The sequence below is a fragment of the Schistocerca americana genome, unplaced genomic scaffold, assembly GCF_021461395.2.
Source record: "Schistocerca americana isolate TAMUIC-IGC-003095 unplaced genomic scaffold, iqSchAmer2.1 HiC_scaffold_13, whole genome shotgun sequence".
Classification (NCBI taxonomy): Eukaryota; Metazoa; Arthropoda; class Insecta; order Orthoptera; family Acrididae; genus Schistocerca; species Schistocerca americana.
The window spans coordinates 14,862,054-14,934,142 of NW_025725371.1; positions in this window are offsets into that span (position 1 = coordinate 14,862,054).

Sequence of the window (72,089 nt, forward strand, 5' to 3'; positions counted from 1 at the left end):
CAAGAAGAGTGAGACTTCTTAGAGTCTTTGCTTTGATCCTTTCCTATGAGACCAGTTATAGTTTCCGATACACTACTACAGGTTCAATGTATTCCTTGGACTTCCACATTAACGATGAAACACAGAAATCAAGTCGGAATTAAATACAAAAGGCACAATGCCGCCTTAAGTACAAGAATAGAGACTCTTGTTACAGTAGGTCTTTTCATCCTTTCCTGTGAGACCAGTATTACTTTGCGATACACCACTGCAGGTTTAATGTATTCCTTTTACATACACATTGACGATGAAACACTGAAATTACAACGGAATTAAATACAAAAGGCACAATGCCACCTTAAGTGCAAAAGGAGTGAGACTTCTTAGAGTATGTGCTTTGATCCTTTCCTATGAGACCAGTATTAGTTTCCGATACACCACTGCAGGTTCAATGTATTCCTTTTACATACACATTGACGTTGAAATACTGAAATTACATCGGAATTAAATACAAAAGGCACAATGCCACCTTAACTGCAAAATGAGTGAGATTTCTTAGAGTATGTGCTTTGATGCTTTCCTATGAGACCAGTATTAGTTTCCGATACACCACTGCAGGTTCAATGTATTCCTTTTACATACACATTGACGATGAAACACTAAAATTACATCGGATTTAAATATAAAAGGCACAATGCCACCTTAACTGCAAAAGGAGTGAGACTTCTTAGAGTATGTGCTTTGATCCTTTCCTATGAGACCAGTATTAGTTTCCGATACACCACTATAGGTCCAATGTATTCCTTTTACATACACATTGACGATGAAACACTGAAATTACATCGGAATTAAATACAAAAGGCACAATGCCACCTTAGCTGCAAAAGGAGTGAGACTTCTTAGAGTATGTGCTTTGATCCTTTCCTATGAGACCAGTATTAGTTTCCGATACACCACTGCAGGTTCAATGTATTCCTTTTACATACACATTGACGATGAAACACTGATATTACATCGGAATTAAATACAAAAGGCGCAATGCCACCTTAACTGCAAAAGGAGTGAGACTTCTTAGAATATGTGCTTTGATCCTTTCCTATGAGACCAGTATTAGTTCCCGATACACCACTGCAGGTTCAATGTATTCCTTTTACAAACACATTGACGATGAAACACTGAAATTACATCGGAATTAAACACAAAAGGCACAATGCCGCCTTATGTGCAAGAAGGGTGAGACTTCTTAGAGTCTTTGCTGAGATCCTTACCTATGAGACCAGTTATAGTTTCCGATACACCACTACAGGTTCAAAGTGTTCCTTGGACCTTCACATTAACGATGAAACAAAGAAATCAAGTCGGAAATAAACACAAAAGGCACAATGCCGCCTTAAGTACAAGAATAGAGACTCTTCTTACAGTCGGTGCTTTGATCCTTTCCTGGGAGACCAGTATTAGTTTGCGATACACCACTGCAGGTTTAATGTATTCCTTTTACATACACATTGACGATGAAACACTGAAATTACAACGGAATTAAATACAAAAGGCACAATGCCACCTTAAGTGCAAAAGGAGTGAGACTTCTTAGAGTATGTGCTTTGATCCTTTCCCATGAGACCAGTATTAGTTTCCGATACACCACTGCAGGTTCAATGTATTCCTTTTACATACACATTGACGATGAAACACTGATATTACATCGGAATTAAATACAAAAGGCACAATGCCACCTTAACTGCAAAGGAGTGAGACTTGTTAGAGTATGTGCTTTGATCCTTTCCCATGAGACCAGTATTAGTTTCCGATACACCACTGCAGGTTCAATGTATTCCTTTTACATACACATTGACGATGAAACACTGAAATTACATCGGAATTAAATACAAAAGTCACAATGCCACCTTAACTGCAAAAGGAGTGAGACTTCTTAGAGTATGTGCTTTGATCCTTTCCTATGAGACCAGTATTAGTTTCCGATACACCACTGCAGGTTCAGTGTTTTCCTTTTACATACACATTGACGATGAATCACTGAAATTACATCGGAATTAAATACAAAAGGCACAATGCCACCTTAACTGCCAAAGGAGTGAGACTTCTTAGAGTATGTGCTTTGATCCTTTCCTATGAGACCAGTATTAGTTTCTGATACACCACTTTAGGTTCAATGTATTCCTTTTACATACACATTGACGATGAAACACTGAAATTACATCGGAATTAAATACAAAAGGCACAATGCCACCTTAACTGCAAAAGGAGTGAGACTTCTTAGAGTATGTGCTTCGATCCTTTCCTATGAGACCAGTATTAGTTTCCGATACACCACTGCAGGTTCAATGTATTCCTTTTACATACACATTGACGATGAAACACTGCAATTACATCGGAATTAAATACAAAAGTCACAATGCCACCTTAAGTGCAAAAGGTGTGCGACTTCTTAGAGTATGTCCTTTGATCCTTTCCTATGAGACCAGTATTGGTTTCCGATACACCACTGCAGGTTCAATGTATTCCTTTTACATACACATTGACGATGAAACCCTGAAATTAGAACGGAATTAAATACAAAAGGCACAATGCCACCTTAACTGCAAAAGGAGTGAGGCTTCTTAGAGTATGTATTTTTGATCCTTTCCTATGAGACCAGTATTAGTTTCCGATACACCACTGCAGGTTCAATGTATTCCTTTTACATACACATTGACGATGAAACACTGAAATTAAATCGGAATTAAATACAAAAGGCACTATGCCGCCTTAAGTGCAAGAAGAGTGAGACTTTTTAGAGTCTTTGCTTTGATCCTTTCCTATGAGACCAGTTATAGTTTCCGATACACCACTGCAGGTTCAATGTATTCCTTGGACCTTCTCATTAACGATGAAACACAGAAATCAAGCCGGAATTAAATACAAAAGGCACAATGCCGACTTAAGTACAAGAATAGAGACTCTTCTTACAGTCGGTGTTTTGATCCTTTCCTGTGAGACCAGTATTAGTTTCCGATACAACACTTCAGGTTCAATGTATTCCTTTTACATAGACATTGACGATAAAACACTGAAATTACATCGGAATTAAATACAAAAGGCACAATGCCACCTTAACTGCCAAAGGAGTGAGACTTCTTAGAGTATGTGCTTTGATCCTTTCCTATGAGACCAGTATTAGTTTCTGATACACCACTTTAGGTTCAATGTATTCCTTTTACATACACATTGACGATGAAACACTGAAATTACATCGGAATTAAATACAAAAGGCACAATGCCACCTTAACTGCAAAAGGAGTGAGACTTCTTAGAGTATGTGCTTCGATCCTTTCCTATGAGACCAGTATTAGTTTCCGATACACCACTGCAGGTTCAATGTATTCCTTTTACATACACATTGACGATGAAACACTGCAATTACATCGGAATTAAATACAAAAGTCACAATGCCACCTTAAGTGCAAAAGGTGTGCGACTTCTTAGAGTATGTGCTTTGATCCTTTCCTATGAGACCAGTATTAGTTTCCGATACACCACTGCAGGTTCAGTGTATTCCTTTTACATACACATTGACGATGAGACACTGAAATTACATCGGAATTAAATACAAAAGGCACAATGCCGCCTTAATTGCAAGAAGAGTGAGACTTCTTAGAGTCTTTGCTTTGATCCTTTCCTATGAGACCAGTTATAGTTTCCGATACACCACTGCAGGTTCAATGTATTCCTTGGACCTTCACATTAACGATAAAACACAGATATCAAGTCGGAATTAAATACAAAAGGCCCAATGATGCCTTAAGTACAAGAATAGAGACTCTACTTACAGTCGGTGTTTTGATCCTTTCCTGTGAGACCAGTATTAGTTTGCGATACACCACTGCAGGTTCAATGTATTCCTTTTACATACACATTGACGATGAAACACTGAAATTACATCGGAATTAAATACAAAAGGCACAAGCCACCTTAAGTGCAAAAGGAGTGAGACTTCTTAGAGTATGTGCTTTGATCCTTTGCTATGAGACCAGTATTAGTTTCCGATAACCCACTGCAGGTTCAATGTATTCCTTTTACATACACATTGACGATGAAACACTGAAATTACATCGGAATTAAATACAAAAGGCACAATGCCGCCTTAAGTGCAAGAAGAATGAGACTTCTTAGAGTCTTTGCTTTGATCCTTTCCTATGAGACCAGTTATAGTTTCCGATACACCACTGCAGGTTCAATGTATTCCATGGACCTTCACATTAACGATGAAACACAGAAATCAAGCCGGAATTAAATACAAAAGGCACAATGCCGCCTTCAGTACAAGAATAGAGACTCTTCTTACAGTCTGTGTATTGATCCTATCCTGTGAGACCAGTATTACTTTGCGATACACCACTGCAGGTCTAATCGATTCCTTTTATATACACATTGACGATGAAACACTGAAATTACATCGGAATTAAATACAAAAGGCACAATGCCAACTTAAGTGCAAAAGGAGTGAGACTTCTTAGAGTATGTGCTTTGATCCTTTCCTATGGGACCAGTATTAGTTTCTGATACAGCGCTGCAGGTTCAATGTATTCCTTTTACATACACATTGACGATGAAACACTGAAATTACATCGGAATTAAATACAAAAGGCACAATGCCACCTTAACTGCAAAAGGAGTGAGACTACTTAGAGTATGTGCTTTGATCCTTTCCTATGAGACCAGTATTAGTTTCCGATACACCACTGCAGGTTCAATGTATTCCTTTTACATACACATTGACGATGAAACACTGATATTACATCGGAATTAAATACAAAAGGCACAATGCCACCTTAACTGCAAAAGGAGTGAGACTTCTTAGAGTATGTGCTTTGATCCTTTCCTAAGAGACCAGTATTAGTTTCCGATACACCAATGCAGGTTCAATGTATTCCTTTTACATACACATTGACAATGAAACACTGAAATTACATCGGAATTAAATACAAAAGTCACAATGCCACCTTAAGTGCAAAAGGAGTGAGACTTCTTAGAGTATGTGCTTTGATCCTTTCCTATGAGACCAGTATTAGTTTCCAATACACCACTGCAGGTTCAGTGTATTCCTTTTACATACACATTGACGATGAAACACTGAAATTACATCGGAATTAAATACAAAAGGCACAATGCCGCCTTAAGTGCAAGAAGAGTGAGACTTCTTAGAGTCTTTGCTTTGATCCTTTCCTATGAGACCAGTTATAGTTTCCGATACACCACTGCAGGTCCAATGTATTCCTTGGACCTTCACATTAACGATGAAACACAGATATCAAGTCGGAATTAAATAAAAAATGCCCAATGCCGCCTTAAGTCCAAGAATAGAGACTCTTGTTACATTCGGTGCTTTGATCCTGTCCTGTGAGACCAGTATTAGTTTGCGATACACCACTGTAGGTTCAATGTATTCCTTTTCCATACACATTGACGATGAAACACTGAAATTACATCGGAATTAAATACAAAGGGCACAATGCCACCTTAAGTGCAAAAGGAGTGAGACTTCTTTGAGTATGTGCTTTGATCCTTTGCTATGAGACCAGTATTAGTTTCCGATACACCACTGCAGGTTCAATGTATTCCTTTTACATACACATTGACGATGAAACACTGAAATTACATCGGAATTAAATACAAAAGGCACAATGCCACCTTAACTGCAAAAGGAGTGAGACTTCTTAGAGTATGTGCTTTGATCCTTTCCTATGAGACCAGTATTAGTTTCCGATACACCACTGCAGTTTCAATGTATTCCTTGGACCTTCACATTAACGATGAAACACAGAAATCAAGACGGAATTAAATACAAAAGGCACAATGCCGCCTTAAGTACAAGATTAGAGACTCTTCTTACAGTCTGTGTTCTGATCCTTTCCTGTGAGACCAGTATTAGTCTGCGATACACCACTGCAGGTTCAATCTATTCCTTTTACATACACATTGACGATGAAACACTGAAATTAAATCGGAATTAAATAGAAAAGGCACAATGCCATCTTAACTGCAAAAGGAGTGAGACTTCTTAGAGTATGTGCTTTGATCCTTTCCTATGCGACCAGTATTAGTTCCGATACACCACTGCAGGTTCAATGTATTCCTTTTACATACACATTGACGATGAAACACTGAAATTACATCGGAATTAAATACAAAAGGCACAATGCCACCTTAAGTGCAAAAGGAGTGAGACTTCTTACAGTATGTGCTTTGATACTTTCCAATGAGACCAGTATTAGTTTCCGATACACCACTGCAGGTTCAATGTATTATTTTTACATACACATTGACGATGAAACACTGAAATTACATCGGAATTAAATACAAAAGGCACAATGCCGCCTTAAGTGCAAGAAGAGTGAGACTTCTTAGACTCATTGCTTTGATCCTTTCCTATGAGACCAGTTATAGTTTCCGATACACCACTGCAGGTTCAATGTATTCCTTGGACCTTCACATTAACGATGAAACACAGAAATCAAGTCGGAATTAAATACAAAAGGCACAATGCCGCCTTCAGTACAAGAATAGACCCCCTTCTTACAGTCTGTGTTTTGATACTTTCCTGTGAGACCAGTATTACTTTGCGATACACCACTGCAGGTCCAATCTATTCCTTTTATATACACATTGACGATGAAACACTGAAATTACATCGGAATTAATTACAAAATGCACAATGCCAACTTAAGTGCAAAAGGAGTGAGACTTCTTAGAGTATGTGCTTTGATCCTTTCCTATGAGACCACTATTAGTTTCCGATACACCACTGCAGGTACAGTGTATTCCTTTTACATACACATTGACGATGAAACACTGAAATTACATCGTAATTAAATACAAAATTCACAATGCCACCTTAACTTCAGAAGGAGTGAGACAACTTAGAGTATGTGCTTTGATCCTTTCCTATGGGAACAGTATTAGTTTCCGATACAGCACTGCAGGTTCAATGTATTCCTTTTACATACACATTGACGATGAAACACTGAAATTACATCGGAATTAAATACAAAAGGCACAATGCCACCTTAACTGTAAAAGGAGTGAGACTTCTTAGAGTTTGTGTTTTGATCCTTTCCTATGAGACAAGTATTAGTTTCCGATACACCACTGCAGGTTCAATGTATTCCTTTTACATACACATTGACGATGAAACACTGATATTACATCGGAATTAAATACAAAAGGCACAATGCCACCTTAACTGCAAATGGAGTGAGACTTCTTAGAGTATGTGCTTTGATCCTTTCCTAAGAGACCAGTATTAGTTTCCGATACACCAATGCAGGTTCAATGTATTCCTTTTACATACACATTGACGATGAATTACTGAAATTACTTCGGAATTAAATACAAAAGTCACAATGCCACCTTAAGTGCAAAAGGAGTGAGGCTTCTTAGAGTATGTGCTTTGATCCTTTCCAATGAGACCAGTATTAGTTTCCGATACACCACTGCAGGTTCAGTGTATTCCTTTTACATACACATTGACGATGAAACACTGAAATTACATCGGAATTAAATACAAAAGGCACAATGCCACCTTAACTGCAAAAGGAGTGAGGCTTCTTAGAGTATGTGCTTTGATCCTTTCCTATGAGACCAGTATTAGTTTCCAATACACCACTGCAGGTTCAATGTATTCATTTTACATACTCATTGACGATGAAACACTGTAATTACATCGGAATTAAATACAAAAGGCACAATGCCACCTTAACTGCAATAGGAGTGAGACTTCTTAGAGTATGTGCTTTGATCCTTTCCTATGAGACCAGTATTAGTTTCCGATACACCACTGCAGTTTCAATGTATTCCTTCTACATACACATTGACGATGAAACACTGAACATACATGGGAATTAAATACAAAAGTCACAATGCCACCTTAAGTGCAAAAGGAGTGAGGCTTCTTAGAGTATGTGCTTTGATCCTTTCCAATGAGACCAGTATTAGTTTCCGATACACCACTGCAGGTTCAGTGTATTCCTTTTACATACACATTGACGATGAAACACTGAAATTACATCGGAATTAAATACAAATGGCACTATGCCGCCTTAAGTGCAAGAAGAGTGAGACTTCTTAGAGTGTTTGCTTTGTTCCTTTCCTATGAGACCAGTTATAGTTTCCGATACACCACTGCAGGTTCAATCTATTCCTTGGACCTTCACATTAACGATGAAACACAGATATCAAGTCGGAATAAAATACAAAATGCCCAATGCCGCCTTAAGTACAAGAATAGAGACTCTCGTTACAGTCGGTGTTTTGATCCTTTCCTGTGAGACCAGTATTAGTTTGCGATACACCACTGCAGGTTCAATGTATTCCTTTTACATACACATTGACGATGAAACACTGAAATTACATCGGAATTAAATACAAAAGGCACGATGCCACCTTAACTGCAAAAGGAGTGAGACTTCTTAGAGTATGTGCTTTGATCCATTCCTATGAGACCAGTATTAGTTTCCGATACACCACTGCAGGTTCAATGTATTCCTTGGACCTTCACATTAACGATGGAACACAGAAATCAAATCGGAATTGAATAAAAAAGGCACAATGCCGCCTTAAGTACAAGATTAGAGACTCTTCTTACAGCCTGTGTTTTGACCTTTCCTGTTAGACCAGTATTAGTTTGCGATACACCACTGCAGGTTCAATCTATTCCTTTTACATACACATTGACGATGATACACTGAAATTACATCGGAATTAAATACAAAAGGCACAATGCCATCTTAACTGCAAAAGGAGTGAGACTTCTTAGGGTATGTGCTTTGATCCTTTCCTTGAGACCAGTATTAGTTCCGATACACCACTGCAGGTTCAATGTATTCCTTTTACATACACATTGACGATGAAACACTGAAATTACATCGGAATTAAATACAAAAGGCACAATGCCGCCTTAAGTGCAAGAAGAGTGAGACTTCTTAGAGTCTTTGCTTTGATCCTTTCCTATGAGACCAGTTATAGATTCCGATACACCACTGCAGGTTCAATGTATTCCTTGGACCTTCACATTAACGATGAAACACAGAAATCAAGTCGGAATTAAATACAAAAGGCACAATGCCACCTTAAGTGCAAAAGGAGTGAGACTTCTTAGAGTATGTGCTTTGATCCTTTCCTATGAGACCAGTATTAGTTTCCGATACACCACTGCAGGTTCAGTGTATTCCTTTTACATACACAATGACGATGAAATACTGAAATAACATCGGAATTAAATACAAAAGGCACAATGCCACCTTAACTGCAAAAGGAGTGAGACTTCTTAGAGTATGTGCCTTGATCCTTTCTTATGAGACCAGTATTAGTTTCCGATACACCACTGCAGTTTCAATGTATTCCTTTTACATACACATTGACGATGAAACACTGAAATTACATCGGAATTAAATACAAAAGGCACAATGCCACCTTAACTGCAAAAGGAGTGAGACTTCTTAGGATATGTGCTTTGATCCTTTCCTATGAGACCAGTATTAGTTTCCGATACACCACTGCAGGTTCAATGTATTCCTTTTACATACACATTGACGATGAAACACTGAAATTACATCGGAATTAAATACAAAAGGCACAATGCCACCTTAACTGCAAACGGGGTGAAACTTCTTAGAGTATGTGCTTTGATCCTTTCCTATGAGACCAGTATTAGTTTCCGATACACCACTGCAGGTTCAATGTATTCCTTTGACATACACATTGACGATGAAACTCTGAAATTACATCGGAATTAAATACAAAAGGCACAATGCCACCTTAAGTGCAAAAGGAGTGAGTCTTCTTAGAGTATGTGCTTTGATCCTTTCCTATGAGACCAGTATTAGGGTCCGAATACACCACTGCAGGTTCAATGTATTCCTTTTACATACACATTGACGATAAAACACTGAAATTACATCGGAATTAAATACAAAAGGCACAATGCCACCTTAACTGCAAAAGGAGGTAGGCTTCTTAGAGTATGTGCTTTGATCCTTTCCTATGAGACCAGTATTTGTTTCCAATACACCACTGCAGGTTCAATGTATTCATTTTACATACACATTGACGATGAAACACTGAAATTACATCGGAATTAAATACAAAAGGCACAATGCCACCTTAACTGCAAAAGGAGTGAGACTTCTTAGAGTATGTGCTTTGATCCTTTCCTATGAGACCAGTATTAGTTTCCGATACACCACTGCAGGGTCAATGTATTCCTTTTACATACACATTGACGATGAAACACTGAAATTACATCGGAATTTAATACAAAAGGCACAATGCCATCTTAACTGCAAAAGGAGTGAGACTTCTTAGGGTATGTGCTTTGATCCTTTCCTATGAGACCAGTATTAGTTTCCGATACACCACTGCAGGTTCAATGTATTCCTTTTACATACACATAGACGATGAAACACTGAAATTACATCGGATATAAATACAAAAGGCACAATGCCACCTTAAGTGCAAAAGGAGTGAGACTTCTTAGAGTATGTGCTTTGATCCTTTCCTATGAGACCAGTATTAGTGTCCGAATACACCACTGCAGGTTCAATGTATTCCTTTTACATACACCTTGACGATGAAACACTGAAATTACATCGGAATTAAATACAAAAGGCACAATGCCACCTTAACTGCAAAAGGAGTGAGGCTTCTTAGAGTATGTGCTTTGATCCTTTCCTATGAGACCAGTATTAGTTTCCAATACACCACTGCAGGTTCAATGTATTCATTTTACATACTCATTGACGATGAAACACTGTAATTACATCGGAATTAAATACAAAAGGCACAATGCCACCTTAACTGCAATAGGAGTGAGACTTCTTAGAGTATGTGCTTTGATCCTTTCCTATGAGACCAGTATTAGTTTCCGATACACCACTGCAGTTTCAATGTATTCCTTCTACATACACATTGACGATGAAACACTGAACATACATGGGAATTAAATACAAAAGGCAAAATGCCACCTTAAGTGCAAAAGGAGTGAGACTTCTTAGAGTATGTGCTTTGATCCTTTCCTATGAGACCAGTATTAGTTTCCGATACACCACTGCAGGTGCAATGTATTCCTTTTACATACACATTGACGATGAAATACTGAAGTTACATCGGAATTAAATACAAAAGGCACAATGCCGCCTTAAGTGCAAGAAGAGTGAGACTTCTTAGAGTCTTTGCTTTGATCCTTTCCTATGAGAACAGTTATAGTTTCCGATACACCACTGCAGGTACAATGTATTCCTTGGACCTTCACATTAACGATGAAACACAGAAATCAAGTCGGAATTAAATACAAAAGGCACAATGCCGCCTTAAGTACAAGAATAGAGACTCTTCTTACAGTCGGTGTTTTGATCCTTTCCTGTGAGACCAGTATTAGTTTGCAATACACCATTGCAGGTTGAATGTATTCCTTTTACATACACATTCACGTTGAATCAATGAAATTACATCGGAATTAAATACAAAAGGCACAATGCCACCTTAAGTGCAAAAGGAGTGAAACTTCTTAGTGTATGTGCTTTGATCCTTTCCTATGAGACCAGTATTAGTTTCCGATACACCACTGCAGGTTCAATGTATTCCTTTTACATACACATTGACGATGAAACACTGAAATTACATGGGATATAAGTACAAAAGGCACAATGCCACCTTAAGTGCAAAAGGAGTGAGACTTCTTAGAGTATGTGCTTTGATCCTTTCCTATGAGACCAGTATTAGTGTCCGAATACACCACTGCAGGTTCAATGTATTCCTTTTACATACACCTTGACGATGAAACACTGAAATTACATCGGAATTAAATACAAAAGGCACAATGCCACCTTAACTGCAAAAGGAGTGAGGCTTCTTAGAGTATGTGCTTTGATCCTTTCCTATGAGACCAGTATTAGTTTCCAATACACCACTGCAGGTTCAATGTATTCATTTTACATACACATTGACGATGAAACACTGAAATTACATCGGAATTAAATACAAAAGGCACAATGCCACCTTAACTGCAATAGGAGTGAGACTTCTTAGAGTCTTTGCTTTGATCCTTTCCTATGAGACCAGTTATAGTTACATCGGAATTAAATACAAAAGGCACAATGCCGCCTTAAGTGCAAGAAGAGTGAGACTTCTTAGAGTCTTTGCTTTGATCCTTTCCTATGAGACCAGTTATAGTTTCCGATACACCACTGCATGTTCAATGTATTCCTTGGACCTTCCCGTTAACGATGAAACACAGAAATCAATTCAATTTATTCATTTTACATACACATTGACGATGAAACACTGAAATAACATCGGAATTAAATACAAAAGGCACAATGCCACCTTAACTGCAAAAGGAGTGAGGCTTCTTAGAGTATGTGCTTTGATCCTTTCCTATGAGACCAGTATTAGTTTCCGATACAGCACTGCAGGTTCAATGTATTCCTTTTACATACACATTGACGATGAAACACTGAAATTACATCGGAATTAAATACAAAAGGCACAATGCCACCTTAACTGCAAAAGGAGTGAGACTTCTTAGAGTATGTGCTTTGATCCTTTCCTATGAGACCAGTATTAGTTTCCGATACACCACTGCAGGTTCAATGTATTCCTTTTACATATACATTGACGATGAAACACTGAAATTACATCGGAATTAAATACGAAAGGACCAATGCCACCTTAACTGCAAAAGGAGTGAGACTTCTTAGAGTATGTGCTTTGATCCTTTCCTATGAGACCAGTATTAGTTTCCGATACACCACTGCAGGTTCAATGTATTCCTTTTACATACACATTGACGATGAAACACTGAAATTACATCGGAATTAAATACACAAGGCACAATGCCGCCTTATGTGCAAGAAGAGTGAGACTTCTTAGAGTCTTTGCTTTGATCCTTTCCTATGAGACCAGTTATAGTTTCCGATACACCACTGCAGGTACAATGTATTCCTTGGACCTTCACAATAACGATGAAACACAGAAATCAAGTCGGAATTAAATACAAAAGGCACAATGCCGCCTTAAGTACAAGAATAGAGACTCTTCTTACAGTCGGTGTTTTGATCCTTTCCTGTGAGACCAGTATTAGTTTGCAATACACCATTGCAGGTTGAATGTATTCCTTTTACATACACATTCACGTTGAATCAATGAAATTACATCGGAATTAAATACAAAAGGCACAATGCCACCTTTAGTGCAAAAGGAGTGAAACTTCTTAGTGTATGTGCTTTGATCCTTTCCTATGAGACCAGTATTAGTTTCCGATACACCACTGCAGGTTCAATGTATTCCTTTTACATACACATTGACGATGAAACACAGAAATTACATCGGATATAAATACAAAAGGCACAATGCCACCTTAAGTGCAAAAGGAGTGAGACTTCTTAGAGTATGTGCTTTGATCCTTTCCTATGAGACCAGTATTAGTGTCCGAATACACCACTGCAGGTTCAATGTATTCCTTTTACATACACCTTGACGATGAAACACTGAAATTACATCGGAATTAAATACAAAAGGCACAATGTCACCTTAACTGCAAAAGGAGTGAGGTTTCTTAGAGTATGTGCTTTGATCCTTTCCTATGAGACCAGTATTAGTTTCCAATACACCACTGCAGGTTCAATGTATTCATTTTACATACACATTGACGATGAAACACTGAAATTACATCGGAATTAAATACAAAAGGCACAATGCCACCTTAACTGCAATAGGAGTGAGACTTCTTAGAGTATGTGCTTTGATCGTTTCCTATGAGACCAGTATTAGTTTCCGATACACCACTGCAGTTTCAATGTATTCCTTCTACATACACATTGACGATGAAACACTGAAATTACATGGGAATTAAATACAAAAGGCAAAATGCCACCTTAAGTGCAAAAGGAGTGAGACTTCTTAGAGTATGTGCTTTGATCCTTTCCTATGAGACCAGTATTAGTTTCCGATACACCACTGCAGGTGCAATGTATTCCTTTTACATACACATTGACGATGAAATACTGAAGTTACATCGGAATTAAATACAAGAGGCACAATGCCGCCTTAAGTGCAAGAAGAGTGAGACTTCTTAGAGTCTTTGCTATGATCCTTTCCTATGAGAACAGTTATAGTTTCCGATACACCACTGCAGGTACAATGTATTCCTTGGACCTTCACATTAACGATGAAACACAGAAATCAAGTCGGAATTAAATACAAAAGGCACAATGCCGCCTTAAGTACAAGAATAGAGACTCTTCTTACAGTCGGTGTTTTGATCCTTTCCTGTGAGACCAGTATTAGTTTGCAATACACCATTGCAGGTTGAATGTATTCCTTTTACATACACATTCACGTTGAATCAATGAAATTACATCGGAATTAAATACAAAAGGCACAATGCCACCTTAAGTGCAAAAGGAGTGAAACTTCTTAGTGTATGTGCTTTGATCCTTTCCTATGAGACCAGTATTAGTTTCCGATACACCACTGCAGGTTCAATGTATTCCTTTTACATACACATTGACGATGAAACACTGAAATTACATGGGATATAAATACAAAAGGCACAATGCCACCTTAAGTGCAAAAGGAGTGAGACTTCTTAGAGTATGTGCTTTGATCCTTTCCTATGAGACCAGTATTAGTGTCCGAATACACCACTGCAGGTTCAATGTATTCCTTTTACATACACCTTGACGATGAAACACTGAAATTACATCGGAATTAAATACAAAAGGCACAATGCCACCTTAACTGCAAAAGGAGTGAGGCTTCTTAGAGTATGTGCTTTGATCCTTTCCTATGAGACCAGTATTAGTTTCCAATACACCACTGCAGGTTCAATGTATTCATTTTACATACACATTGACGATGAAACACTGAAATTACATCGGAATTAAATACAAAAGGCACAATGCCACCTTAACTGCAATAGGAGTGAGGCTTCTTAGAGTCTTTGCTTTGATCCTTTCCTATGAGACCAGTTATAGTTACATCGGAATTAAATACAAAAGGCACAATGCCGCCTTAAGTGCAAGAAGAGTGAGACTTCTTAGAGTCTTTGCTTTGATCCTTTCCTATGAGACCAGTTATAGTTTCCGATACACCACTGCATGTTCAATGTATTCCTTGGACCTTCCCGTTAACGATGAAACACAGAAATCAATTCAATGTATTCATTTTACATACACATTGACGATGAAACACTGAAATAACATCGGAATTAAATACAAAAGGCACAATGCCACCTTAACTGCAAAAGGAGTGAGGCTTCATAGAGTATGTGCTTTGATCCTTTCCTATGAGACCAGTATTAGTTTCCGATACAGCACTGCAGGTTCAATGTATTCCTTTTACATACACATTGACGATGAAACACTGAAATTACATCGGAATTAAATACAAAAGGCACGATGCCACCTTAACTGCAAAAGGAGTGAGACTTCTTAGAGTATGTGCTTTGATCCATTCCTATGAGACCAGTATTAGTTTCCGATACACCACTGCAGGTTCAATGTATTCCTTGGACCTTCACATTAACGATGGAACACAGAAATCAAATCGGAATTGAATAAAAAAGGCACAATGCCGCCTTAAGTACAAGATTAGAGACTCTTCTTACAGCCTGTGTTTTGACCTTTCCTGTTAGACCAGTATTAGTTTGCGATACACCACTGCAGGTTCAATCTATTCCTTTTACATACACATTGACGATGATACACTGAAATTACATCGGAATTAAATACAAAAGGCACAATGCCATCTTAACTGCAAAAGGAGTGAGACTTCTTAGGGTATGTGCTTTGATCCTTTCCTTGAGACCAGTATTAGTTCCGATACACCACTGCAGGTTCAATGTATTCCTTTTACATACACATTGACGATGAAACACTGAAATTACATCGGAATTAAATACAAAAGGCACAATGCCGCCTTAAGTGCAAGAAGAGTGAGACTTCTTAGAGTCTTTGCTTTGATCCTTTCCTATGAGACCAGTTATAGATTCCGATACACCACTGCAGGTTCAATGTATTCCTTGGACCTTCACATTAACGATGAAACACAGAAATCAAGTCGGAATTAAATACAAAAGGCACAATGCCACCTTAAGTGCAAAAGGAGTGAGACTTCTTAGAGTATGTGCTTTGATCCTTTCCTATGAGACCAGTATTAGTTTCCGATACACCACTGCAGGTTCAGTGTATTCCTTTTACATACACAATGACGATGAAATACTGAAATAACATCGGAATTAAATACAAAAGGCACAATGCCACCTTAACTGCAAAAGGAGTGAGACTTCTTAGAGTATGTGCCTTGATCCTTTCTTATGAGACCAGTATTAGTTTCCGATACACCACTGCAGTTTCAATGTATTCCTTTTACATACACATTGACGATGAAACACTGAAATTACATCGGAATTAAATACAAAAGGCACAATGCCACCTTAACTGCAAAAGGAGTGAGACTTCTTAGGATATGTGCTTTGATCCTTTCCTATGAGACCAGTATTAGTTTCCGATACACCACTGCAGGTTCAATGTATTCCTTTTACATACACATTGACGATGAAACACTGAAATTACATCGGAATTAAATACAAAAGGCACAATGCCACCTTAACTGCAAACGGGGTGAAACTTCTTAGAGTATGTGCTTTGATCCTTTCCTATGAGACCAGTATTAGTTTCCGATACACCACTGCAGGTTCAATGTATTCCTTTGACATACACATTGACGATGAAACTCTGAAATTACATCGGAATTAAATACAAAAGGCACAATGCCACCTTAAGTGCAAAAGGAGTGAGTCTTCTTAGAGTATGTGCTTTGATCCTTTCCTATGAGACCAGTATTAGGGTCCGAATACACCACTGCAGGTTCAATGTATTCCTTTTACATACACATTGACGATAAAACACTGAAATTACATCGGAATTAAATACAAAAGGCACAATGCCACCTTAACTGCAAAAGGAGGTAGGCTTCTTAGAGTATGTGCTTTGATCCTTTCCTATGAGACCAGTATTTGTTTCCAATACACCACTGCAGGTTCAATGTATTCATTTTACATACACATTGACGATGAAACACTGAAATTACATCGGAATTAAATACAAAAGGCACAATGCCACCTTAACTGCAAAAGGAGTGAGACTTCTTAGAGTATGTGCTTTGATCCTTTCCTATGAGACCAGTATTAGTTTCCGATACACCACTGCAGGGTCAATGTATTCCTTTTACATACACATTGACGATGAAACACTGAAATTACATCGGAATTTAATACAAAAGGCACAATGCCATCTTAACTGCAAAAGGAGTGAGACTTCTTAGGGTATGTGCTTTGATCCTTTCCTATGAGACCAGTATTAGTTTCCGATACACCACTGCAGGTTCAATGTATTCCTTTTACATACACATAGACGATGAAACACTGAAATTACATCGGATATAAATACAAAAGGCACAATGCCACCTTAAGTGCAAAAGGAGTGAGACTTCTTAGAGTATGTGCTTTGATCCTTTCCTATGAGACCAGTATTAGTGTCCGAATACACCACTGCAGGTTCAATGTATTCCTTTTACATACACCTTGACGATGAAACACTGAAATTACATCGGAATTAAATACAAAAGGCACAATGCCACCTTAACTGCAAAAGGAGTGAGGCTTCTTAGAGTATGTGCTTTGATCCTTTCCTATGAGACCAGTATTAGTTTCCAATACACCACTGCAGGTTCAATGTATTCATTTTACATACTCATTGACGATGAAACACTGTAATTACATCGGAATTAAATACAAAAGGCACAATGCCACCTTAACTGCAATAGGAGTGAGACTTCTTAGAGTATGTGCTTTGATCCTTTCCTATGAGACCAGTATTAGTTTCCGATACACCACTGCAGTTTCAATGTATTCCTTCTACATACACATTGACGATGAAACACTGAACATACATGGGAATTAAATACAAAAGGCAAAATGCCACCTTAAGTGCAAAAGGAGTGAGACTTCTTAGAGTATGTGCTTTGATCCTTTCCTATGAGACCAGTATTAGTTTCCGATACACCACTGCAGGTGCAATGTATTCCTTTTACATACACATTGACGATGAAATACTGAAGTTACATCGGAATTAAATACAAAAGGCACAATGCCGCCTTAAGTGCAAGAAGAGTGAGACTTCTTAGAGTCTTTGCTTTGATCCTTTCCTATGAGAACAGTTATAGTTTCCGATACACCACTGCAGGTACAATGTATTCCTTGGACCTTCACATTAACGATGAAACACAGAAATCAAGTCGGAATTAAATACAAAAGGCACAATGCCGCCTTAAGTACAAGAATAGAGACTCTTCTTACAGTCGGTGTTTTGATCCTTTCCTGTGAGACCAGTATTAGTTTGCAATACACCATTGCAGGTTGAATGTATTCCTTTTACATACACATTCACGTTGAATCAATGAAATTACATCGGAATTAAATACAAAAGGCACAATGCCACCTTAAGTGCAAAAGGAGTGAAACTTCTTAGTGTATGTGCTTTGATCCTTTCCTATGAGACCAGTATTAGTTTCCGATACACCACTGCAGGTTCAATGTATTCCTTTTACATACACATTGACGATGAAACACTGAAATTACATGGGATATAAGTACAAAAGGCACAATGCCACCTTAAGTGCAAAAGGAGTGAGACTTCTTAGAGTATGTGCTTTGATCCTTTCCTATGAGACCAGTATTAGTGTCCGAATACACCACTGCAGGTTCAATGTATTCCTTTTACATACACCTTGACGATGAAACACTGAAATTACATCGGAATTAAATACAAAAGGCACAATGCCACCTTAACTGCAAAAGGAGTGAGGCTTCTTAGAGTATGTGCTTTGATCCTTTCCTATGAGACCAGTATTAGTTTCCAATACACCACTGCAGGTTCAATGTATTCATTTTACATACACATTGACGATGAAACACTGAAATTACATCGGAATTAAATACAAAAGGCACAATGCCACCTTAACTGCAATAGGAGTGAGACTTCTTAGAGTCTTTGCTTTGATCCTTTCCTATGAGACCAGTTATAGTTACATCGGAATTAAATACAAAAGGCACAATGCCGCCTTAAGTGCAAGAAGAGTGAGACTTCTTAGAGTCTTTGCTTTGATCCTTTCCTATGAGACCAGTTATAGTTTCCGATACACCACTGCATGTTCAATGTATTCCTTGGACCTTCCCGTTAACGATGAAACACAGAAATCAATTCAATTTATTCATTTTACATACACATTGACGATGAAACACTGAAATAACATCGGAATTAAATACAAAAGGCACAATGCCACCTTAACTGCAAAAGGAGTGAGGCTTCTTAGAGTATGTGCTTTGATCCTTTCCTATGAGACCAGTATTAGTTTCCGATACAGCACTGCAGGTTCAATGTATTCCTTTTACATACACATTGACGATGAAACACTGAAATTACATCGGAATTAAATACAAAAGGCACAATGCCACCTTAACTGCAAAAGGAGTGAGACTTCTTAGAGTATGTGCTTTGATCCTTTCCTATGAGACCAGTATTAGTTTCCGATACACCACTGCAGGTTCAATGTATTCCTTTTACATATACATTGACGATGAAACACTGAAATTACATCGGAATTAAATACGAAAGGACCAATGCCACCTTAACTGCAAAAGGAGTGAGACTTCTTAGAGTATGTGCTTTGATCCTTTCCTATGAGACCAGTATTAGTTTCCGATACACCACTGCAGGTTCAATGTATTCCTTTTACATACACATTGACGATGAAACACTGAAATTACATCGGAATTAAATACACAAGGCACAATGCCGCCTTATGTGCAAGAAGAGTGAGACTTCTTAGAGTCTTTGCTTTGATCCTTTCCTATGAGACCAGTTATAGTTTCCGATACACCACTGCAGGTACAATGTATTCCTTGGACCTTCACAATAACGATGAAACACAGAAATCAAGTCGGAATTAAATACAAAAGGCACAATGCCGCCTTAAGTACAAGAATAGAGACTCTTCTTACAGTCGGTGTTTTGATCCTTTCCTGTGAGACCAGTATTAGTTTGCAATACACCATTGCAGGTTGAATGTATTCCTTTTACATACACATTCACGTTGAATCAATGAAATTACATCGGAATTAAATACAAAAGGCACAATGCCACCTTTAGTGCAAAAGGAGTGAAACTTCTTAGTGTATGTGCTTTGATCCTTTCCTATGAGACCAGTATTAGTTTCCGATACACCACTGCAGGTTCAATGTATTCCTTTTACATACACATTGACGATGAAACACAGAAATTACATCGGATATAAATACAAAAGGCACAATGCCACCTTAAGTGCAAAAGGAGTGAGACTTCTTAGAGTATGTGCTTTGATCCTTTCCTATGAGACCAGTATTAGTGTCCGAATACACCACTGCAGGTTCAATGTATTCCTTTTACATACACCTTGACGATGAAACACTGAAATTACATCGGAATTAAATACAAAAGGCACAATGTCACCTTAACTGCAAAAGGAGTGAGGTTTCTTAGAGTATGTGCTTTGATCCTTTCCTATGAGACCAGTATTAGTTTCCAATACACCACTGCAGGTTCAATGTATTCATTTTACATACACATTGACGATGAAACACTGAAATTACATCGGAATTAAATACAAAAGGCACAATGCCACCTTAACTGCAATAGGAGTGAGACTTCTTAGAGTATGTGCTTTGATCGTTTCCTATGAGACCAGTATTAGTTTCCGATACACCACTGCAGTTTCAATGTATTCCTTCTACATACACATTGACGATGAAACACTGAAATTACATGGGAATTAAATACAAAAGGCAAAATGCCACCTTAAGTGCAAAAGGAGTGAGACTTCTTAGAGTATGTGCTTTGATCCTTTCCTATGAGACCAGTATTAGTTTCCGATACACCACTGCAGGTGCAATGTATTCCTTTTACATACACATTGACGATGAAATACTGAAGTTACATCGGAATTAAATACAAGAGGCACAATGCCGCCTTAAGTGCAAGAAGAGTGAGACTTCTTAGAGTCTTTGCTATGATCCTTTCCTATGAGAACAGTTATAGTTTCCGATACACCACTGCAGGTACAATGTATTCCTTGGACCTTCACATTAACGATGAAACACAGAAATCAAGTCGGAATTAAATACAAAAGGCACAATGCCGCCTTAAGTACAAGAATAGAGACTCTTCTTACAGTCGGTGTTTTGATCCTTTCCTGTGAGACCAGTATTAGTTTGCAATACACCATTGCAGGTTGAATGTATTCCTTTTACATACACATTCACGTTGAATCAATGAAATTACATCGGAATTAAATACAAAAGGCACAATGCCACCTTAAGTGCAAAAGGAGTGAAACTTCTTAGTGTATGTGCTTTGATCCTTTCCTATGAGACCAGTATTAGTTTCCGATACACCACTGCAGGTTCAATGTATTCCTTTTACATACACATTGACGATGAAACACTGAAATTACATGGGATATAAATACAAAAGGCACAATGCCACCTTAAGTGCAAAAGGAGTGAGACTTCTTAGAGTATGTGCTTTGATCCTTTCCTATGAGACCAGTATTAGTGTCCGAATACACCACTGCAGGTTCAATGTATTCCTTTTACATACACCTTGACGATGAAACACTGAAATTACATCGGAATTAAATACAAAAGGCACAATGCCACCTTAACTGCAAAAGGAGTGAGGCTTCTTAGAGTATGTGCTTTGATCCTTTCCTATGAGACCAGTATTAGTTTCCAATACACCACTGCAGGTTCAATGTATTCATTTTACATACACATTGACGATGAAACACTGAAATTACATCGGAATTAAATACAAAAGGCACAATGCCACCTTAACTGCAATAGGAGTGAGGCTTCTTAGAGTCTTTGCTTTGATCCTTTCCTATGAGACCAGTTATAGTTACATCGGAATTAAATACAAAAGGCACAATGCCGCCTTAAGTGCAAGAAGAGTGAGACTTCTTAGAGTCTTTGCTTTGATCCTTTCCTATGAGACCAGTTATAGTTTCCGATACACCACTGCATGTTCAATGTATTCCTTGGACCTTCCCGTTAACGATGAAACACAGAAATCAATTCAATGTATTCATTTTACATACACATTGACGATGAAACACTGAAATAACATCGGAATTAAATACAAAAGGCACAATGCCACCTTAACTGCAAAAGGAGTGAGGCTTCATAGAGTATGTGCTTTGATCCTTTCCTATGAGACCAGTATTAGTTTCCGATACAGCACTGCAGGTTCAATGTATTCCTTTTACATACACATTGACGATGAAACACTGAAATTACATCGGAATTAAATACAAAAGTTACAATGCCACCTTAACTGCAAAAGGAGTGAGACTTCTTAGAGTATGTGCTTTGATCCTTTCCTATGAGACCAGTATTAGTTTCCGATACACCACTGCAGGTTCAATGTATTCCTTTTACATACACATTGACGATGAAACACTGAAATTACATCGGAATTATATACGAAAGGCACAATGCCACCTTAACTGCAAAAGGAGTGAGACTTCTTAGAGTATGTGCTTTGATCCTTTCCTATGAGACCAGTATTAGTTTCCGATACACCACTGCAGGTTCAATGTATTCCTTTTACATACACATTGACGATGAAACACTGAAATTACATCGGAATTAAATACAAAAGGCACAATGCCACCTTAACTGCAAAAGGAGTGAGACTTCTTAGAGTATGTGCTTTGATCCTTTCCTATGAGACCAGTATTAGTTTCCGATACACCACTGCAGGTTCAATGTATTCCTTTTACATACACATTGACGATGAAACACTGAAATTACATCGGAATTAAATACACAAGGCACAATGCCGCCTTATGTGCAAGAAGAGTGAGACTTCTTAGAGTCTTTGCTTTGATCCTTTCCTATGAGACCAGTTATAGTTTCCGATACACCACTGCAAGTTCAATGTATTCCATGGACCTTCACATTAACGATGAAACACAGAAATCAAGACGGAATTAAAAACAAAAGGCACAATGCCGCCTTAAGTACAAGAATAGAGACTCTTCTAACAGTCGGTGTTTTGATCCTTTTCTGTGAGACCAGTATTAGTTTGCAATACACCACTGCAAGTTGAATGTATTCCTTTTACATACAAATTGACGATGAAACACTGAAATTACATCGGAATTAAATACAAAAGGCACAATGCCACCTTAAGTGCAAAAGGAGTGAGACTTCTTATTGTATGTTATTTGATCCTTTCCTATGAGACCATTATTAGTTTCCGATACACCACTGCAGGTTCAATGTATTCCTTTTACATACACATTGACGATGAAACACTGAAATTACTTCGGAATTAAATACAAAAGGCACAATGCCACCTTAACTGCAAATGGAGTGAGACTTCTTAGAGTATGTGCTTTGATCCTTTCCTATGAGACCAGTATTAGTTTCCGATACACCACTGCAGCTTCAATGTATTCCTTTTACATACACATTGACGATGAAACACTTAAATTACATCGGAATTAAATACAAAAGGCACAATGCCACTTTATGGGCAAAAGGAGTGAGACTTCTTTGAGTATGTGCTTTGATCCTTTCCTATGAGACCAGTATTAGTTTCCAAATACACCACTGCAGGTTCAATGTATTCCTTTTACATACACATTGACGATGAAGTACTGAAATTACATCGGAATTAAATACAAAATGCACAATGCCACCTTAACTGCAAAAGGAGTGAGGCTTCTTAGAGTATGTGCTTTGATCCTTTCCTATGAGACCAGTATTAGTTTCCGATACACCACTGCAGATTCAATGTATTCAGTTTACATACACATTGACGATGAAACACTGAAATTACATCGGAATTAAATACAAAAGGCACAATGCCACCTTAACTGCAAAAGGAGTGAGACTTCTTAGAGTATGTGCTTTGATCCTTTCCTATGAGACCAGTATTAGTTTCTGATACACCACTGCAGGTTCAATGTATTCCTTTTACATACACATTGACGATGGAACACTGAAATTACATCGGAATTAGATACAAAAGGCACAATGCCACCTTATGTGCAAAAGGAGTGAGACTTCTTAGAGTAAGTGCTTTGATCCTTTCCTATGAGACCAGTATTAGTTTCCGATACACCACTGCAGGTTCAATGTATTCCTTTTACATACACATTGACGATGAAACACTGAAATTACATCGGAATTAAATACAAAAGGCACAATGCCGCCTTAAGTGCAAGAAGAGTGAGACTTCTTAGAGACTTTGCTTTGATCCTTTCCTATGAGACCAGTTATAGTTTCCGATACACCACTGCAGGTTCAATGTATTCCTTGGACCTTCCCGTTAACGATGAAACACAGAAATCAAGTCGGAATTAAATACAAAAGGCACAATGCCGACTTAAGTACAAGAATAGAGACTCTTCTTACAGTCGGTGTTTAGATCCTTTCCTGTGAGACCAGTATTAGTTTGCGATACACCACTGCAGGTTCAATGTATTCCTCTTACATACACATTGACGATGAAACACTGAAATTACATCGGAAATAAATACAAAAGGCACAATGCTACCTTTAGTGCAAAAGGAGTGAGACTTCTTAGAGTATGTGCTTTGGTACTTTCCTAAGAGACCAGTATTAGATTCCGATACACCACTGCAGGTTCAATGTATTCCTTTTACATACACATTGACGATGAAACACTGAAATTACATCGGAATTAAATACAAAAGGCACAATGCCACCTTAACTGCAAAAGGAGTGAGACTTCTTAGTGTATGTGCTTTGATCCTTTCCTATGAGACCAGTATTAGTTTCCCATACACCACTGCAGGTTCAATGTATTCCTTTTACATACACATTGACGATGAAACACTGAAATTACATCGGAATTAAATACAAAAGGTACAATGCCACCTTAACTGCGAAAGGAGTGAGACTTCATAGAGTATGTGCTTTGAGCCTTTCCTATGAGACCAGTATTACTTTCCGATACACCACTGCAGGTTCAATGTATTCCTTGGACCTTCACATTAACGATGATACACAGAAATCGCCTCGGAATTAAATACAAAAGGCACAATGCCGCCTTTAGTACAAGAATAGAGACCCTTCTTACAGTCTGTGCTTTGATCCTTTCCTGTGAGAACAGTATTAGTTTCCGATACACCACTGCAGGTTCTATGTATTCCTTGCACATTCACATTGACGATGAAACACAGAAATCGCATAGGAATTAAATACAAAAGGCACAATGCCGCCGTAAGTACAAGAATAGGGACTCCTCCTACATTCGGTGTTTTGATCCTTTCCTGTGAGACCAGTATTAGTTACCGATACACCACTGCAGGTTCAATGTATTCCTTTTACATACACATTGACGATGAAACACTGAAATTGCATCGGAATTAAATAAAAAAGCAAAATGCCATCTTAACTGCAAGAGGAGTGCGACTTCTTAGAGTCTGTGCTTTGATCCTTTCCTGAGAGACCAGTATTAGTTTCCGATACACCACTGCTGGTTCAATGTATTCCTTCTACCTTCACATTGTCGATGAAACACAGAAATCGCATCGGAATTAAATACAAAAAGCACAATGCCGCCTTACGTACAAGAATAGAGACTCTTCTTACAGTCGGAAATTTGATCCTTTCCTGTGACACCAGAATTAGTGTCCGATACGCCACTGCAGGTTCAACGTATTCCTTCGACATTCACATTGACGATGAAACACTGAAATTACATCGGCATTAAATACAAAAGGCACAATGCCGCTTTAAATGCAAGAAGAGTGAGACTTCTTAGCGTATGTGTTTTGATTCTTTCCTATGAGACCAGTATTAGTTTCCGATACACCACTGCAGGTTCAATGTGTTCCTTTTACATACACATTGACGATGAAACACTGAAATTACATCGGAATTAAATACAAAAGGCACAATGTCGCCTTATGTGCAAGAAGAGTGAGAATTCTTAGAGTCCGTGCTTTGATCCTTTCCTGTGAGACCAGTATTAGTTTCCGATACACCACTGCAGGTTCAATGTATTCATTTCACATACAAATTGACGATGAAACACTAAAATTACATCGGAATTAAATACAAAAAGCACAATGCCACCTTAAGTGCAAAAGTAGTGAGACTTCTTAGAGTATGTGCTTTGATCTTTTCCTATGAGACCAGTATTAGTTTCCGATACACCACTGCAGGTTCAATGTTATCCTTTTACATACACATTGACGATGAAACTCTGAAATTACATCGGAATTAAATACAAAAGGAACAATGCCACCATAAGTGCAAAAGGAGAGAGACTTCTTAGAGTATGTGCTTTGATCCTTTCCTATGAGACCAGTTATAGTTTCCGATACACCACTGCAGGTTCAATGTATTCCATGGACCTTCACATTAACGATGAAACACAGAAATCGAGTCGGAATTAAATACAAAAGGCGCAATGCCGCCTTAAGTACTAGAATAGAGACACTTCTTACAGTCGGCGTTTTGATCCTTTCTTGCGAGACCAGTATTAGTTGGCGATACACCACTGCAGGTTCAATGTATTCCTTTTACATACACATTGACGATGAAACACAGACATTACATCGGAATTAAATACAAAAGGCACAATGCCACCTTAACTGCAAAAGGAGTGAGACTTTTTAGAGTGTGTGCTTTGATCCTTTCCTATGAGACCAGTATTAGTTTCCGATACACCACTGCAGGTTCAATGTATTCCTTTTACATACACATTGACGATGAAACACTGAAATTACATCGGAATTAAATACAAAAGGCACAATGCCACCTTAACTGCAAAAGGAGTGAGACTTCTTAGAGTATGTGCTTTGATCCTTTCCTATGAGACCAGTATTAGTTTCCGATACACCACTTCACGTTCAATGTATTCCTTTTACATACACATTAACGATGAAACACTGAAATTAAATCGGAATTAAATACAAAAGGCACAATGCCAACTTAACTGCAAAAGGAGTGAGACTTCTTAGAGTATGTGCTTTGATCCTTTCGTATGAGACCAGTATTAGTTTCCGATACACCACTGCAAGTTCAATGTATTCCTTTTACATACACATTGAAGATGAAACACTGAAATTACATCGGAATTAAATACAAAAGGCACAATGCCGCCTTAAGTGCAAGAAGAGTGAGACCTCTCAGAGTCTTTGCTTTGATCCTTTCCTATGAGACCAGTTATAGTTTCCGATACACCACTGCTGGTTCAATGTATTCCTTGGACCTTCACATTGACGATGAAACACAGAAATCGCATCGGAATTAAATACAAAAAGCGCAATGCCGCCTTAAGTACAAGAATAGAGACTCTTCTTACAGTCGGTGCTTTGATCCTTTCCTGACTTCTCAGACTCTGTGCTTTGATCCTTTCCTATGAGACCAGTATTAGTTTCCGGTACACCACTCCACGTTCTCTGTATTCCTTGGACACTTACATTGACGACAAAACACAGAAATCGCATCGGAATTAAATACAAAAGGAACAATGCCGCCTTAAGTACAAGAATAAAGACTCTTCTGACAGTCGGTGCTTTGATCCTTTCCTATGAGACCAGTATTAGTTTCTGATACACCACTGCAGGTTCAATGTATTCCTTTTACATACAGATTGACGATGAAACACTGAAATTACATAGGAATTAATTACAAAAGGCACAATGCCGCCTTAAGTGCAAGAAGAGTGAGATTTCTTAGAGTCTGTGATTTGATCCATTCCTGTGAGACCAGTATTAGTTTCCGATACACCACTGCAGGTTCAATGTATTCCTTGGACCTTCACATTAACGATGAAACACAGAAATCGCGTCGGAATTAAATACAAAAGGCACAATGCCACCTTAAGTGCAAAAGGAGTGAGACTTCTTAGAGTCTGTGCTTTGATCCTTTCCAATGAGACCAGTTCTTGCTTCCGATACACCACTGCAGGTTCAATGTATTCCTTTTACATGCACATTCACGATGAAATACTGAAATTACATCGGAATTAAATACAAAAGGCACAATGCCACCTTAAGTGCAATAGGAGTGAGACTTCTTAGAGTCTGTGTTTTGATCCTTTCCTATGAGACCAGTATTAGTTTCCGATACACCACTGCAGGTTCAATGTATTCCTTTTACATACACATTGACGATGAAACACTGAGATTACATCGGAATTAAATACAAAGGGCACAATGCTACCTTAAGTGCGCAAGGAGTGAGTCTTCTTACAGTCTGTCCTTTGATCCTTTCCTATGAGACCAGTATTAGTTTCCGATACACCACTGCAGGTTCAATGTATTCCTTTTACATACACATTGACGATGAAACACTGAAATTACATCGGAATTAATTACAAAAGGCACAATGCCGCCTTAAGTGCAAGAAGAGTGTGAGTTCCTAGAGTCTGTGCATTGATCCTTTCCTGTGAGACCAGTATTAGTTTCCGATACACCACTGCAGGATCAATGTATTCCTTGGACCTTCACATTAACGATGATACACAGAAATCGCCTCGGAATTAAATACAAAAGGCACAATGCCGCCTTTAGTACAAGAATAGAGACCCTTCTTACAGTCTGTGCTTTGATCCTTTCCTGTAAGAACAGTATTAGTTTCCGATACACCACTGCAGGTTCTATGTATTCCTTCCACATTCACATTGACGATGAAACACAGAAATCGCATAGGAATTAAATACAAAAGGCACAATGCCGCCGTAAGTACAAGAATAGGGACTCCTCCTACATTCGGTGTTTTGATCCTTTCCTGTGAGACCAGTATTAGTTACCGATACACCACTGCAGGTTCAATGTATTCCTTTTACATACACATTGACGATGAAACACTGAAATTGCATCGGAATTAAATAAAAAAGCAAAATGCCATCTTAACTGCAAGAGGAGTGCGACTTCTTAGAGTCTGTGCTTTGATCCTTTCCTGAGAGACCAGTATTAGTTTCCGATACACCACTGCTGGTTCAATGTATTCCTTCTACCTTCACATTGTCGATGAAACACAGAAATCGCATCGGAATTAAATACAAAAAGCACAATGCCGCCTTACGTACAAGAATAGAGACTCTTCTTACAGTCGGAAATTTGATCCTTTCCTGTGACACCAGAATTAGTGTCCGATACGCCACTGCAGGTTCAATGTATTCCTTCGACATTCACATTGACGATGAAACACTGAAATTACATCGGCATTAAATACATAAGGCACAATGCCGCTTTAAATGCAAGAAGAGTGAGACTTCTTAGCGTATGTGTTTTGATTCTTTCCTATGAGACCAGTATTAGTTTCCGATACACCACTGCAGGTTCAATGTGTTCCTTTTACATACACATTGACGATGAAACACTGAAATTACATCGGAATTAAATACAAAAGGCACAATGTCGCCTTATGTGCAAGAAGAGTGAGAATTCTTAGAGTCCGTGCTTTGATCCTTTCCTGTGAGACCAGTATTAGTTTCCGATACACCACTGCAGGTTCAATGTATTCATTTCACATACAAATTGACGATGAAACACTAAAATTACATCGGAATTAAATACAAAAAGCACAATGCCACCTTAAGTGCAAAAGTAGTGAGACTTCTTAGAGTATGTGCTTTGATCTTTTCCTATGAGACCAGTATTAGTTTCCGATACACCACTGCAGGTTCAATGTTATCCTTTTACATACACATTGACGATGAAACTCTGAAATTACATCGGAATTAAATACAAAAGGAACAATGCCACCATAAGTGCAAAAGGAGAGAGACTTCTTAGAGTATGTGCTTTGATCCTTTCCTATGAGACCAGTTATAGTTTCCGATACACCACTGCAGGTTCAATGTATTCCATGGACCTTCACATTAACGATGAAACACAGAAATCGAGTCGGAATTAAATACAAAAGGCGCAATGCCGCCTTAAGTACTAGAATAGAGACACTTCTTACAGTCGGCGTTTTGATCCTTTCTTGCGAGACCAGTATTAGTTCTCGATACACCACTGCAGGTTCAATGTATTCCTTTTACATACACATTGACGATGAAACACAGACATTACATCGGAATTAAATACAAAAGGCACAATGCCACCTTAACTGCAAAAGGAGTGAGACTTTTTAGAGTGTGTGCTTTGATCCTTTCCTATGAGACCAGTATTAGTTTCCGATACACCACTGCAGGTTCAATGTATTCCTTTTACATACACATTGACGATGAAACACTGAAATTACATCGGAATTAAATACAAAAGGCACAATGCCACCTTAACTGCAAAAGGAGTGAGACTTCTTAGAGTATGTGCTTTGATCCTTTCCTATGAGACCAGTATTAGTTTCCGATACACCACTTCACGTTCAATGTATTCCTTTTACATACACATTAACGATGAAACACTGAAATTAAATCGGAATTAAATACAAAAGGCACAATGCCAACTTAACTGCAAAAGGAGTGAGACTTCTTAGAGTATGTGCTTTGATCCTTTCGTATGAGACCAGTATTAGTTTCCGATACACCACTGCAAGTTCAGTGTATTCCTTTTACATACACATTGAAGATGAAACACTGAAATTACATCGGAATTAAATACAAAAGGCACAATGCCGCCTTAAGTGCAAGAAGAGTGAGACCTCTCAGAGTCTTTGCTTTGATCCTTTCCTATGAGACCAGTTATAGTTTCCGATACACCACTGCTGGTTCAATGTATTCCTTGGACCTTCACATTGACGATGAAACACAGAAATCGCATCGGAATTAAATACAAAAAGCGCAATGCCGCCTTAAGTACAAGTATAGAGACTCTTCTTACAGTCGGTGCTTTGATCCATTCCTGACTTCTCAGACTCTGTGCTTTGATCCTTTCCTATGAGACCAGTATTAGTTTCCGGTACACCAGTCCACGTTCTCTGTATTCCTTGGACACTTACATTGACGACAAAACACAGAAATCGCATCGGAATTAAATACAAAAGGAACAATGCCGCCTTAAGTACAAGAATAAAGACTCTTCTGACAGTCGGTGCTTTGATCCTTTCCTATGAGACCAGTATTAGTTTCTGATACACCACTGCAGGTTCAATGTATTCCTTTTACATACACATTGACGATGAAACACTGAAATTACATAGGAATTAATTACAAAAGGCACAATGCCGCCTTAAGTGCAAGAAGAGTGAGACTTCTTAGAGTCTGTGATTTGATCCATTCCTGTGAGACCAGTATTAGTTTCCGATACACCACTGCAGGTTCAATGTATTCCTTGGACCTTCACATTAACGATGAAACACAGAAATCGCGTCGGAATTAAATACAAAAGGCACAATGCCACCTTAAGTGCAAAAGGAGTGAGACTTCTTAGAGTCTGTGCTTTGATCCTTTCCTATGAGACCAGTTCTTGCTTCCGATACACCACTGCAGGTTCAATGTATTCCTTTTACATGCACATTCACGATGAAATACTGAAATTACATCGGAATTAAATACAAAAGGCACAATGCCACCTTAAGTGCAATAGGAGTGAGACTTCTTAGAGTCTGTGTTTTGATCCTTTCCTATGAGACCAGTATTAGTTTCCGATACACCACTGCAGGTTCAATGTATTCCTTTTACATACACATTGACGATGAAACACTGAGATTACATCGGAATTAAATACAAAGGGCACAATGCTACCTTAAGTGCGCAAGGAGTGAGTCTTCTTACAGTCTGTCCTTTGATCCTTTCCTATGAGACCAGTATTAGTTTCCGATACACCACTGCATGTTCAATGTATTCCTTTTACATACACATTGACGATGAAACACTGAAATTACATCGGAATTAATTACAAAAGGCACAATGCCGCCTTAAGTGCAAGAAGAGTGTGAGTTCCTAGAGTCAGTGCATTGATCCTTTCCTGTGAGACCAGTATTAGTTTCCGATACACCACTGCAGGATCAATGTATTCCTTGGACCTTCACATTGACGATGAAACACAGAAATCGCATCGGAATTAAATACGAAAGGCACAACGCCACCTTAAGTACAAGAATTGAGATTCTTCTTACAGTCGGTGCTTTGATCCTTTCCTGTGACACCAGTATTAGTTTCCGATACACCACTGCAAGTTCAATGTATTCCTTTTACATACAAATTGAAGATGAAACACTGAAATTACATCGGAATTAAATACAAAAGGCACAATGCCGCCTTAAGTGCAAGAAGAGTGAGACCTCTCAGAGTCTTTGCTTTGATCCTTTCCTATGAGACCAGTTATAGTTTCCGATACACCACTGCTGGTTCAATGTATTCCTTGGACCTTCACATTGACGATGAAACACAGAAATCGCATCGGAATTAAATACAAAAAGCGCAATGCCGCCTTAAGTACAAGAATAGAGACTCTTCTTACAGTCGGTGCTTTGATCCTTTCCTGACTTCTCAGACTCTGTGCTTTGATCCTTTCCTATGAGACCAGTATTAGTTTCCGGTACACCAGTCCACGTTCTCTGTATTCCTTGGACACTTACATTGACGACAAAACACAGAATTCGCATCGGAATTAAATACAAAAGGAACAATGCCGCCTTAAGTACAAGAATAAAGACTCTTCTGACAGTCGGTGCTTTGATCCTTTCCTATGAGACCAGTATTAGTTTCCGATACACCACTGCAGGTTCAATGTATTCCTTTTACATATACATTGACGATGAAACACTGAAATTACATCGGAATTAAATACAAAGGGCGCAATTCCACCTTAAGTGCGAAAGGTGTGACACTTCTTAGAGTCTGTCCTTTGATCCTTTCCTATGAGACCAGTATTAGTTTCCGATACACCACTGCAGGTACAATGTATTCCTTTTACATACACATTGACGATGAAACACTGAAATTACATCGGAATTAAATACAAAAGGCGCAATGCCGCCTTAAGTGCAAGAAGAGTGAGACTTCTTAGAGTCTTAGCTTTGATCCTTTCCTATGAGACCAGTTATAGTTTCCGATACACCACTCCAGGTTCAATGTATTCCTTGGACCTTCACATTAACGATGAAACACAGAAATCAAGTCGGAATTATGTACAAAGGGCACAATGCCATCTTAAGCACAAGAATAGAGACTCTTCTTACAGTCGGTGTTTTGATCCTTTCCTGTGAGAACAGTATTAATTTCCGATACACCACTGCAGGTTCTATGTACTCCTTGCACATTCACATTGACGAGGAAACACAGAAATCGCATAGGAATTAAATACAAAAGGCACAATGCCGATTTAAGTATAAGAATAGGGACTCTTCTTACAGTGGGTGCTTTGATCCTTTCCTGTGAGACCAGTATTAGTTACCGATACACCACTGCAAGTTTAATGTATTCCTTTTACATACACATTGACGATGACACACTGAAATTGCATCGGAATTTAATACAAAAGGCAAAATGCCGTCTTAACTGCAAGAGGAGTGCGACATCTGAGAGTCTGTGCTTTGATCCTTTCCTGAGAGACCAGTATTAGTTTCCGATACACCACTGCAGGTTCAATGTATTCCATGGACCTTCACATTGACGATGAAACACAGAAATCGCATCGGAATTAAATACAAAAAGCACAATGCCGCCTTAAGTACAAGAATAGAGACCTTTCTACACAGTCGGTGCTTTGATCCTTTCCGGACTTCTCAGTCTCTGTGCTTTGATCCTTTCCTATGAGACCAGTATTAGTTTCCGGTACACCACTCCACGTTCTCTGTATTCCTTGGACATTTACATTGACGACAAAACACAGAAATCGCATCGGAATTAAATACAAAAGGAACAATGCCGCCTTAAGTACAAGAATAAAGACTCTTCTGACAGTCGGTGCTTTGATCCTTTCCTATGAGACCAGTGTTAATTTCTGATACACCACTGCAGGTTCAATGTATTCCTTTTACATACACATTGACGATGAAACACTGAAATTACATAGGAATTAAATACAAAAGTCACAATGCCACCTTAAGTGCAAAAGGAGTGAGACTTCTTAGAGTCTGTGCTTTGATCCTTTCCTATGAGACCAATTCTAGCTTCCGATACACCACTGCAGGTTCAATGTATTCCTTTTACATGCAAATTGACGATGAAATACTGAAATTACATCGGAATTAAATACAAAAGGCACAATGCCACCTTAAGTGCAAAAGGAGTGAGACTTCTTAGAGTCTGTGTTTCGATCCTTTCCTATGAGACCAGTATTAGTTTCCGATACACCACTGCAGGTTCAATGTATTCCTTTTACATACACATTGACGATGAAACACTGAGATTACACCGAAATTAAATACAAAGGGCACAATGCTACCTTAAGTGCGAAAGGCGTGAGACTTCTTACAGTCTGTCCTTTGATCCCTTCCTATGAGACCAGTATTAGTTTCCGATACACCACTGCAGGTTCAATGTATTCCTTTTACATACACATTGACGATGAAACACTGATATTACATCGGAATTAAATACAAAAGGCACAATGCCGCCTTAAGTGCAAGAAGAGTGAGACTTCTTAGGGTCTGTGCTTTGATCCTTTCCTGTAAGACCAGTGTTAGTTTCCGATACGCCACTGCAGGTTCAGTGCGTTCGTTGGACCTTCACATTGACGATGAAACACAGAAATCGCATCGGAATTAAATACAAAGGGCACAATGCCGCCTTAAGTACAAGAATAAAGACTATTCTCACAGTCGGTGCGTTGCGCATTCCCTGTGAGACCAGTATTAATTTCTGATACACCACTGCAGGTTCAATGTATTCTTTGGACCTTCACATTGACGATGAAACACAGAAATCGCATCGGAATTAAATACAAAAGGCACAATGCCACCTTAAGTACAAGAATAGAGACTCTTCTTACAGTCGGTGTTTGATCCTTTCCTTTGAGACCAGTATTAGTTTCCGATACACCACTGCAGGTTTAATGTATTCCTTTTACATACACATTTACGATGAAACACTGAAATTACATCGGAATTAAATACAAAAAGTACAATGCCGCCTTAAATGCAAAAAGAGTGAGACTTCTTAGAGTCTGTGCTTTGATCCTTTCCTATGAGACCAGTATTAGTTTCCGATACACCACTGCAGGTTCAATGTATTCCTTTTACATACACATTGACGATGAAACACTGAAATTACATCGGAATTAAATACAAAAGGCACAATGCCGCCTTAAATGCAAGAGGAGTGGGACTTCTTAGAGTCTGTGCTTTGATCCTCTCCTATGAGACCAGTATTGGTTTCCGATACACCACTGCAGGTTCAATGTATTCCTTTTACATACACATTGACGATGAAACACTGAAATTACATCAGAATTAAATACAATAAGCACAATGCCGATTTAAATGCAAGAAGAATGAGACTTCTTAGAGTCTGTGCTTTGATCCATTCCGGTGAGACCAGTATTAGATTCCGATACACCACTGCAGGTTCAATGTATCCCTTGGACCTTCACATTGACGATGAAACACAGAAATCGCATCGGAATTAAATACAAAAAGCACAAGGCCGCCTTAAGTAGAAAAATAGAGACTCTTCTTCCAGTCGGTGCTTTGATCCTTTGCTGTGACACCAGTATTAGTTTCCGATACAACACTGCATGTTCAATGTATTATTTGGACATTCACATTGACGATGAAACACTGAAATTACAACGGAATTAAATACAAAAGGCACAATGCCGCCTTAAATGCAAAAAGATTGAGACTTCTTAGAGTCTGTGCTTTGATCCTTTCCTATGAGACCAGTATTAGTTTCCGATACACCACCGCAGGTTCAATCTATTTCTTTTACATACACATTGACGATGAAACACTGAAATTACATCGGAATTAAAAACAAAGGGCACAATGCAGCCTAAAATGCAAAAAGAGTAAGACTTCTTAGAGTCTGTGCTTCGATCCTTCCCTATGAGACCAGTATAAGTTTCCGATACATCACTGCAGATTCAATGAATTCCATTTGCATACACATTGACGATGAAACACTGAAATTACATCAGAATTAATTACAAAAGGCAGAATGCCGCCTTAGGTGCAAGAAGATTGAAACTTCATAGGGTCAGTGCTTTGATCCTTTCCTCTGAGACCAGTTTTAGTTTCCGATACACCACTGCAGGTTCAATGTATTCCTTGGACATTCACATTGACGATGAAACACAGAAATCGCATCGGAATTAAATACAAAAGGCACATTGCCGCCTTATGTACAAGAGTAGAGACTCTTCTAACAGTCGGTGTTTTGATCCTTTCCTGTGAGACCAGTATTAGTGTCCGATACACCACTGCATTTTCAATGTATTCCTTGGACTTTCACATTGACGATGAAACACTGAAATTACATCGGAAATAATTACAAGAGGCACAATGCCGCCTTAAGTGCAAGAAGAGTGAAAATTCTTAGAGTCTGTGCTCTGATTCCTTCCTATGAGGCCAGTATTAGTTTCCGATACACCACTGCAGGTTCAATATATTCCTTGGACCTTCACATTGACGGAGAAACACAGATATCGCATAGGAATTAAATATAAAAGGCACAATGCCGCCTTAAGTACAAGAATAGTGACTCTTCTTACAGTCGGTGCTTTGATCCTTTCCTGTGCGACCAGTATTAGTTTCCGATACACCACTGCAGGTTCTATGTATTCCTTGGACATTCACATTGGCTATGAAACACAGAAATTACATCGGAATTAAATACAAAAGTCACAATGCCACCTTAAGTGCAAAAGGAGTGAGACTTCTTAGAGTCTGTGCGTAAATCCTTTCCAATGAGACCAGTATTAGCTTCCGATACACCACTGCAAGTTCAATGTATTCCTTTTACATACACCTTGACGATGAAACACTGAAATTACATCGGAATTAAATACAAAAGGCACAATGCCACCTTAAGTACAAAAGGAGTGAGACTTCTTTGAGTCTGTGTTTTGATCCTTTCCTGTGAGACCAATATTAGTTTCCGATACACCACTGCTGGTTCTATTTATTCCTTGGACATTCACATTGACGATGAAATACTGAAATTACATCGGAGTTAATTACGAAAGGCACAATGCCGCCTTAAGTGCAAGAAGAGTGAGACTTCTTAGTGTCTGTGCTTTGATCCTTTCCTGTGAGACCAGTTTTAGTTTCCGATACTCCACTGCAGGTCCAATGTATTCCTTAGACCTTCACATTGACGATGGATCACTGAATTTAATTCGGAATTAAATACAAAATGCACAATGCCACCTAAAGTGCTAGTAGAGTGAGACTTCTTAGAGTGTACGATTTTATCCTTTCCTGTGAGACCAGTATTAGTTTCCGATACACCACTGCAGGTTCAATGTATTCCTTTTACCTACACATTGACGATGAAACACTGAAATTACATCGGAATTAAATACAAAAGGCACAATGCTGCCTTAAATGCAAGAAGAGTGAGACTTCTTAGAGTCTGTGCTTTGATCCTCTCCTATGAGACCAGTATTGGTTTCCAATACACCACTGCAGGTTCAATGTATTCCTTTTACATACACATTGACGATGAAACACTGATATTACATCGGAATTGAATACAATAAGCACAATGCCGACTTAAATGCAAGAAGAGTGAGACTTCTTAGAGTCTGTGCTTTGATCCTTTCCTATGAGACCAGTATTAGTTTCCGATATTACACTGCAGGTTCAATGTATTCCTTTTACATACACATTGACGATGAAACACTGAAACTACATCGGAATTAAATACAAAAGGCACAATGCCGCCTTAAATGCAAGAAGAGTGAGACTTCTTACAGTCTGTGCTTTGATCCTTTCCTATGAGACCAGTATTAGCTTCCGATACACCACAGCAGGTTCAATGTATTCCTTTTACATACACATTGACGATGAAACACTGAAATTACATCGGAATTAATTACAAAAGGCCCAATGCCGCCTTAAGTGCAAGAAGATTGAGACTTCATAGGGTCTGTGCTTTGATCCTTTCCTGTGAGACCACTTTTAGTATCCGATACACCACTGCAGGTTCAATGTATTCCTTGGATCTTCACATTGACGTTGAAACACAGTAAACGCATCGGGATTAAATACAAAAGGCACAACGCCGCCTTAAGTACAAGAATAGAAACTCTGAAATTACATTGGAATTAAATACAAACGGCAAAATGCCGATTTAAGTGCAAGATGAGTGAGACTTCTTGGAGTCTGAGCTTTGATCCTTTCCTAAGAGACCAGTATTAGTTTCCGATACACCACTGCAGGATCAATATAATCCTCGGACCTTCACATTGACGATGAAACACAGAAATCGCATCGGAATTAAATACAAAAGGCACAATGCCACCTTAAGTACAAGAATAGATTCTTACAGTCGGTGCTTTGAGCATTCCCTGTGAGACCAGTATTAGGTTCCGATACACCACTGCAGGTTCAATGTAATCCTTGGACCTTCACTTTGACGATGAAACACAGAAATCGCATCGTAATTAAATACAAAAGACACAATGCTGCCTTAAGTACAAGAATAGAGACTCTTCTTACAGTCGGTGCTTTGAGCATTCCCTGCGAGACCAGTATTAGTTTCCGATACACCACTGCATGTTCAATGTATTCCTTCGACATTCACACTGACAATGAAATACTGAAATCGCATCGGAATTAAATACCAAAGGCACAATGCCGCCTTAAGTACAACATTAGGGACTCTTCTTACAGTCGGTGCTTTCAGCATCCCCTGTCAGACCAGTATTAGTTTCCGATACACCACTGCAGGTTCAATGTATTCCTTGGACCATCACATTGACGATGAAACACAGCAATCGCATCGGAATTTCCTACAAAAGGCACCATGCCGCCTTAAGTACAGGAATATAGACTCTACTTACAATCGGTGCTTTGAGCATTCCCTGTGAGACCAGTATTAATTTCCGATTCACCACTACACGTTCAATGCATTCCTTGGACCTTCACATTGACGATGACACACAGAAATCGCATCGGAATTAAATTCAAAAGGCACAATGCCGCCTGAAGTACAAGAATAGAGACTCTTCTTACAGTCGGCGCTTTGAGCATTCCCTGTCAGACCAGTATTAGTTTCCGATACACCACTGCAGGTTCAATGTATTCCTTGGACCTTCACATTGACGATGAAACACCGAAATCGCATCGGAAGTAAATACAAAAGGCACAATGCCGCCTTAAGTACAAGAATAGGGACTCTTCTTACAGTCGGTGCTTTGAGCATTCCCTGTGAGACCAGTATTAGTTTCCGATACACCACTGTAGTATCAATATAATCCTTGGACCTTCACATTGTCAATGAAACACAGAAATCGCATCGGAATTAAATACAAAAGGCACAATGCCACCTTAAGTACAAGAATAGAGACTCTTCTTATAGTCGGTGCTTTGAGCATTCCCTGTGAGACCAGTATTTGTTTCCGGTACACCACTGCATGTTCAATGTATTCCTTGGACATACACATTAACGATGAAACACTGAAATCGCATCGGAATTAAATACAAAAGGCACAATGCCGCCTTAAGTACAAGAATAGGGGCCCTTCTTAATGTCGGTGCTTTGAGCATTCCCTGTCAGACCAGTATTAGTTTCCGATACACAACTGCAGGTTCAATGTATTCCTCGGACCTTCACATTGACGATGAAACACTGAAATTACTTTGGAATTAAATGCAAAGGGCACAATGCCGCTTTAAGTGCAAGAAGAGTGAGACTTCTTAGAGTCTGTGCTTTGATCCTTTCCTGTGAGACCAGTATTAGTTTCCGATACACCACTGAAGATTCAATGTATTCCTTGGACCTTCACATTGACGATGAAACACAGAAATCGCATCGGAATTAAATACAAATTGCACAATGCCGCCTTAAGTACAAGAATAGACACTCTTCTTACAGTCGGTGCTTTGAGCATTCCCTGTGAGACCAGTACTAGTTTCCGACACACCACTGCAGGTTCATTGTATTCCTTGGACCTTCACATTGACGAGGAAACACAGAAATCGCATCGGAGTTAAATACAAAAGGAACAATGCCGCCTTAAGTACAAGAATAGAGATTCTTCTTACAGTCTGTGTTTTGAGCATTCCCTGTGAGACCAGAATTAGTTTCCGATACACCACTGTAGGTACAATATAATCCTCGGACCTTGACATTGACGATGAAACACAGAAATCGCATCGGAATTAAATACAAAAGGCACAATGGCGCCTTAAGTACAAGAATATCGACTCTTCTTAAAGTCGGTGCTTTGAGCATTCCCTGTCAGTCCAGTATTAGTTTCCTAACACCACTGCAGGTTCAATGTTTTCCTTGGAGCATTACATTGACGATGAAACACCGAAATCGCATCGGAAGTAAATACAAAAGGCACAATGTGGCATTAAGTACAAGAATAGGGACTCTTCTTACTGTCGGTGCTTTGAGCATTCCCTGTCAGACCAGTATTAGTTTCCGATACACCACTCCAGGTTCAATGTATTCCTTGGACCTTCACATTGACGGTGAAACACCGAAATCGCATCAGAATTAAATACAAAAGGCACAATGTCGCCTTAAGTACAAGAATAGAGACTCTTCTTACAGTCTGTGCTTTGAGCTTTCCCTGTGAGAGCAGTATTAGTTTCCGATACACCACTGTAGGTTCAATGTATTTCTTGGACCTTCACATTGACGATGAAACACAGAAATCGCATCGCAATTAAATACAAACGGCACAATGCCGACTTAAGTACCAGAATAGATTCTTACACTCAGTGCTTTGAGCATTCTCTGTGGGACCAGTATTAGTTTCCCATACACCACTGAAGGTTCAATTTATTCCTTGGACATTCACATTGATGATGAAACTCAGAAAACGCATCGGAATTTAATAGAAAAGGCAAAATGCCGCCTTAAGTACAAGAATAGAGACTCTTCTTACAGTCGGTGTTTTTAACATTCCCTGTGAGACCAGTATTAGTTTCCGATACACCACTGCAGGTTCAAGGTATTCCTTGGACATACACGTTGACGATGAAACACTCACATTACATCGCAATTAAATACAAAAGGCACAATGCCGCCTTAAGTACAAGAATAGATTCTTACAGTCGGTGTTTTGAGCATTCCCTGTGTGACCAGTATTAGTTTCCGATACACCACTGCAGGTTCAATGTAATCCTTGGACCTTCACATTGACGATGAAGCACAGAAATCGCATCGTAATTAAATACAAAAGGCACAATGCTGCCTTAAGTACAAGAATAGAGATTCTTATAACAGTCGGTGCTTTGAGCATTCCCTGTGAGACCAGTATTAGTTTCCGATACACCACTGCAGGTTCAATGTATTCCTTCGACACACACAGTGACGATGAAACACTGAAATCACATCGGAATTAAATACCAAAGGCACAATGCCGCCTTAAGTACAACATTAGGGACTCTTCTTACAGTCGGTGCTTTGAGCATTCCCTGTCAGACCAGTATTAGTTTCCGATACACCACTGCAGGTTCAATATAATCCTTGGACCTTCACATTGACAATGAAACACAGAAATCGCATCGGAATTAAATACAAAAGGCACAATGCCGCCTTAAGTACAAGAATGGAGACTCTTCTTACAGTCGGTGCTTTGAGCATTCCCTGTGAGACCATAAATTGCATCGGAATTAAGTACAGAAGGCACAATGCCGACTTAAGTACATGAAGACTGACTCTTCTTACTGTCTATGTTTTGAACCTTTCCTGTGAAACCAGTTTTAGATTCCGATACTTAACTTCAGGTTTACTGTATCCCTTGGACCTTCTTAATGACGATGAAACACAGAAATTGCATCGGAAGTAAATACAAAAGGCACAGTGCCGACTTAACTACAAGATGACAGACTCTTCTTAGATTCTATGATTTGAGCCTTTCCTGTGAGAACAGTTTTAGATTCCGATTCCTCACTTCAGGTTTACTGTATCCCTTGGACCTTCTTGTGGACGATGAAACACAGAAATTGCATCGGAATTAAATACAAAAGGCACAATGCTGACTTAAGTACAAGAAGACTGTCTCTTCTTACTGTCTATGCATTGAACCTTTCCTGTGACACCAGATTTAGATTCCGATGCTTCACTTCAGGTTTACTGTATCCCTTGGACCTTCTTATTGACGATGTCACACCGAAACTGCATCGGAATTAAATACAAAAGGCACAATGACGACTTAAGTACAAGATGACTGACAGTTCTTACATTTTATGATTTGAGCCTTTCCTCTGAGACCAGTTTTAGATATCGGTGCTTCACTTCAGGTTTACTGTATCCCTCGGACCTTCTCTTTGACGGTGAAACACAGAAATTGCATCGGAAATAAATGCAAAAAGCACAATGCCGACTTAAGTACAAGAAGACTGACTCTTCTTACATTCTATGATTTGAACCTTTTCTGTGAGACAGGTTCCAGATTCCGATGCTTCACTTCAGGTGTAGTGTATCCCTTGGACCTTCTTGTTGACGATGATACACACAAATTGCATCGGAATTAAATACAAAAGGCACAATGCCGACGTAAGTACAGGAGGACTGACTCTACTTACATTCTATTAATAGAGCCTCTCCTGTGAGACCAGTTTTAGATATCGATGCTTTACTGCAGGTTTACTGTATCCCTTCGTCCTTGTTTTTGACGATAAATCACAGAAATTGCAACGGAATTAAATACAAAAGGCACAATGCCAACTTAAGTACAAGAACACTGACTCTTCTTACCGTCAATGTTTTGAACCTTTCCGGTGAGACCACTTTTAGATTCCGATGCTTAACCTCAGGTTTACTTTATCCCTTGGACCTTCTTATTGATGATGAAACACAGAAATTGCATCTTAATTAAATACAAAAGGCACAATGCCGACTTAACTACAAGAAGACTGACTCCTCTTACTGTCTATGATTTGAACCTTTCCTGTGAGAACAGTTTTAGATTCCGATGCTTCACTTCAGGTTTACTAATCCCTTGGACCTTCTTATTGACGATGAAACACAGAAATTGCATCGGAATTAATTACAAAAGGCACAATGCCGACTAAGTAAAAGAGGACTGACTCCTCTTACAGTCTATGTTTTGAACCTTTCCTGTGTGACCAGTTTCAGATTCCGATGCTTCGCTTCAGGTGTACTGTGTCCCTTGGACCTTCTTACTGACGATGAAACAAAGAAATTGCATCGGAATTAACTACAAAAGGCACAATGCCGACATAAATACAAGAAGACTGACTCTTCTTACTGTCTATGTTTCGAACCTTTCCTGTGAGACCAGTTTCAGATTCTGATGCTTTACTTCAGGTTTACTAATCCCTTGGACCATATTATTGACGATGAAACACAGAAATTGCATCGGAATTAAATACAAAAAGCACAATGCCGACTTAAATACAAGAAGTCTGACTCTTCTTATTGTCTAAGTTTTGAACCTTTCCTGTGAGGCCAGATTTAAATTCCGATGCTTTACTTCAGGTTCACTCTCTTCCTTTTACCTTCTTATTGATGAAGAAACACAAAAATTGCATCGGTACTAAATACAAAAGTCACAATGCCAACTTAAGTACAAGAAGTCTGACCCTTCTTACTGTCTATGTTTTGAGCCTTTCCTGTGCGACCACTTTTAGATTCCGATGCTTCACTTCAGGTTTACAGTATCCCTTGGACCTTCTTATTGACGTTCAAACACAGAAATTGCATCGGAATTAAACACAAAAGGCACAATGCCGACTTAAGTACAAGAAGACTGACTCTTCATACTGTCTATGTGTTGAACCTTTCCTGTGAGACCAGTTTATGATTCCGATGCTTCACTTCAGGTTTACTGTATCCCTTAGACCTTCTTATTGACGATGAAACACAGAAATTGCATCGGAATTAAAAACAAAAATCACAATGCCGACTTAAGTACAAGAAGACTGACTCTTCTTACTGTCTATGATTTGAACCTTTCCTGTGAGAGCAGTTTTAGATTCTGATGCTTTACTTCCGGTTTAGAAATCCCTTGGACCTTCTTATTGACGATGAAACACAGAAATTGCATCGGAATTAAGTACAAAAGCCACAATGCCGATTAAGTAAAAGAGGACTGACTCTTCTTACATACTATGATTTGAACCTTTCCTGTAATACCAGTTTTAGATTCCGATGCTTCACTACAGGTTTTCTGTATCCCTTGGACCTTCTTATTGACGATGAAACACAGAAAATGTATCGGAAATAAATACAGTAGGCACAATGGCGACTTAAATACTAAAAGACTGATTCTTCTTACTGTATATATTTTGAACCTTTCCTGTGAGGCCAGTTTTAGATTCCGATGCTTTACTTCAGGTTTACTGTCTCCGTTCTACCTTCTTATTGACGATGAAACACAAAAATTGCATCAGAATTAAATACAAAAGGCACAAAGCCGAATTAAGTACAAGAATCCTGAGTCTTCTTATTGTCTTTGCTTTGAGCCTTTCCTGTGAGACCAGTTTTAGATTCAGATGCTTCATTAGAGATTTACTGTATCCCTTTGACCTTCTTGTTGATGATGAAACACAGAAATTCCATTGGAATGATGTACAAAAGGCACAATGTCTTACTTAAGTACAAGAAGACTGACTCTTCTTAGATACTATGATTTGATCCTTTCCTGTGAGACCAGTTTTAGATTCCGATGCTTCCCTTCAGTATTACTGTTTCCCTTAACCCTTCTTAGTGACGATGAAACGCAAAATTTGCATCGGAATTAAATACAGAAGGCACAATGCCGACTTATGTACAAGAAGACTGACTCTTCTTACTGTCTATGCTTTGAACCTTTCCTTTGACACCAGTTTTAGATTCCGATATTTCACTTCAGGTTTACTGTATCCCTTGGACCTTCTTATTGACGATGTCACACCGAAATTGCATCGGAATTAAATACAAAAGGCACAATGACGACTTAAGTACAAGATGACTGACTGTTCTTACATTCTATGATTTGAGGCTTTCCTCTGAGACCAGTTTTAGATATCGGTGCTTCACTTCAGGTTTACTGTATCCCTCGGACCTTCTCTTTGACGGTGAAACACAGAAATTGCATCGGAAATAAGTGCAAAAAGCACAATGCCGACTTATGTACAAGAAGACTGACTCTTCTTACATTCTATGATTTGAACCTTTTCTGTGAGACAGGTTCCAGATTCCGATGCTTCACTTCAGGTTTACTGTATCCCTTGGACCTTCTTATTGACGATGATGCACAGAAATTGCATCGGAAATAACTACAATAGGCACAATGCCGACTTAAATACAAAAAGACTGACTCTTCTTACTGTATATGTTTTGAACCTTTCCTGTGAGGCCAGATTTTGATTACGATGCCTTACCTCAGGTTTACTGTCTCCCTTTTACCTTCTTATTGACGATGAAACACAGAAATTGCATCGGAATTAAATACAAAAGGCACAAAGCCGAATTAAGTACAAGAAGTCTGGCTCTTCTTATTGGCTATGTTTGAGCCTTTCCTGTGAGACCAGTTTTAGATTCCGATGCTTCATTACTGGTTTAGTGTATGCCTTGGACCTTCTTGTTGATAATGAAACACAGAAATTCCACTGTAGTTAAGTACAGAAGGCACAATGTCTTCCTTAAGTAGAAGAAGACTGACTCTTCTTAGATTCTATGATTTGAGGTTTTCCTAAGAGGCCAGTTTTATATTCCGATGCTTCTCTTCAGGTTTACTGTTTCCCTTGGACCTTCTTATTGACGATGAAACGCATAAATTGCATCGGAATTAAATACAGAAGGCACAATGCCGACTTAAGTACATGAAGACTTACTCTTCTTACTGTCTATGTTTTGAACCTTTCCTGTGAAACCAGTTTTAGATTCCGAGACTTCACTTCAGGTTTGCTGTATCCCTTGGACCTTCTTATTGACGATGAAACATAGAAATTGCATCGGAATTAGATGCAAAAGGCACAGTGCCGACTTCAGTACAAGAAGACTGACTCTTCTTACTGTCTATGTTTTAAACCTTTCCTGTGAGACCAGTTTTAGATTCCGATGCTTCACGTCAGGTTTACTGTATCCCTTGGACCTTCGTATTGACGTTGAAACCTAGAAATTGCATCGGAATTAAATACAAAACGCACAATGCCGACTTACGTACAAGAAGTCTGACTCTTCTTAATGTCAATGTTTGAACCTTTCCCTTTGAGAACAGTTTTAGATTCCGATGCTTCACTGCAGGTTTACTGTATCACTTGGACCTTCTTGCTGACGATGAAACACAGAAATTGCATCGGAATTAAATACAAAAGGCACAATGCCGACATAAATACAAGAAGACTGACTCTTCTTACTGTCTATGTTTCGAACCTTTCCTGTGAGACCAGTTTTAGATTCCGATGCTTCACTTCATGTTTACTGTATCCCTTGGACCTCCTTTTTGACGATGAAACACAGAATTTGCATCGGAATTAAATACAAAAGGCACAATGCCGACATAAATACAATAGAACTGACTCTTCTTACTGTCTATGTTTTAAACCTTTCCTGTGGGACCATTTTTAGGTTCCGATGCTTCACTTCAGGTTTACTGAATCCCTTGGACCTTCCTATTGGCGATGAAACAAAGAAATTGCATCGGAATTAAATACAAAAGGCACAATGCCGACTGAAGTACAAGAAGACTGACTCTTCTTACATTCTATGATTTGATCCTTTCCTATGAGACCAGTTTTAGATTCCGATGCTTCACTTCAGGTTTACTGCATCCCTGGGACCTTCTTATAGACGATGAAACACAGAAATTGCATCGGGATTAAATGCAAAAGGCACAATGCTGTCTTAAGTACAAGAAGACTAACTCTTCCTACATTCTATGATTTGAGCCTTTGTTGTGAGACCAGTTTTAGATATCGATGCTCCACCTACGGTTTACTGTATCCCTTGGACCTTCTTATTGACGATGAAACACAGATATTGCATCGGAATTAAATACAAGTGGCACAATGCCGACTAAAGTACAGGAAGACTAACTCTTCTTAATGTCTATGCTTTGAAACTTTCGTGTAAGACCAATTTTAGATTCTGATGCTTCACTGCAGGTTTACTGTATCTCTTGGACCATCTTGCTGACGATGAAACACAGAAATTGCATCGGAATTAAATACAAAAGGCACAATGTCTTACTTAAGTACAAGATGACTGACTCTTCTTAGATTCTATGATTTGAGCCATTCCTGTGAGACCAATTTTAGATTCCGATGCTTAACCTCAGGTTTACTTAATCCCTTGGACCTTCTTATTGACGATGAAACACAGAAGTTGCTTCGGTATTAAATACAAAATGCACAATGCCGACTTAACTACAAGAAGACTGACTCTTCTTACTGTCTATGTCTTGAACCTTTCCTGTGAGAACAGTTTTAGATTCCGATGCTTCACTTCAGGTTTACTGTATCCCTTGGACCTTCTTATTGACGATGAAACACAGAAATTGCATCGGAAATAAGTACAATACGCACAATGCCGACTTAATTACAAGAAGACTGACTCTTCTTACTGTCAATGTTTCGAACCATTCCTGTGAGACCAGTTTTAGATTCTGATGCTTCACTTCAGGTTTACTAATCCCTTCGACCTTCTTATTGACGATGAAACACAGATATTGCATTGGAATTAAGTACAAAAGCCTCAATGCCGATTAAGTACAAGAGGACTGACTCTTCTTACATTCTATGATTTGAACCTCTCCTGTAATACCAGTTTTAGATTCCGATGCTTCACTTCAGGTTTACTGTCTCCCCTTTACCTTCTTATTGACGATGAAACACAGAAATTGCATCGGAATTAAATACAAAAGGCACAATGCCGACTTAAGTACAGGAGGACTGACTCTACTTACATTCTATTAATTGAGCCTTTCCTGTGAGACCAGTTTTAGATATCGATGCTTCACTGCGGGTTTACTGTATCCCTTGGGCCTTCTTTTTGACGATAAAACACAGAAATTGCATCGGAATTAAATACAAAAGGCACATGCCAACATAAGTACAAGGACACTGACTCTTCTTACATTCTATGATATCAGCCTTTCCTGTGTGACCAGTTTCAGATTCCGACGCATCACTTCAGATTTACTGTATCCCTTGGACCTTCTTATTGACGATGAAACACAGAAATTGCATCGTAATTAGATGCAAAAGTCACAATGTCGACTTAAGTACAAGAAGACTGACTCTTCTTACTGTCTATGTCTTGAACCTTTCCTGTGAGAACAGTTTTAGATTCCGATGCTTCACTTCAGGTTTACTGTATCCCTTGGACCTTCTTATTGACGATGAAACACAGAAATTGCATCGGAAATAAATACAATAGGCACAATCCAGACTTAAATACAAAAAGACTGACTCTTCTTACTGTATATGTTTTGAACCTTTCCAGTGAGGCCAGTTTTAGATTCCGATGCTTTACTTCAGGTTTACTGTCTCCCTTTCACCTTCTTATTGACGATGAAACACAGAAAGTGCATCGGAATTAAATACAAAAGGCACAAAGCCGAATTAAGTACAAGAAGTCTGACTCTTCTTATTGTCTACGTTTTGAGCCTTTCCTGTGAGACCAGTTTTAGATTCTGATGCTTCATTACAGGTTTACTGTATCCCTTGGACCTTCTTGTTGATGATGAAACACACAAATTCCATTGGAATTAAGTACAAAAGGCACAATGTCTTACTTAAGTACAAGAAGACTGACTCTTCTTACTGTCTATGTTTTGAACCTTTCCTGTGAGACCAGTTTAAGATTCCGATGCTTCACTTCAGGTTTACTGTATCCCTTGGACCTTCGTATTGACGTTGAAATATAGAAAATGCATCGGAATTAAATACAAAGGACACAATGCCGACTTATGTACAAGAAATCTGACTCTTCTTACTGTCTATGATTTTAGCCTTTCCAGTGAGACCAGTTTTAGATTCCGATTCTTCACTTCAGGTTTACTGTATCCCTTGGACCCTCTTGTGGACGATGAAACTCAGAAATTGCATCGGAATTAAATACAAAAGTCACAATGCTGACTTATGTACAAGAAGACTGACTCTTCTTACTGTTTATGATTAGAACCTTTCCTGTGACACCAGGTTTAGATCCCGAAGCTTCAATTCAGGTTTACTGTATCCCTTGGACCTTCTTATTGACGATGACACACCGAAATTGCATCGGAATTAAAACCAAAAAGCACAATGTCGACTTAAGTACAAGATGACTGACTCTTCTTACATTCTATGACTTGAGCCGTTTCTCTGAGACCAGTTTTAGATATCTATGCTTCACTTCAGGTTTACTGTGTCCCTCGGACCTTCTCTTTGACGATAAAACACAGAAATTGCATCGGAATTAAATGCAAAAAGCACAATGCCGACTTAAGTACAAGAAGACTGACTCTCTTTACATTCTATGATTAGAGCCTTTTCTGTGAGACAAGTTCCGGATTCCGATGCTTCACTTCATGTGTAGTGTATCCCTTGGACCTTCTTGTAGACGATGATACACTGAAATTGCTTCGGAATTAAATACAAAAGGCACAATGCCGACTTAAGTACAGGAGGACTGACCCTACTTACATTCTATTAATTGAGCCTTTCCTGAGAGACCAGTTTTAGATATCGATGATTCACTGCGGGTTTACTGTATCCCTTGGGCCTTCTTTTTGACGATAAAACACTGAAATTGAAACGGAATTAAATACAAAAGGCACATGCCAACATAAGTACAAGAACACTGACATTTCTTACATTCTACGATTTGAGCCTTTCCTGTGTGACCAGTTTCATATTCCGATGCTTCACTTCAGGTGTACTGTATCCCTTGGACCTTCTTATTGACGATGAAACACAGAAATTGCATCGTAATTAGATGCAAAAGGCACAATGTCGACTTAAGTACAAGAAGACTGACTCTTCTCACCGTCAATGTTTTGAACCTTTCCGGTGAAATCAGTTTTAGATTCCGATGCTTAACCTCAGGTTTACTTTATCCCTTGGACCTTCTTAATGACGATGAAACACAGAAATTGCATCGGAATTAAATACAAAAGGCACAATGCCGACATAACTACAAGAAGACTGACTCTTCTTACTGTCTATGATTTGAACCTTTCCTGTGTGAACAGTTTTAGATTCCGATGCTTCACTTCAGGGTTACTGTATCCCTTCGTCCTTCTTATTGACGATGAAACACAGAAATTGCATCGGAATTAACTACAAAGGCACAATGCCAACATAAATACAAGAAGACTGACTCTTCTTACTGTCTATGTTTCGAACCTTTCCAGTGAGACCAGTTTTAGATTCTGATGCTTCACTTCAGGTTTACTAATCCCTTGGACCTTCTTATTGACGATGAAACACAGAAATAGCATCGGAATTAAATACAAAAGTCACAATGCTGACTTAAGTACAAGAAGACTGACTCTTCTTACTGTCTATGATTTTAGCCTTTCCAGTGAGACCAGTTTTAGATTCCGATGCTTCATTTCAGGTTTACTGTTTCCCTTGGACCTTCTTATTGGCGATGAAACGCATAAATTGCTTCGGAATTAAATACAGAAAGCACAATGCCGACTTAAGTACATGAAGACTGACTCTTCTTACAGTCTATGTTTTGAACCTTTCCTGTGAAACCAGTTTTAGATTCCGATACTTCACTTCAGGTTTACTGTACCCCTTGGACCTTCTTGTTGACCATGAAAAACAGAAATTGCATCGGAATTAAATACAAAAGTCACAATGCTGACTTAAGTACAAGAAGACTGACTCTTCTTACTGTCTATGATTTTAGCCTTTCCAGTGAGACCAGTTTTATATTCCGATTCTTCACTTCAGGTTTCCTGTATCCCTTGGACCTTCTTGTTGACGATGAAACACAGAAATTGCATCGGAATTAAAAACAAAAGTCACAATGCTGACTTAAGTACAAGAAGACTGACTCCTCTTACTGTCTATGTTTTGAACCTTTCCTGTGACACCAGTTTTAGATTTCGATGCATCACTTCAGGTTTACTGTATCCCTTGGACCTTATTATTGACGATGACACACCGAAATTGCATCGGAATTAAATCCAAAAGGCACAATGTCGACTTAAGTACAAGATGACTGACTCTTCTTACGTTCTATGACTTGAGCCGTTTCTCTGAGACCAGTTTTAGATATCTATGCTTCACTTCAGGTTTACTGTATCCCTCGGACCTTCTCTTTGACGATGAAACACAGAAATTGCATCGGAGTTAAATGCAAAAAGCACAATGCCGACTTAAGTACATGAAGACTGACTCTTCTTACAGTCTATGTTTTGAACCTTTTCTGTGAAAACAGTTTTAGATTCCGATACTTCACTTTAGGTTTACTGTATCCCTTCGACCTTCTTATTGACGACGAAACACAGAAATTGCATCGGAACTAAACACAAAAGGCACAGTGCCGACTTAAGTACAATAAGAATGACTCTTCTTACTGTCTATGTTTTGAAACTTTCCTGTGAGACCAGTTTAAGATTCCGATGCTTCACTTCAGGTTTACTGTATTCCTTGGACCTTCGTATTGACGTAGAAACATAGAAATTGCATCGGAATTAAATACAAAACGCACAATGCCGACTTATGTACAAGAAGTCTGACTCTTCTTACTGTCTATGATTTTAGCCTTTCCAGTGAGACCAGTTTTAGATTCCGATTCTTCACTTCAGGTTTACTGTATCCCTTGGACCTTCTTGTTGACGATGAAACACAGAAATTGCATCGGAATTAAATACAAAAGTCACAATGCTGACTTAAGTACAAGAAGACTGACTCTACTTACTGTCTATGCTTTGAACCTTTCCTGTGACACCAGTTTTAGATTCCGATGCTTCACTTCAGGTTTACTGCATCCCTTGGACCTTTTTATTGACGATGAAACACAGAAATTGCATCGGAATTAAGTACAAAAGGCACAATGCCGATTAAGTACAAGAGGACTGACTCTTCTTACATTCTATGATTGGAACCCCTCCTGTATTACCAGTTTTAAATTCCGATGCTTCACTTCAGGTTTACTGTATCCTTTGGACCTTCTTATTGTCGATGAAACATAGAAATTGCATCGGAAACAAATACAATAGGCACAATGCCGACTTAAATACAAAAAGACTGACTCTTCTTACTGTATATGTTTTGAACCATTCCGGTGACACTAGTTATAGTTTCCGATGCTTCACTTCAGGTTTACTGTATCCCTTGGACCTTCTTATTGACGATGAAACACAGAAATTGCATCGGAATTAAATACAAAAGGCACAATGCCGACTTAAGTACAAGAAGACTGACTCTTCTTACTTACTATGTTTTGAACACTTCCTGTGAGACCAGTTTTAGATTCCGATGCTTCACTATGCGTTTACTGTATCCCTTGGACCTCCTTATTGACGATGACACACAGAAATTGCATCGGAATTAAATACAAAAGGCACAATGCCGACTTAAGTACAAGAAGAGTGACTCTTCCTAAAGTCTATGTTTTGAACCATTCCTGTGACACTAGTTATAGATTCCGATGCTTCACTTCAGGTTTACTGTATCCCTTGGACCTTCTTATTGACGATGAAACACAGAAATTGCATCGGAATTAAATACAAAAGGCACAATGCCGACTTAAGTACAAGAAGACTGACTCTACTTGCTGTGTATGTTTTGAACCATTCCTGTGACACTAGTTATAGATTCCGATGCTTCACTTCAGGTTTACTGTATCCCTCTGACCTTCTTATTGACGACGAAACACAGAAATTTCATCGGAATAAAAAATAGAAAAGGGACAATGCCGACTTAAGTACAAGAAGACTGACTCTTCCTACTGTCTATGCTTTGAACCATTCCTGTGACACTAGTTATAGATTCCAATGCTTCACTTCAGGTTTACTGTATCCCTCTGACTTTCTTATTGGCGATGAAACACAGGAATTTAATCGGAATTAAATACAAAAGGCACAATGCCGACTTAAGTACAAGAAGACAGACTCTTCTTACTGTCTATGCTTTGAACCTTTTCTGTGACACTAGTTATAGATTCCGATGCTTCACTTCAGGTTTACTGTATTCCGTGGACCTTTGTATTGACGACGAAACACAGAAATTGCATCGGAATTAAATACAAAAGGCACAATACCGACTAAAGTACAAGAAGACTGAATCTTCCTAGTGTCTATGTTTTGAACCATTCCTGTGAAACTAGTTATAGATTCCGATGCTTCACTTCAGGTTTACTGTATCCCTCTGACATTCTTATTGACGATGAAACACACAAATTCCATCGGAATTAATTAGAAAAGGCACAATGCCGACTTAAGTACAAGAAGACTGACACTTCTTACAGTCTATGTTTTGAACCATTCCTGTAACACTAGTTATAGATTCCGATGCTTCACTTCTAATTTACTGTATCCCTCTGACCTTCTTATTGACGATGAAACACAGTAATTGCATCGGAATTAAATGCAAAAGGCACAATGCCGACTTAAGTACAAGAAGACTGACTCTTCTTACTGTCTATGTTTTGGACCATTCCTGTGACACTAGTTATAAATTCCGATGCTTCACTTCAGGTTTCCTGTATCCCTTGGATTTTCTTATCGACGACGAAACACAGAAATTGCATCGGAATTAAATACAAAAGGCACAAGGCCGACTTAAGTACAAGAAGAATGACTCTTCTTACTGTCTATGTTTGAACCACTACTGTGACTCTAGCTATCGATTCCGATGCTTCACTTCAGGTTTACTGTATCGGTTGGACCATGTTATTAACGATGAAACACAGAAATTGCATCGGAATTAAATTCAAAAGGCACAATGCCTACTTAAGTACAAGAAGACTGACTCATCCTACTGTCTATGTTTTAAATATTCCTGTGACACTAGTTATATATTCCGATGCTTCACTTCAGGTTTACTGTATCCCTCTGACCTTCTTATTGACGATGAAACACAGAAATTGCATCGGAATTAAACACAACAGGCACAATGCCGAATCAAATACAAGATGACTGGCTCTTCTTACTCACTACGTTTTGAACCATTTTTGTGAGACCGGTTTTCGATTCCGATGCTTCACTTCAGGTTTACTGTATCCCTTGGACCTTCTTATTGACGACGATGCACAGAAATTGCATCGGAATTAAATAGAATACGCACGATGCCGACTTAAGTATAAGAAGACTGACTCTTCTTACTGACTATGATTTGAACATTTCCTGTGAGACCAGTTTCAGATTCCGATGCTTCACTTCAGGTTTACTGCATCCCTTGGACCTTCTTATTGACGACGAAACACAGAAATAGCATCGGAATTAATTAGGAAAGGCACAATGCCGACTTAAGTACAAGAAGACTGACTCTTCCTATTGTCTATGTTTTGAACCATTCCTGTGACACTAGTTATAGATTCCGATGCTTAACTTCAGGTTGACTATATCCCTCTGACCTTCTTATTGACGATGAAACACAGAAATTGCATCGGAAATAAATAGAAAAGGCTCAATGCCGACTTATGTACAAGCAAACTGACTCTTCTTACTGTCTATGTTTTGAACCATTCCTGTGACACTAGTTATAGATTGCGAAGCATCAGGTTTACTGTATCCCTTGGACATTCATATTGACGACGAAACACAGAATTCGCATCGGAATTAAATACAAAAGGCACAATGCCGACTTAAGTACAAAAAGACTGACTCTTCTTTCTGACTATGTTGTCAACATTTCCTGTGAGACCAATTTTAGATTCCGATGCTTCACTATATGTTTATTGTATCCCTAGGACCTTCTTATTAACGATGAAACACAGACATTGCATCGGAATTAAATACAAAAGGCACAATGCCGACTTAAGTACAAGAAAACTGACTCTTCCTACTGTCTATGTTTTGAACCATTCCTGTGACACTAGTTATAGGTTCCGATGCATCACTTTAGGTTTACTGTATCCCTTGGACCTTCTTACTGACGATGAAACACAGAAATTGCATCGGAATTATATACAAAAGACACAATGCCGACATAAGTACAAGAAGACTGTCTCTCCTTGCTGTGTATGTTTTGAACCATTCCTGTGACACTAGTTATAGATTCCGATGCTTCACTTCAGGTTTACTGTATCTCTCTGACCTTCTTATTGACGACGGAACCCAGAACTTGCATCGGAATTAATTAGAAAAGGCACAATTCCGACTTAGGTACAAGAAGACTGACTCTTCCTACTGTCTATGCTTTGAACCATTCCTGTGACACTAGTTATAGATTCCGATGCTTCACTTCAGGTTTACTGTATACTTCTGACCTTCTTATTGACGAAGAAACACAGAAATTGCGTCGGAATTAAATACAAAAGGCACAATGCCGACTTAAGTGCAAGAAGGCAGACTCTTCTTACTGTCTATGCTTTGAACCTTTTCTGTGACACTAGTTATAGATTCCGATTCTTCACTACAGGTTTACTGTATCCCTTGGACCTTCTTATTGACGACGAAACACAGAAATTGCATCGGAATTAAATAGAAAAAGCACAATGCCGACTTAAGTACAAGAAGACTGACTCTTCCTAGTGTCTATGTCTTGAACCATTCCTGTGACACTAGTTATAGATTCCGATGCTTCACTTCAGGTTTACTGTATCCCTCTGACATTCTTATTGACGATGAAACACAGAAATTGCATCGGAAACTAATAGAAAAGGCACAATGCCGATTTTAGTACAAGAAGACTGACTCTTCTTACAGTCCATGTTTTGAACCATTCCTGTAACAGTAGTTATAGATTCCGATGCTTCACTTTAGGTTTACTGTATCCCTCTGACCTTCTTATGGATGATGAAACACAGTAATTGCATCGGAATTAGATACAAAAGGCACAATGCCGACTCATGTACAAGGAGACTGACTCTTCCTACTGTCTATGTTTTGAACCTTTCTGTGACACTAGTTATAGATTCCGATGCTTCACTTCAGATTTACTGTATTCCTCTGACCTTCTTATTAACGATGAAACACAGAAATTGCATCGGAATTAAATACAAAAGGAGCAATGCCGACGTACGTACAAGAAGACTGACTCTTCCTACTGTATATGTTTTGAACCATTCCTGTGACACTAGTTATAGATTCCGATGCTTCACTTCAGGTTTACTGTATCCCTTGGACCTTCTTATTGAGGACGAAACACAGAAATTGCATTGGAATTAAATAGAAAAGGCACAATGCCGACTTAAGTACAAGAAGACTGACTCTTCCTACTGTATATGTTTTGAACTATCCCTGTGACACTAGTTATAGATTCCGATGCTTCACTTCAGGTTTACTGTATCCCTTGGACCTTCTTATTGACGATGAAACACAGAAATTGCATCGGAATTAAATACAAAAGGCACAATGCCGACTTAAGTACAAGAGGACTTACTCTTCTTAGTGACTTTGTTTTGAACCATTCCTGTGACTCTAGTTATAGATTCCAATGCTTCACTTCAGGTTTACTGTATCCTTTGGACCTTCTTATTGACGACGAAACACAGAAATTGCATCGGAATTAAATAGGAAAGGCACAATGACGACTTAAGTACAAGAAGACTGACTCTTCCTATTGTCTATGTTTTGAACCATTCCTGTGACACTAGTTATAGATTCCGAAGCCTCACTTCAGGTTTACTGTATCCCTCTGACCTTCTTATTGATGATGAAACACAGAAATTGCATCGGAATTAAATACAAAAGGCACAATGCCGACTTAAGTACAAGAAGACTGACTCTTTTTACTGACTATGTTGTGAACATTTCCTGTGAGACCAGTTTTAGATTGTGCCGCCTTAAGTGCAAGAAGATTGAGACTTCATAGGGTCAGTGCTTTGATCCTTTCCTGTGAGACCAGTTTTAGTTTCCGATACACCACTGCAGGTTCAATGTATTCCTTGGACATTCACATTGACGATGAAACACAGAAATCGCATCGGAATTAAATACAAAAGGCACATTGCCGCCTTATGTACAAGAATAGAGACTCTTCTAACAGTCGGTGTTTTGATCCTTTCCTGTGAGACCAGTATTAGTGTCCGATACACCACTGCATTTTCAATGTATTCCTTGGACTTTCACATTGACGATGAAACACTGAAATTACATCGGAAATAATTACAAGAGGCACAATGCCGCCTTAAGTGCAAGAAGAGTGAAAATTCTTAGAGTCTGTGCTCTGATTCCTTCCTATGAGGCCAGTATTAGTTTCCGTTACACCACTGCAGGTTCAATATATTCCTTGGACCTTCACATTGACGGAGCAACACAGATATCGCATAGGAATTAAATATAAAAGGCACAATGCCGCCTAAGTACAAGAATAGTGACTCTTCTTACAGTCGGTGCTTTGATCCTTTCCTGTGCGACCAGTATTAGTTTCCGATACACCACTGCAGGTTCTATGTATTCCTTGGACATTCACATTGGCTATGAAACACAGAAATTACATCGGAATTAAATACAAAAGTCACAATGCCACCTTAAGTGCAAAAGGAGTGAGACTTCTTAGAGTCTGTGCGTAAATCCTTTCCAATGAGACCAGTATTAGCTTCCGATACACCACTGCAAGTTCAATGTATTCCTTTTACATACACATTGACGATGAAACACTGAAATTACATCGGAATTAAATACAAAAGGCACAATGCCACCTTAAGTACAAAAGGAGTGAGACTTCTTAGAGTCTGTGTTTTGATCCTTTCCTGTGAGACCAATATTAGTTTCCGATACACCACTGCTGGTTCTATGTATTCCTTGGACATTCACATTGACGATGAAATACTGAAATTACATCGGAGTTAATTACGAAAGGCACAATGCCGCCTTAAGTGCAAGAAGAGTGAGACTTCTTAGTGTCTGTGCTTTGATCCTTTCCTGTGAGACCAGTTTTAGTTTCCGATACTCCACTGCAGGTCCAATGTATTCCTTAGACCTTCACATTGACGATGGATCACTGAATTTAATTCGGAATTAAATACAAAATGCACAATGCCACCTAAAGTGCTAGTAGAGTGAGACTTCTTAGAGTGTACGATTTTATCCTTTCCTGTGAGACCAGTATTAGTTTCCGATACACCACTGCAGGTTCAATGTATTCCTTTTACCTACACATTGACGATGAAACACTGAAATTACATCGGAATTAAATACAAAAGGCTCAATGCCGCCTTAAATGCAAGAAGAGTGAGACTTCTTACAGTCTGTGCTTTGATCCTTTCCTATGAGACCAGTATTAGCTTCTGATACACCACAGCAGGTTCAATGTATTCCTTTTACATACACATTGACGATGAAACACTGAAATTACATCGGAATTAATTACAAAAGGCCCAATGCCGCCTTAAGTGCAAGAAGATTGAGACTTCATAGGGTCTGTGCTTTGATCCTTTCCTGTGAGACCACTTTTAGTATCCGATACACCACTGCAGGTTCAATGTATTCCTTGGATCTTCACATTGACGTTGAAACACAGTAAACGCATCGGGATTAAATACAAAAGGCACAACGCCGCCTTAAGTACAAGAATAGAAACTCTGAAATTACATTGGAATTAAATACAAACGGCAAAATGCCGATTTAAGTGCAAGATGAGTGAGACATCTTAGAGTCTGAGCTTTGATCCTTTCCTAAGAGACCAGTATTAGTTTCCGATACACCACTGCAGGATCAATTTAATCCTCGGACCTTCACATTGACGATGAAACACAGAAATCGCATCGGAATTAAATACAAAAGGCACAATGCCACCTTAAGTACAAGAATAGATTCTTACAGTCGGTGCTTTGAGCATTCCCTGTGAGACCAGTATTAGGTTCCGATACACCACTGCAGGTTCAATGTAATCCTTGGACCTTCACTTTGACGATGAAACACAGAAATCGCATCGTAATTAAATACAAAAGACACAATGCTGCCTAAAGTACAAGAATAGAGACTCTTCTTACAGTCGGTGCTTTGAGCATTCCCTGCGAGACCAGTATTAGTTTCCGATACACCACTGCATGTTCAATGTATTCCTTCGACATTCACACTGACAATGAAACACTGAAATCGCATCGGAATTAAATACCAAAGGCACAATGCCGCCTTAAGTACAACATTAGGGACTCTTCTTACAGTCGGTGCTTTCAGCATCCCCTGTCAGACCAGTATTAGTTTCCGATACACCACTGCAGGTTCAATGTATTCCTTGGACCATCACATTGACGATGAAACACAGCAATCGCATCGGAATTTCCTACAAAAGGCACCATGCCGCCTTAAGTACAGGAATATAGACTCTACTTACAATCGGTGCTTTGAGCATTCCCTGTGAGACCAGTATTAATTTCCGATACACCACTACACGTTCAATGCATTCCTTGGACCTTCACATTGACGATGACACACAGAAATCGCATCGGAATTAAATTCAAAATCCACAATGCCGTCTGAAGTACAAGAATAGAGACTCTTCTTACAGTCGGCGCTTTGAGCATTCCCTGTCAGACCAGTATTAGTTTCCGATACACCACTGCAGGTTCAATGTATTCCTTGGACCTTCACATTGACGATGAAACACCGAAATCGCATCGGAAGTAAATACAAAAGGCACAATGCCGCCTTAAGTACAAGAATAGGGACTCTTCTTACAGTCGGTGCTTTGAGCATTCCCTGTGAGACCAGTATTAGTTTCCGATACACCACTGTAGTATCAATATAATCCATGGACCTTCACATTGTCAATGAAACACAGAAATCGCATCGGAATTAAATACAAAAGGCACAATGCCACCTTAAGTACAAGAATAGAGACTCTTCTTATAGTCGGTGCTTTGAGCATTCCCTGTGAGGCCAGTATTTGTTTCCGGTACACCACTGCATGTTCAATGTATTCCTTGGACATACACATTAACGATGAAACACTGAAATCGCATCGGAATTAAATACAAAAGGCACAATGCCGCCTTAAGTACAAGAATAGGGGCCCTTCTTAATGTCGGTGCTTTGAGCATTCCCTGTCAGACCAGTATTAGTTTCCGATACACAACTGCAAGTTCAATGTATTCCTCGGACCTTCACATTGACGATGAAACACTGAAATTACTTTGGAATTAAATGCAAAGGGCACAATGCCGCTTTAAGTGCAAGAAGAGTGAGACTTCTTAGAGTCTGTGCTTTGATCCTTTCCTGTGAGACCAGTATTAGTTTCCGATACACCACTGAAGATTCAATGTATTCCTTGGACCTTCACATTGACGATGAAACACAGAAATCGCATCGGAATTAAATACAAATTGCACAATGCCGCCTTAAGTACAAGAATAGACACTCTTCTTACAGTCGGTGCTTTGAGCATTCCCTGTGAGACCAGTACTAGTTTCCGACACACCACTGCAGGTTCATTGTATTCCTTGGACCTTCACATTGACGAGGAAACACAGAAATCGCATCGGAGTTAAATACAAAAGGAACAATGCCGCCTTAAGTACAAGAATAGAGATTCTTCTTACAGTCTGTGTTTTGAGCATTCCCTGTGAGACCAGAATTAGTTTCCGATACACCACTGTAGGTACAATATAATCCTCGGACCTTGACATTGACGATGAAACACAGAAATCGCATCGGAATTAAATACAAAAGGCACAATGGCGCCTTAAGTACAAGAATATCGACTCTTCTTAAAGTCGGTGCTTTGAGCATTCCCTGTCAGTCCAGTATTAGTTTCCTAACACCACTGCAGGTTCAATGTTTTCCTTGGAGCATTACATTGACGATGAAACACCGAAATCGCATCGGAAGTAAATACAAAAGGCACAATGTGGCATTAAGTACAAGAATAGGGACTCTTCTTACTGTCGGTGCTTTGAGCATTCCCTGTCAGACCAGTATTAGTTTCCGATACACCACTCCAGGGTCAATGTATTCCTTGGACCTTCACATTGACGATGAAACACAGAAATCGCATCGCAATTAAATACAAACGGCACAATGCCGACTTAAGTACCAGAATAGATTCTTACACTCAGTGCTTTGAGCATTCTCTGTGGGACCAGTATTAGTTTCCCATGCACCACTGAAGGTTCAATTTATTCCTTGGACATTCACATTGATGATGAAACTCAGAAACCGCATCGGAATTTAATAGAAAAGGCAAAATGCCGCCTTAAGTACAAGAATAGAGACTCTTCTTACAGTCGGTGTTTTTAACATTCCCTGTGAGACCAGTATTAGTTTCCGATACACCACTGCAGGTTCAAGGTATTCCTTGGACATACACGTTGACGATGAAACACTCACATTACATCGCAATTAAATACAAAAGGCACAATGCCGCCTTAAGTACAAGAATAGATTCTTACAGTCGGTGTTTTGAGCATTCCCTGTGTGACCAGTATTAGTTTCCGATACACCACTGCAGGTTCAATGTAATCCTTGGACCTTCACATTGACGATGAAGCACAGAAATCGCATCGTAATTAAATACAAAAGGCACAATGCTGCCTTAAGTACAAGAATAGAGATTCTTATAACAGTCGGTGCTTTGAGCATTCCCTGTGAGACCAGTATTAGTTTCCGATACACCACTGCAGGTTCAATGTATTCCTTCGACACACACAGTGACGATGAAACACTGAAATCGCATCGGAATTAAATACCAAAGGCACAATGCCGCCTTAAGTACAACATTAGGGACTCTTCTTACAGTCGGTGCTTTGAGCATTCCCTGTCAGACCAGTATTAGTTTCCGATACACCACTGCAGGTTCAATATAATCCTTGGACCTTCACATTGACAATGAAACACAGAAATCGCATCGGAATTAAATACAAAAGGCACAATGCCGCCTTAAGTACAAGAATGGAGACTCTTCTTACAGTCGGTGCTTTGAGCATTCCCTGTGAGACCATAAATTGCATCGGAATTAAGTACAGAAGGCACAATGCCGACTTAAGTACATGAAGACTGACTCTTCTTACTGTCTATGTTTTGAACCTTTCCTGTGAAACCAGTTTTAGATTCCGATACTTAACTTCAGGTTTACTGTATCCCTTGGACCTTCTTAATGACGATGAAACACAGAAATTGCATCGGAAGTAAATACAAAAGGCACAGTGCCGACTTAACTACAAGATGACAGACTCTTCTTAGATTCTATGATTTGAGCCTTTCCTGTGAGAACAGTTTTAGATTCCGATTCTTCACTTCAGGTTTACTGTATCCCTTGGACCTTCTTGTGGACGATGAAACACAGAAATTGCATCGGAATTAAATACAAAAGGCACAATGCTGACTTAAGTACAAGAAGACCGTCTCTTCTTACTGTCTATGCATTGAACCTTTCCTGTGACACCAGATTTAGATTCCGATGCTTCACTTCAGGTTTACTGTATCCCTTGGACCTTCTTATTGACGATGTCACACCGAAACTGCATCGGAATTAAATACAAAAGGCACAATGACGACTTAAGTACAAGATGACTGACAGTTCTTACAATTTATGATTTGAGCCTTTCCTCTGAGACCAGTTTTAGATATCGGTGCTTCACTTCAGGTTTACTGTATCCCTCGGACCTTCTCTTTGACGGTGAAACACAGAAATTGCATCGGAAATAAATGCAAAAAGCACAATGCCGACTTAAGTACAAGAAGACTGACTCTTCTTACATTCTATGATTTGAACCTTTTCTGAGAGACAGGTTCCAGATTCCGATGCTTCACTTCAGGTGTAGTGTATCCCTTGGACCTTCTTGTTGACGATGATACACACAAATTGCATCGGAATTAAATACAAAAGGCACAATGCCGACGTAAGTACAGGAGGACTGACTCTACTTACATTCTATTAATAGAGCCTCTCCTGTGAGACCAGTTTTAGATATCGATGCTTTACTGCAGGTTTACTGTATCCCTTCGTCCTTGTTTTTGACGATAAATCACAGAAATTGCAACGGAATTAAATACAAAAGGCACAATGCCAACTTAAGTACAAGAACACTGACTCTTCTTACCGTCAATGTTTTGAACCTTTCCGGTGAGACCACTTTTAGATTCCGATGCTTAACCTCAGGTTTACTTTATCCCTTGGACCTTCTTATTGATGATGAAACACAGAAATTGCATCTTAATTAAATACAAAAGGCACAATGCCGACTTAACTACAAGAAGACTGACTCCTCTTACTGTCTATGTTTTGAACCTTTCCTGTGATAACAGTTTTAGATTACGATGCTTCACTTCTGGTTTACTGTATCCCTTGGACCTTCTTATTGAGGATGAAGCACAGAAATTACATCGAAATTAACTACAAAAGGCACAATTCCGACATAAATACAAGAAGGCTGACTCTTCTTACTGTCTATGTTTTGAACCGTTCCTGTGAGACCAGTTATAGATTCCGATGCTTCACTTCAGACTTACTGTATCCCTTGGACCTTCTTACTGACGATGAAACAAAGAAATTGCATCGGAAATAAATACAAAAGGCACAATGCCGACTTAACTACAAGAAGACTGACTCCTCTTACTGTCTATGATTTGAACCTTTCCTGTGAGAACAGTTTTAGATTCCGATGCTTCACTTCAGGTTTACTAATCCCTTGGACCTTCTTATTGACGATGAAACACAGAAATTGCATCGGAATTAATTACAAAAGGCACAATGCCGACTAAGTAAAAGAGGACTGACTCCTCTTACAGTCTATGTTTTGAACCTTTCCTGTGTGACCAGTTTCAGATTCCGATGCTTCGCTTCAGGTGTACTGTGTCCCTTGGACCTTCTTACTGACGATGAAACAAAGAAATTGCATCGGAATTAACTACAAAAGGCACAATGCCGACATAAATACAAGAAGACTGACTCTTCTTACTGTCTATGTTTCGAACCTTTCCTGTGAGACCAGTTTCAGATTCTGATGCTTTACTTCAGGTTTACTAATCCCTTGGACCTTATTATTGACGATGAAACACAGAAATTGCATCGGAATTAAATACAAAAAGCACAATGCCGACTTAAATACAAGAAGTCTGACTCTTCTTATTGTCTAAGTTTTGAACCTTTCCTGTGAGGCCAGATTTAAATTCCGATGCTTTACTTCAGGTTCACTCTCTTCCTTTTACCTTCTTATTGATGAAGAAACACAAAAATTGCATCGGTACTAAATACAAAAGTCACAATGCCAACTTAAGTACAAGAAGTCTGACTCTTCTTACTGTCTATGTTTTGAGCCTTTCCTGTGCGACCACTTTTAGATTCCGATGCTTCACTTCAGGTTTACAGTATCCCTTGGACCTTCTTATTGACGTTCAAACACAGAAATTGCATCGGAATTAAACACAAAAGGCACAATGCCGACTTAAGTACAAGAAGACTGACTCTTCATACTGTCTATGTGTTGAACCTTTCCTGTGAGAGCAGTTTTAGATTCTGATGCTTTACTTCCGGTTTAGAAATCCCTTGGACCTTCTTATTGACGATGAAACACAGAAATTGCATCGGAATTAAGTACAAAAGCCACAATGCCGATTAAGTAAAAGAGGACTGACTCTTCTTACATACTATGATTTGAACCTTTCCTGTAATACCAGTTTTAGATTCCGATGCTTCACTACAGGTTTTCTGTATCCCTTGGACCTTCTTATTGACGATGAAACACAGAAAATGTATCGGAAATAAATACAGTAGGCACAATGGCGACTTAAATACTAAAAGACTGATTCTTCTTACTGTATATATTTTGAACCTTTCCTGTGAGGCCAGTTTTAGATTCCGATGCTTTACTTCAGGTTTACTGTCTCCGTTCTACCTTCTTATTGACGATGAAACACAAAAATTGCATCAGAATTAAATACAAAAGGCACAAAGCCGAATTAAGTACAAGAATCCTGAGTCTTCTTATTGTCTTTGCTTTGAGCCTTTCCTGTGAGACCAGTTTTAGATTCAGATGCTTCATTAGAGATTTACTGTATCCCTTTGACTTTCTTGTTGATGATGAAACACAGAAATTCCATTGGAATGATGTACAAAAGGCACAATGTCTTACTTAAGTACAAGAAGACTGACTCTTCTTAGATACTATGATTTGATCCTTTCCTGTGAGACCAGTTTTAGATTCCGATGCTTCCCTTCAGTATTACTGTTTCCCTTAACCCTTCTTAGTGACGATGAAACGCAAAATTTGCATCGGAATTAAATACAGAAGGCACAATGCCGACTTAAGTACAAGAAGACTGACTCTTCTTACTGTCTATGCTTTGAACCTTTCCTTTGACACCAGTTTTAGATTCCGATATTTCACTTCAGGTTTACTGTATCCCTTGGACCTTCTTATTGACGATGTCACACCGAAATTGCATCGGAATTAAATACAAAAGGCACAATGACGACTTAAGTACAAGATGACTGACTGTTCTTACATTCTATGATTTGAGGCTTTCCTCTGAGACCAGTTTTAGATATCGGTGCTTCACTTCAGGTTTACTGTATCCCTCGGACCTTCTCTTTGACGGTGAAACACAGAAATTGCATCGGAAATAAATGCAAGAAGCACAATGCCGACTTATGTACAAGAAGACTGACTCTTCTTACATTCTATGATTTGAACCTTTTCTGTGAGACAGGTTCCAGATTCCGATGCTTCACTTCAGGTTTACTGTATCCCTTGGACCTCCTTATTGACGATGATGCACAGAAATTGCATCGGAAATAACTACAATAGGCACAATGCCGACTTAAATACAAAAAGACTGACTCTTCTTACTGTATATGTTTTGAACCTTTCCTGTGAGGCCAGATTTTGATTACGATGCCTTACCTCAGGTTTACTGTCTCCCTTTTACCTTCTTATTGACGATGAAACACAGAAATTGCATCGGAATTAAATACAGAAGGCACAAAGCCGAATTAAGTACAAGAAGTCTGGCTCTTCTTATTGGCTATGTTTGAGCCTTTCCTGTGAGACCAGTTTTAGATTCCGATGCTTCATTACTGGTTTAGTGTATGCCTTGGACCTTCTTGTTGATAATGAAACACAGAAATTCCACTGTAGTTAAGTACAGAAGGCACAATGTCTTCCTTAAGTAGAAGAAGACTGACTCTTCTTAGATTCTATGATTTGAGGTTTTCCTAAGAGGCCAGTTTTATATTCCGATGCTTCTCTTCAGGTTTACTGTTTCCCTTGGACCTTCTTATTGACGATGAAACGCATAAATTGCATCGGAATTAAATACAGAAGGCACAATGCCGACTTAAGTACATGAAGACTTACTCTTCTTACTCTCTATGTTTTGAACCTTTCCTGTGAAACCAGTTTTAGATTCCGAGACTTCACTTCAGGTTTGCTGTATCCCTTGGACCTTCTTATTGACGATGAAACATAGAAATTGCATCGGAATTAGATGCAAAAGGCACAGTGCCGACTTCAGTACAAGAAGACTGACTCTTCTTACTGTCTATGTTTTAAACCTTTCCTGTGAGACCAGTTTTAGATTCCGATGCTTCACGTCAGGTTTACTGTATCCCTTGGACCTTCGTATTGACGTTGAAACCTAGAAATTGCATCGGAATTAAATACAAAACGCACAATGCCGACTTACGTACAAGAAGTCTGACTCTTCTTAATGTCAATGTTTGAACCTTTCCCTTTGAGAACAGTTTTAGATTCCGATGCTTCACTGCAGGTTTACTGTATCACTTCGACCTTCTTGCTGACGATGAAACACAGAAATTGCATCGGAATTAAATACAAAAGGCACAATGCCGACATAAATACAAGAAGACTGACTCTTCTTACTGTCTATGTTTAGAACCTTTCCTGTGAGACCAGTTTTAGATTCCGATGCTTCACTTCATGTTTACTGTATCCCTTGGACCTCCTTTTTGACGATGAAACACAGAATTTGCATCGGAATTAAATACAAAAGGCACAATGCCGACATAAATACAATAGAACTGACTCTTCTTACTGTCTATGTTTTAAACCTTTCCTGTGAGACCATTTTTAGGTTCCGATGCTTCACTTCAGGTTTACTGAATCCCTTGGACCTTCCTATTGGCGATGAAACAAAGAAATTGCATCGGAATTAAATACAAAAGGCACAATGCCTACTGAAGTACAAGAAGACTGACTCTTCTTACATTCTATGATTTGATCCTTTCCTATGAGACCAGTTTTAGATTCCGATGCTTCACTTCAGGTTTACTGCATCCCTGGGACCTTCTTATAGACGATGAAACACAGAAATTGCATCGGGATTAAATGCAAAAGGCACAATGCTGTCTTAAGTACAAGAAGACTAACTCTTCCTACATTCTATGATTTGAGCCTTTGTTGTGAGACCAGTTTTAGATATCGATGCTCCACCTCCGGTTTACTGTATCCCTTGGACCTTCTTATTGACGATGAAACACAGATATTGCATCGGAATTAAATACAAGTGGCACAATGCCGACTAAAGTACAGGAAGACTAACTCTTCTTAATGTCTATGCTTTGAAACTTTCGTGTAAGACCAATTTCAGATTCTGATGCTTCACTGCAGGTTTACTGTATCTCTTGGACCATCTTGCTGACGATGAAACACAGAAATTGCATCGGAATTAAATACAAAAGGCACAATGTCTTACTTAAGTACAAGATGACTGACTCTTCTTAGATTCTATGATTTGAGCCATTCCTGTGAGACCAATTTTAGATTCCGATGCTTAACCTCAGGTTTACTTAATCCCTTGGACCTTCTTATTGACGATGAAACACAGAAGTTGCTTCGGTATTAAATACAAAATGCACAATGCCGACTTAACTACAAGAAGACTGACTCTTCTTACTGTCTATGTCTTGAACCTTTCCTGTGAGAACAGTTTTAGATTCCGATGCTTCACTTCAGGTTTACTGTATCCCTTGGACCTTCTTATTGACGATGAAACACAGAAATTGCATCGGAAATAAATACAATACGCACAATGCCGACTTAATTACAAGAAGACTGACTCTTCTTACTGTCAATGTTTCGAACCATTCCTGTGAGACCAGTTTTAGATTCTGATGCTTCACTTCAGGTTTACTAATCCCTTCGACCTTCTTATTGACGATGAAACACAGATATTGCATTGGAATTAAGTACAAAAGCCTCAATGCCGATTAAGTACAAGAGGACTGACTCTTCTTACATTCTATGATTTGAACCTCTCCTGTAATACCAGTTTTAGATTCCGATGCTTCACTTCAGGTTTACTGTCTCCCCTTTACCTTCTTATTGACGATGAAACACAGAAATTGCATCGGAATTAAATACAAAAGGCACAATGCCGACTTAAGTACAGGAGGACTGACTCTACTTACATTCTATTAATTGAGCCTTTCCTGTGAGACCAGTTTTAGATATCGATGCTTCACTGCGGGTTTACTGTATCCCTTGGGCCTTCTTTTTGACGATAAAACACAGAAATTGCATCGGAATTAAATACAAAAGGCACATGCCAACATAAGTACAAGGACACTGACTCTTCTTACATTCTATGATATCAGCCTTTCCTGTGTGACCAGTTTCAGATTCCGATGCTTCACTTCAGGTGTACTGTATCCCTTGGACCTTCTTATTGAGAATGAAACACATAAAATGCATCGGAATTAAATACAAAAGGCACAATGCCGTCTTAAGTACAAGAAGACTGACTCTTCTTACTGACTATGTTTTGAACCTTTCCTGTGAGAGCAGTTATAGATTCCGACGCATCACTTCAGATTTACTGTATCCCTTGGACCTTCTTATTGACGATGAAACACAGAAATTGCATCGTAATTAGATGCAAAAGTCACAATGTCGACTTAAGTACAAGAAGACTGACTCTTCTTACTGTCTATGCCTTGAACCTTTCCTGTGAGAACAGTTTTAGATTCCGATGCTTCACTTCAGGTTTACTGTATCCCTTGGACCTTCTTATTGACGATGAAACACAGAAATTGCATCGGAAATAAATACAATAGGCACAATCCAGACTTAAATACAAAAAGACTGACTCTTCTTACTGTATATGTTTTGAACCTTTCCAGTGAGGCCAGTTTTAGATTCCGATGCTTTACTTCAGGTTTACTGTCTCCCTTTCACCTTCTTATTGACGATGAAACACAGAAATTGCATCGGAATTAAATACAAAAGGCACAAAGCCGAATTAAGTACAAGAAGTCTGACTCTTCTTATTGTCTATGTTTTGAGCCTTTCCTGTGAGACCAGTTTTAGATTCTGATGCTTCATTACAGGTTTACTGTATCCCTTGGACCTTCTTGTTGATGATGAAACACACAAATTCCATTGGAATTAAGTACAAAAGGCACAATGTCTTACTTAAGTACAAGAAGACTGACTCTTCTTACTGTCTATGTTTTGAACCTTTCCTGTGAGACCAGTTTAAGATTCCGATGCTTCACTTCAGGTTTACTGTATCCCTTGGACCTTCGTATTGACGTTGAAATATAGAAAATGCATCGGAATTAAATACAAAGGACACAATGCCGACTTATGTACAAGAAATCTGACTCTTCTTACTGTCTATGATTTTAGCCTTTCCAGTGAGACCAGTTTTAGATTCCGATTCTTCACTTCAGGTTTACTGTATCCCTTGGACCCTCTTGTGGACGATGAAACTCAGAAATTGCATCGGAATTAAATACAAAAGTCACAATGCTGACTTATGTACAAGAAGACTGACTCTTCTTACTGTTTATGATTAGAACCTTTCCTGTGACACCAGTTTTAGATCCCGAAGCTTCACTTCAGGTTTACTGTATCCCTTGGACCTTCTTATTGACGATGACACACCGAAATTGCATCGGAATTAAAACCAAAAAGCACAATGTCGACTTAAGTACAAGATGACTGACTCTTCTTACATTCTATGACTTGAGCCGTTTCTCTGAGACCAGTTTTAGATATCTATGCTTCACTTCAGGTTTACTGTGTCCCTCGGACCTTCTCTTTGACGATAAAACACAGAAATTGCATCGGAATTAAATGCAAAAAGCACAATGCCGACTTAAGTACAAGAAGACTGACTCTCTTTACATTCTATGATTAGAGCCTTTACTGTGAGACAAGTTCCGGATTCCGATGCTTCACTTCAGGTGTAGTGTATCCCTTGGACCTTCTTGTAGACGATGATACACTGAAATTGCATCGGAATTAAATACAAAAGGCACAATGCCGACTTAAGTACAGGAGGACTGACCCTACTTACATTCTATTAATTGAGCCTTTCCTGAGAGACCAGTTTTAGATATCGATGCTTCACTGCGGGTTTACTGTATCCCTTGGGCCTTCTTTTTGACGATAAAACACTGAAATTGAAACGGAATTAAATACAAAAGGCACATGCCAACATAAGTACAAGAACACTGACATTTCTTACATTCTACGATTTGAGCCTTTCCTGTGTGACCAGTTTCATATTCCGATGCTTCACTTCAGGTGTACTGTATCCCTTGGACCTTCTTATTGACGATGAAACACAGAAATTGCATCGTAATTAGATGCAAAAGGCACAATGTCGACTTAAGTACAAGAAGACTGACTCTTCTCACCGTCAATGTTTTGAACCTTTCCGGTGAAATCAGTTTTAGATTCCGACGCTTAACCTCAGGTTTACTTTATCCCTTGGACCTTCTTAATGACGATGAAACACAGAAATTGCATCGGAATTAAATACAAAAGGCACAATGCCGACATAACTACAAGAAGACTGACTCTTCTTACTGTCTATGATTTGAACCTTTCCTGTGAGAACAGTTTTAGATTCCGATGCTTCACTTCAGGGTTACTGTATCCCTTCGTCCTTCTTATTGACGATGAAACACAGAAATTGCATCGGAATTAACTACAAAGGCACAATGCCAACATAAATACAAAAAGACTGACTCTTCTTACTGTCTATGTTTCGAACCTTTCCAGTGAGACCAGTTTTAGATTCTGATGCTTCACTTCAGGTTTACTAATCCCTTGGACCTTCTTATTGACGATGAAACACAGAAATAGCATCGGAATTAAATACAAAAGTCACAATGCTGACTTAAGTACAAGAAGACTGACTCTTCTTACTGTCTATGATTGTAGCCTTTCCAGTGAGACCAGTTTTAGATTCCGATGCTTCATTTCAGGTTTACTGTTTCCCTTGGACCTTCTTATTGGCGATGAAACGCATAAATTGCTTCGGAATTAAATACAGAAAGCACAATGCCGACTTAAGTACATGAAGACTGACTCTTCTTACAGTCTATGTTTTGAACCTTTCCTGTGAAACCAGTTTTAGATTCCGATACTTCACTTCAGGTTTACTGTATCCCTTGGACCTTCTTGTTGACCATGAAAAACAGAAATTGCATCGGAATTAAATACAAAAGTCACAATGCTGACTTAAGTACAAGAAGACTGACTCTTCTTACTGTCTATGATTTTAGCCTTTCCAGTGAGACCAGTTTTATATTCCGATTCTTCACTTCAGGTTTCCTGTATCCCTTGGACCTTCTTGTTGACGATGAAACACAGAAATTGCATCGGAATTAAAAACAAAAGTCACAATGCTGACTTAAGTACAAGAAGACTGACTCCTCTTACTGTCTATGTTTTGAACCTTTCCTGTGACACCAGTTTTAGATTTCGATGCATCACTTCAGGTTTACTGTATCCCTTGGACCTTATTATTGACGATGACACACCGAAATTGCATCGGAATTAAATCCAAAAGGCACAATGTCGACTTAAGTACAAGATGACTGACTCTTCTTACGTTCTATGACTTGAGCCGTTTCTCTGAGACCAGTTTTAGATATCTATGCTTCACTTCAGGTTTACTGTATCCCTCGGACCTTCTCTTTGACGATG